The sequence below is a fragment of the Ranitomeya imitator genome, chromosome 4 (genome assembly GCF_032444005.1).
Source record: "Ranitomeya imitator isolate aRanImi1 chromosome 4, aRanImi1.pri, whole genome shotgun sequence".
NCBI lineage: Eukaryota > Metazoa > Chordata > Amphibia > Anura > Dendrobatidae > Ranitomeya > Ranitomeya imitator.
This window is the reverse complement of record NC_091285.1, coordinates 173097541-173169629: the sequence shown is the minus strand read 5'-3', so window position 1 is coordinate 173169629 and position 72089 is coordinate 173097541. Positions and strand designations below refer to the sequence as shown.

At 44.2% G+C, this 72089-nt stretch overlaps 1 long non-coding RNA gene across 1 annotated transcript; it reads right to left on the bottom strand.

Annotated features, from left to right (window-relative positions):
• Positions 1-42305: 42305 nt before the first annotated feature.
• LOC138674003 (uncharacterized) lies at positions 42306-71279 on the bottom strand. Its single transcript, XR_011320420.1, has 2 exons — positions 71122-71279; positions 42306-42535 (listed from the first exon to the last, which is right to left on the bottom strand). It is a non-coding gene; the product is annotated as an uncharacterized lncRNA (long non-coding RNA).
• Between the last annotated feature and the right edge of the window lie 810 nt (positions 71280-72089).

Genomic DNA, 72089 nt, shown 5'->3' with positions numbered 1-72089 from the left:
GCAGCCAACCAAGTGACCAACACTCTCCAGGAGGTAGGCGTATCAATATCCAAATCTACCATAAAGAGAAGACTGCATGAAAGTAAATACAGAGGGTTCACTGCACGGTGTAAGCCACTCATAAGCATCAAGAATAAAAAGGCTCGACTGGACTTTGCTAAAAAACATCTAAAAAAGCCAGCACAGTTCTGGAAGAACATTCTTTGGACAGATGAAACTAAGATCAACCTCTACCAGAATGATGGAAAGAGAAAAGTATGGTGAAGGCGTGGTACAGCTCATGATCCAAAGCATAGCACATCATCTGTAAAACACAGCGGAGGCAGTGTAATGACTTGGGTATGCATGGCTGCCAGTGGCACTGGGTCACTAGTGTTTATTGATGATGTGACACTGGACAGAAGCAGCCGAATGAATTCTGAGGTATTCAGAGACATACTGTGTGCTCAGATCCAGCCAAATGCAGCCAAACTGCTCGTCGTTTCATACTACAGATGGACAATGACCCAAAACATAATGCCAAAACAACCCAGGAGTTTATTAAAGCAAAGAAGTGGAATATTCTTGAATGGCCAAGTCAATCATCTGATCTCAACCCAATTGAACATGCATTTCACTTGTTAATGACTAAACTTCAGACAGAAAGGCCCACAAACAAACAGGAACTGGAAGCCACTGCAGTGAAGGCCTGGCAGAGCATCAAAAAGGAGGAAACACGGCGTCTGGTGATGTCCATGAGTTCAAGACTTCAGGCAGTCATTGTCAACAAAGGGTTTTCAACCAAGTACTAAAAATGAACATTTTATTCAAAACTATTTAATCTGTCCAATTACTTTTGGTCCCTTTAAAAACAGGGTGGCACATGTTAAGGAGCTGAAACTCCTAAACCCTTCATCCAATTTTAATGTGGATACCCTCAAATGAAAGATGAAAGTCTGAACTTCAACTGCATCTGAATTGTTTTGCTTAAAATTCATTGTGGTAATGTCTATAACCAAAATTAGAAAAATGTTGTCTCTGTCCAAATATATATGGACCTAACTGTACACTTCCTATTACCTGTGTAATATACCGTATACACTTCCTCTTACCTGTGTAATATACCATATACACTTCCTCTTACCTGTGTAATATACCGTATTTACTTCCTCTTACCTGTGTAATATACTGTATACACTTCCTCTTACCTGTGTAATATACCGTATTTACTTCCTTTTACCTGTGTAATATACTGTATTTACGTCCTCTTACCTGTGTAATAAACCGTATTTACTTCCTCTTACCTGTGTAATATACCGTATACACTTCCTCTTACCTGTGTATCATACCGTATACATTTCCTATTACCTGTGTAATATACCGTACTTACTTCCTCTTACCTGTGTAATATACCGTATTTACTTCCTATTACCTGTGTAATATACCGTATACACTTCCTCTTACCTGTGTAATATACCGTATACACTTCCTATTACCTGTGTAATATACCATATACACTTCCTCTTACCTGTGTAATATACCGTATACACTTCTGCTTACCTGTGTAATATACTGTATTTACTTCCTCTTACCTGTGTAATATACTGTATTTACGTCCTCTTACCTGTGTAATATACCGTATACACTTCCTCTTACCTGTGTAATATACCGTATTTACTTCCTCTTACCTGTGTAATATACTGTATTTATGTCCTCTTACCTGTGTAATATACCGTATACACTTCCTATTACCTGTGTAATATACCGTATTTACTTCCTCTTACCTGTGTAATATACCGTATACACTTCCTCGTACCTGTGTAATATACCGTATACACTTCCTATTACCTGTGTAATATACCGTATACACTTCCTCTTACCTGTGTAATATACCATATACACTTCCTTTTACCTGTGTAATATACCGTATACACTTCCTCTTACCTGTGTAATATACCGTATACATTTCCTATTACCTGTGTAATATACCGTATTTACTTCCTCTTACCTGTGTAATAAACCGTATTTACTTCCTATTACCTGTGTAATATACCGTATACACTTCCTCTTACCTGTGTAATATACCGTATACACTTCCTATTACATGTGTAATATACCATATACACTTCCTCTTACCTGTGTAATATACCGTATACACTTCCTCTTACCTGTGTAATATACCATATACACTTCCTCTTACCTGTGTAATATACCGTATACACTTCCGCTTACCTGTGTAATATACCGTATTTACTTCCTCTTACCTGTGTAATATACTGCATTTACGTCCTCTTACCTGTGTAATATACCATATTTACTTCCTCTTTCCTGTGTAATATACCGTATTTATTTCCTCTTACCTGTGTAATATACCATATACACTTCCTCTTACCTGTATAATATACTGTATACACTTCCTATTACCTGTGTAATATACCGTATTTACTTCCTCTTTCCTGTGTAATATACCGTATACACTTCCTCTTACCTGTGTAATATACCGTATACACTTCCTATTACCTGTGTAATATACCGTATACACTTCCTCTTACCTGTGTAATATACAGTATACACTTCCTCTTACCTGTGTAATATACCGTATTTACTTCCTCTTACCTGTGTAATATACCGTATACACTTCCTCTTACCTGTGTAATATACTGTATACACTTCCTCTTACCTGTGTAATATACCGTATTTACTTCCTTTTACCTGTGTAATATACTGTATTTACGTCCTCTTACCTGTGTAATATACCGTATTTACTTCCTCTTACCTGTGTAATATACCGTATACACATCCTCTTACCTGTGTAATATACCGTATACACTTCCTATTACCTGTGTAATATACCGTATTTACTTCCTCTTACCTGTGTAATATACCGTATTTACTTCCTATTACCTGTGTAATATACCGTATACACTTCCTCTTACCTGTGTAATATACCGTATACACTTCCTATTACCTGTGTAATATACCATATACACTTCCTCTTACCTGTGTAATATACCGTATACACTTCCGCTTACCTGTGTAATATACTGTATTTACTTCCTCTTACCTGTGTAATATACTGTATTTACGTCCTCTTACCTGTGTAATATACCGTATACACTTCCTCATACCTGTGTAATATACTGTATTTACTTCTTCTTACCTGTGTAATATACTGTATTTACGTCCTCTTACCTGTGTAATATACCGTATACACTTCCTATTACCTGTGTAATATACCGTATTTACTTCCTCTTACCTGTGTAATATACCATATACACTTCCTCTTACCTGTGTAATATACTGTATTTACGTCCTCTTACCTGTGTAATATACCGTATACACTTCCTATTACCTGTGTAATATACCGTATACACTTCCTCATACCTGTGTAATATACCATATACACTTCCTCTTACCTGTGTAATATACCGTATTTACTTCCTCTTACCTGTGTAATATACCGTATACACTTCCTCTTACCTGTGTAATATACTGTATACACTTCCTCTTACCTGTGTAATATACCATATTTACTTCCTTTTACCTGTGTAATATACTGTATTTACGTCCTCTTACCTGTGTAATATACCGTATTTACTTCCTCTTACCTGTGTAATATACCGTATACACTTCCTATTACCGGTGTAATATACCGTATACACTTCCTATTACCTGTGTAATATACCGTATTACCGTATTCCTCTTACCTGAGAACAGGGGAGCAGAGTAGATAGATATATACTGGCAGATTTGTGAGAAAGGACTCAGTATAACTTGTGTTTTCATAATTTAATCCTCGGCTCTTTCTGGGATCTTTGGTCCAGTGGGCGGTCTCTCTGCATGCACACTTATACACAAAGCTGTCAGTCACTGATAGGACCGCCCACTGGACACAAAATCCCCCAAATAGTAGAGACTTATTTGATTTTAGCAGGGATGGGCTAAAGTATAGCACAACTGATATTCAGATATTCCATTGGTATTGTACAGCACAGGTTAAGTATTCTTTTTATTATTAAATGCATTTATGAGGTTCAGATGCATTAAAAATTTTGCAGCGTTTTACTTTCCCAGGCTTCTTATTTACCTGCACAGTCATGTTTGATGTGGTTTGTGGTCATAAATCAGCTGAAAGGAGCTCAGAGAAAGACAGATAAAAGAGTGAGATATTATCCCATTAGATTTCAGAAGGAGCTCACTGACACATTCTCAGTTAACTCATTCTGCAACACAGAAGGAAGGAAAATGGTGGATTTTTTTTAATAAAACCAAATTACAAAACATACATTTAAATAAGAAAACAAAGTCTCCAAAGGCGAACTTCGGTCGGATAAACCCAGGAGTGTATGCTAGTATTGACATCTGCTGCACCCAGGCCATAATCCTCATAGCAGCTGTGCACACATGTGACTGTGTAACCGTTAGTCTTCAGGGAGCCGCACAGTTTACCCTTTGCGTTTGCTAAAAGGTTAGATATCATCACAGTTCCCGTTTCCTTTATGTTTGCCATCAGAACGAAATGTGCTTTTTTTTTCGTACGCAATAGGAAATATCGTGCAATTCCTGCCCTGCGCCCCTCCTCACTAATCTGTGTGGGAACCAGAGGTATCTCTGCCTCTGCAGGAACAGGACTGGAAGTATTGTCCGGCTCTGGATCATTGCACCTCCTTCCCCAGCAGCTCAGTTATTATTCCCATCACCTGCTCACCGGTAACACGTGTTTACATGGATGTGAGTTTCCAGGACAGGGTCCAGCTCTGGCCCTTAGGGGGGGGAAGGATCAGTTGTCACCAGTCTATTCTGGTCTAGTCTGCAAATTTAACAGGAAAGCCCTCAGTAATTCCAGGGTAAGGATCAGTTTGGCTGTAAAGTGTAGCATCGTGCAACGTACAAAACAAAAAAGTGGTGAATATTCACACCTAGCGATAACTATGGGCACCGCCGCAGTAAGCGGCACAACGCTACACACACCGGCAGGGGACAGATTCTAGGGTCCCAAAGTGCTGTACAGGGGTTGTCCAGGACTTTGACACCAATGGCCTATTCGTCCATATTAGATCGGTGGTGGTCCAACACTCGATCAGCACCAGCTCCATACACTGGTTAATGGCCGTTATTGAGTGCCCTAGCTCAGCTCCTAATCACTTCAATAAGCAGCAGTATATGGGAACTACCACTACCCCGTGTACAGTGCCGTGCTGTTCTGGCTCTCTGCACTGCTTACTCTCTCAGAACCTGCTAATGGCTGATCGCGGGGTGGCTACATTTCAGACCCCCACCGATCCAATAATGAAGACCTATTCTAAGGATGTCATCAATATTCTAAACCTGGAGAACCCCTTTAAACAGTGATGCCTAAATGTAAGGCCCCATACATATGGGACTAACATCAGCTAAACCTGATATCTACAGTCTAATGGGTATGGGGGTCCCTGACTCTCCTCTGACTGATGATGTCAGTGTAGATAATGATCGGGCATGTCCAATTTCGGACAGCCCATTTTTTTGTTACCTAAGAGAAAAGCCACCACTAGAGATGCCTGGCAGAAGCTCTCTTAGAGAGAAGACAGGAGCACTTGGGTAAGTAAGGTCTCCTGTCTATTACCTGTGTAATATACCGTATTTACTTCCTCTTACCTGTGTAATATACCGTATTTACTTCCTATTACCTGTGTAATATACCATATACACTTCCTCTTACCTGTGTAATATACCGTATACACTTCCTATTACCTGTGTAATATACCATATACACTGGCAGACGCGGTACTGAATAAGGTGCGCGTCTCTGACTGGGGAGCACACAGAGAGAGCTGCACGAAAAGGATGTCCGTGCCAGTTCCCCCCTAGCATCACTCCCCCTTAGTGATGCACTAATTGGAAGACCCCCAACCGGCCAGTGGGCACTAGAGGGGAAGGGTCCTACGGCCACTCCTACAGGGGTTAAATCCAGGTGTCCGGCCGGGAACTTTCTCTTTCACTCTCGGTAATATACCGTATACACTTCCTCTTACCTGTGTAATATACTGTATACACTTCCTCTTACCTGTGTAATATACCATATTTACTTCCTTTTACCTGTGTAATATACTGTATTTACGTCCTCTTACCTGTGTAATATACCGTATTTACTTCCTCTTACCTGTGTAATATACCGTATACACTTCCTATTACCGGTGTAATATACCGTATACACTTCCTATTACCTGTGTAATATACCGTATTTACTTCCTCTTACCTGTGTAATATACCGTATTTACTTCCTATTTCCTGTGTAATATACCATATACACTTCCTCTTACCTGTGTAATATACCGTATACACTTCCTCTTACCTGTAATATACCGTATACACTTCCTCTTACCTGTGTAATATACCGTATACACTTCTGCTTACCTGTGTAATATACCGTATTTACTTCCTCTTACCTGTGTAATATACTGTATTTACGTCCTCTTACCTGTGTAATATACCGTATTTACTTCCTCTTACCTGTGTAATATACCGTATTTACTTCCTCTTACCTGTGTAATATACCGTATACACTTCCTCTTACCTGTGTAATATACCGTATACACTTCCTCTTACCTGTGTAATATACCATATACACTTCCTCTTACCTGTGTAATATACCGTATTTACTTCCTCTTACCTGTGTAATATACCGTATACACTTCATCTTACCTGTGTAATATACTGTATACACTTCCTCTTACCTGTGTAATATACCATATTTACTTCCTTTTACCTGTGTAATATCCTGTATTTACGTCCTCTTATCTGTGTAATATACCGTATTTACTTCCTCTTACCTGTGTAATATACCGTATACACTTCCTATTACCGGTGTAATATACCGTATACACTTCCTATTACCTGTGTAATATACCGTATTTACTTCCTCTTACCTGTGTAATATACCGTAGTTACTTCCTATTACCTGTGTAATATACCGTATACACTTCCTCTTACCTGTGTAATATACCGTATACACTTCCTATTACCTGTGTAATATACCATATACACTTCCTCTTACCTGTGTAATATACCGTATACACTTCCTCTTACCTGTAATATACCGTTTACACTTCCTCTTACCTGTGTAATATACCGTATACACTTCCGCTTACCTGTGTAATATACCGTATTTACTTTCTCTTACCTGTGTAATATACTGTATTTACGTCCTCTTACCTGTGTAATATACCATATTTACTTCCTCTTACCTGTGTAATATACCGTATTTACTTCCTCTTACCTGTGTAATATACCGTATACACTTCCTCTTACCTGTGTAATATACCGTATACACTTCCTCTTACCTGTGTAATATGCCGTATACACTTCCTATTACCTGTGTAATATACCGTATACACTTCCTCTTACCTGTGTAATATACTGTATACACTTCCTCTTACCTGTGTAATATACCATATTTACTTCCTTTTACCTGTGTAATATACTGTATTTACGTCCTCTTACCTGTGTAATATACCGTATTTACTTCCTCTTACCTGTGTAATATACCGTATACACTTCCTCTTACCTGTGTAATATACCGTATACACTTCCTCTTACCTGTGTAATTTACCATATATACTTCCTCTTACCTGTGTAATATACCGTATACTCTTCCTCTTACCTGTGTAATATACCGTATTTACTTAATCTTACCTGTGTAATATACCGTATTTACTTCCTATTACCTGTGTAATATACCGTATACACTTCCTCTTACCTGTGTAATATACCGTATACACTTCCTCTTACCTGTGTAATATACCGTATACACTTCCTCTTACCTGTGTAATATACCGTATTTACTTCCTATTACATGTGTAATATACCGTATACACTTCCTATTACCTGTGCAATATACCGTATACACTTCCTCTTACCTGTGTAATATACCGTATACACTTCCTCTTACCTGTGTAATATACCGTATACACTTCCTCTTACCTGTGTAATATACCGTATACACTTCCTCTTACCTGTGTAATATATCGTATACACTTCCTGTTACCTGTGTAATGTACTGTATTTACGTCCTCTTACCTGTGTAATATACCGTATGCACTTCCTCTTACCTGTGTAATATACCGTATACACTTCCTCTTACCTGTGTAATATACCGTATTTACTTCCTTTTACCTGTGTAATATACTGTATTTACGTCCTCTTACCTGTGTAATATACCGTATTTACTTCCTCTTACCTGTGTAATATACCGTATACACTTCCTCTTACCTGTGTAATATACCGTATACACTTCCTCTTACCTGTGTAATTTACCATATATACTTCCTCTTACCTGTGTAATATACCGTATACTCTTCCTCTTACCTGTGTAATATACCGTATTTACTTAATCTTACCTGTGTAATATACCGTATTTACTTCCTATTACCTGTGTAATATACCGTATACACTTCCTCTTACCTGTGTAATATACCGTATACACTTCCTCTTACCTGTGTAATATACCGTATACACTTCCTCTTACCTGTGTAATATACCGTATTTACTTCCTATTACATGTGTAATATACCGTATACACTTCCTATTACCTGTGCAATATACCGTATACACTTCCTCTTACCTGTGTAATATACCGTATACACTTCCTCTTACCTGTGTAATATACCGTATACACTTCCTCTTACCTGTGTAATATACCGTATACACTTCCTCTTACCTGTGTAATATATCGTATACACTTCCTGTTACCTGTGTAATGTACTGTATTTACGTCCTCTTACCTGTGTAATATACCGTATGCACTTCCTCTTACCTGTGTAATATACCGTATACACTTCCTCTTACCTGTGTAATATACCGTATTTACTTCCTCTTACCTGTGTAATATACTGTATGTACGTCCTCTTACCTGTGTAATATACCGTATACACTTCCTATTACCTGTGTAATATACCGTATTTACTTCCTCTTACCTGTGTAATATACCGTATACACTTCCTCTTACCTGTGTAATATACCGTATACACTTCCTATTACCTGTGTAATATACCGTATACACTTCCTCCTACCTGTGTAATATACCGTATACACTTCCTCTTACCTGTGTAATATACCGTATTTACTTCCTCTTACCTGTGTAATATACCGTATACACTTCCTCTTACCTGTGTAATATACCGTATACACTTCCTATTACCTGTGTAATATACCGTATTTACTTCCTCTTACCTGTGTAATATACCGTATACACTTCCTCTTACCTGTGTAATATACTGTATACACTTCCTATTACCTGTGTAATATACCGTATTTACTTCCTTTTACCTGTGTAATATACTGTATTTACGTCCTCTTACCTGTGTAATATACCGTATTTACTTCCTCTTACCTGTGTAATATACCGTATACACTTCCTCTTACCTGTGTAATATACCGTATTTACTTCCTCTTACCTGTGTAATATACCGTATTTACTTCCTATTACCTGTGTAATATACCGTACACACTTCCTCTTACCTGTGTAATATACCGTATACACTTCCTATTACCTGTGTAATATACCGTATACACTTCCACTTACCTGTGTAATATACTGTATTTACTTCCTCTTACCTGTGTAATATACTGTATTTACTTCCTCTTACCTGTGTAATATACTGTATTTACGTCCTCTTACCTGTGTAATATACCGTATACACTTCCTCTTACCTGTGTAATATACCGTATACACTTCCACTTACCTGTGTAATATACCGTATACACTTCCACTTACCTGTGTAATATACTGTATTTACTTCCTCTTACCTGTGTAATATACCGTATACACTTCCTCTTACCTGTGTAATATACCGTATACACTTCCTCTTACCTGTGTAATATACCGTATTTACTTCCTATTACCTGTGTAATATACCGTATACACTTCCTATTACCTGTGTAATATACCGTATACACTTCCTCTTACCTGTGTAATATACCGTATACACTTCCTCTTACCTGTGTATCATACCGTATACACTTCCTCTTACCTGTGTAATATACCGTATACACTTCCTCTTACCTGTGTAATATACCGTATACACTTCCTCTTACCTGTGTAATATACCGTATACACTTCCTCTTACCTGTGTAATATACCGTATACACTTCCTCTTACTTTTGTCATATACAGTATTTGCCTCCTGTACTGCACGTTTCCTCAGTACAAACAGTACCTTACACAGTTAGGCCTCATCTACATATGTTATGTGTGCTGGATTTTAACTACATGCAGACATTTAATCTGACTTGGTGGAAGTGTTCTCACCTACCTCGGTCCAGATCTGCTCTCCGCTAGATTACCAACGTTGGCTATCCGACTATTACTCTGACTCTGACCTACCCCTATCACAAATCACTCTGCTCAGCCTCCTGCACTAGATCATTGGCTCTACCATCATTACTGATGTCTCTTCTCCATTACTGTATACCTGGATTTTCAGAATTCAGAGGCCGACTTCTGGGCTCCCTGACCAAGGTTATGTTTCCCCATCTCTATCTGATACCCTACCTGGGGCATTTAGAGACCTTTCATACATCTTGTTGCCCATATCTTTGCTTCAATTTGGTCCGAGTCCCCTTCTAATAACTTTTATTGAGGAAATTGATCAGCAAAATCAACAGTTAAAGGCACCTCAGTGACATGTCGTAAGGATTTAAAGGGAACCTGTCATTAGAGTCATGCTGCCCGAATCACTGCCCGAGTCATGATGTCATTGACAAGCTTCTCCCTGTCCTGCTACAGGTGATTGACAGGTTTCTAGAAAGGTTATACATGAATAGTCGGGTCTCTCCCTATAGATACTGACCAGCATAAGAGAGTTAAGCATACCACAGCCAAAAATTTGTCACCTGAGAACATCATGATTTAGGGACAGAGATCCTGATTCCAGCAACGTATCACTTACTGGGCTGCTTGCTGCAATTTTCATAAAATAATTGCATATGCTGCAGATTTATCAGTTCTCTGAATGCTGAGCTCTGTATAACCCTGTTCACATCACTGAGTGACAGCACTCTGTGCATATAGAAGACTACATGGCAGCAAGTTTACTAGTCCTCTACTGATAATCTCCTACTGATGAAATAATTGTATCAAAATTAAAGCAACCAGCCCTGTAAGTGACATATTGCAGGAATCAGGGTCACTGCCCCTACATCATGCTGCTCTCAGATTACATAGCACAAAACCTGGTGACAGATTCCCTTCAATGCATCAGCTAAAGGCAGAGAAATTTACAGCCAACTCCAGTAATGGCCACCATATGTGAGTGAGAACCAATAATAATATACATACAGAACATTGATAGACGCTTGAAAGGTATTTGTGTAGGTTGGAATAGATCTTTCTTACATACTACTACTTTACATGGAATAAAGGTCACATTTTAGATCTGGCTTGTTTATTAGTAAAGATGTTTATTGTTTGGTAATTATATACATACACATGGTATAGATGTCAGTCCTTAGGAAATACAGAAGGAAAGAAAGCATAGAGTGAGAATGAGATAAAGAGGGAGAGAGGAAAGGGAGCCACAGGGGAGGAAGGAAGAGAGGAGAGAGAGGGAGAAAGAGGAAAGAGAGGGAGGAAGGGAGAAAGGAAAGAAAAGAAAGAAAGAAAGAAAGAAAGAAAGAAAGAAAGAAAGAAAGAAAGAAAGAAAGAAAGAAAGAAAGAAAGAAAGAAAGAAAGAAAGAAAGAAAGAAAGAAAGAAAGAGAAACTTGTGTGACTAAACAACATTTGTCTCTATGTTTTAATGGACACTTATAGACGTTAGTATACACTATATGGAGAGAAGTATTGTGCCCTTACACATTACACCTCCAGAGCTTTAATGGCTCCCCATTCTCAGTCCACAGTGCCTCCATCTGCCTCATTATAGGGATTCTTCCTTCGATGGTTCTGTCTGAATCACGTATTTCAGAGGTTTACACGGAAACCCCTTTGCAGGCGCTCAGCACAGGATATATGTGTGCTGAGCCTTACTGCGATCTTTGGGAGGCAGAATGAACAAATCAACAGCAGGTGAAGAATTGATTTTATTTTTTACGCAGTTCTTTGTGCGGTATAAGTGATTAGATGACTTTATTCTTCGGGTGCCATTACAGCGATATCAGATTTATATCAGTTTGTTATGTTTGGCTGCTGTCACACACTTTTTTTTGTGGTGGCACTGATCGGAGGGCAGAGGGAGCCCTTTCCCTCTTCCTGCCTTCTAAAAGCTGCGATAGATCACAGTATTTAGAGGGTTAAACTGCTGAGAACAGGGGAGCAGAGTAGATAGATATATACTGGCAGATTTGTGAGAAAGGACTCAGTATAACTTGTGTTTTCATAATTTAATCCTCGGCTCTTTCTGGGATCTTTGGTCCAGTGGGCGGTCTCTCTGCATGCACACTTATACACAAAGCTGTCAGTCACTGATAGGACCGCCCACTGGACACAAAATCCCCCAAATAGTAGAGACTTATTTGATTTTAGCAGGGATGGGCTAAAGTATAGCACAACAGATATTCAGATATTCCATTGGTATTGTACAGCACAGGTTAAGTATTCTTTTTATTATTAAATGCATTTATGAGGTTCAGATGCATTAAAAATTTTGCAGCGTTTTACTTTCCCAGGCTTCTTATTTACCTGCACAGTCATGTTTGATGTGGTTTGTGGTCATAAATCAGCTGAAAGGAGCTCAGAGAAAGACAGATAAAAGAGTGAGATATTATCCCATTAGATTTCAGAAGGAGCTCACTGACACATTCTCAGTTAACTCATTCTGCAACACAGAAGGAAGGAAAATGGTGGATTTTTTTTAATAAAACCAAATTACAAAACATACATTTAAATAAGAAAACAAAGTCTCCAAAGGCGAACTTCGGTCGGATAAACCCAGGAGTGTATGCTAGTATTGACATCTGCTGCACCCAGGCCATAATCCTCATAGCAGCTGTGCACACATGTGACTGTGTAACCGTCAGTCTTCAGGGAGCCGCACAGTTTACCCTTTGCGTTTGCTAAAAGGTTAGATATCATCACAGTTCCCGTTTCCTTTATGTTTGCCATCAGAACGAAATGTGCTTTTTTTTTCGTACGCAATAGGAAATATCGTGCAATTCCTGCCCCGCGCCCCTCCTCACTAATCTGTGTGGGAACCAGAGGTATCTCTGCCTCTGCAGGAACAGGACTGGAAGTATTGTCCGGCTCTGGATCATTGCACCTCCTTCCCCAGCAGCTCAGTTATTATTCCCATCACCTGCTCACCGGTAACACGTGTTTACATGGATGTGAGGTTTCCAGGACAGGGTCCAGCTCTGGCCCTTAGGGGGGGGAAGGATCACTTGTCACCAGTCTATTCTGGTCTAGTCTGCAAATTTAACAGGAAAGCCCTCAGTAATTCCAGGGTAAGGATCAGTTTGGCTGTCAAGTGTAGCATCGTGCAACGTACAAAACAAAAAAGTGGTGAATATTCACACCTAGCGATAACTATGGGCACCGCCGCAGTAAGCGGCACAACGCTACACACACCGGCAGGGGACAGATTCTAGGGTCCCAAAGTGCTGTACAGGGGTTGTCCAGGACTTTGACACCAATGGCCTATTCGTCCATATTAGATCGGTGGTGGTCCAACACCCGATCAGCACCAGCTCCATACACTGGTTAATGGCCGTTATTGAGTGCCCTAGCTCAGCTCCTAATCACTTCAATAAGCAGCAGTATATGGGAACTACCACTACCCCGTGTACAGTGCCGTGCTGTTCTGGCTCTCTGCACTGCTTACTCTCTCAGAACCTGCTAATGGCTGATCGCGGGGTGGCTACATTTCAGACCCCCACCGATCCAATAATGAAGACCTATTCTAAGGATGTCATCAATATTCTAAACCTGGAGAACCCCTTTAAACAGTGATGCCTAAATGTAAGGCCCCATACATATGGGACTAACATCAGCTAAACCTGATATCTACAGTCTAATGGGTATGGGGGTCCCTGACTCTCCTCTGACTGATGATGTCAGTGTAGATAATGATCGGGCATGTCCAATTTCGGACAGCCCATTTTTTTGTTACCTAAGAGAAAAGCCACCACTAGAGATGCCTGGCAGAAGCTCTCTTAGAGAGAAGACAGGAGCACTTGGCTAAGTAAGGGCTCCTGTCTACAGGGGAGTCGGACAATATAGCTGACGAGCGAACGATCAGATGAATGAACAGCTATTCAATATGTTTCTGGTGATTAGTAAAGACCATTAATTTTCTATTGTGTTGTTCTGCCCCCAAGGGAACTCCTCCTGTGAGCCAAATAAAGAGGCTACACCCCATAAATAATGACATCAGTAACAAACTGCTTCTATCTTCTCCCCAGGGTCCCCAGCTGTGTCCGACATTGAGAGACCAGACCAGACCTACTCCTGCTACAGTCCAGGAACTTTAACCCTGCTCCGTATATTTACAGTGGTGCAAGGATAAAGCCCAAGACCATGGGCCATCATTTTTGCGGTACTTGGTCATTATCTGATACTTCCTTGTTTTCCTAAATAGCTTTTAACTGATTCATGACATCCGCCGTACATGTACGCCGCAAGTTGGAAGCGGTTGCATGAAGCGTGCTCAAGGAGCGAGCCTTCCCCATACCCAGCAGGTAATGGCTATGTATTACAGTCAGGACCTGTCACTAACAATCACAGTGAAAAGGTAAAAAACTAATGTTTTAAAAAATAGGAAAAAAAATTAAAAAAACATAGAAGTTCAAGTCAGCCTCCTTTTTTTCCCCATGGAAAATAGAGATTAAAAAAATACATATATGTGGTCAGATCTATCCAAATGTAAAAACAATTAATCCAAAACGAAAAAAATTCAAGAATGATAAAATTATAATAATCTTTATTTTTATATAGCGCTAACATATTCCGCAGCGCTTTACAGTTTTGCACACATTATCATCACTGTCCCCGATGGGGCTCACAATCTAGAATCCCTATCAGTATGTCTTTGGAATGTGGGAGGAAACCGGAGTGCCCGGAGGAAACCCACGCAAACACAGAGAGAACATACAAACTCTTTGCAGATGTTGTCCTGGGTGGGATTAGAACCCAGGACCCCAGCGCTGCAAGGCTGCTGTGCTAACCACTCCGCCACCATGCTGCCCATTTCTAAAATTATGTTTTTTTAACACCGCAATTCCACAAACAATGCTGTAACAAGCAATCGAAAAGTCACATCTATTCCTAAGCCATCACACAGCTCCATCAGTTGAAAAATCTAAATGTTAGTGGTCTCGGAAAATGTCTTCGCAACCCAAATGCAAAACACAGCAATAAAGAATGACAATTTCTAGATTCACCAGCACCCGGTTTTTGAAGGAACTCAGTAATGAGGTTGGAGAACATCTTCAAACATCCTGGAGAACTAACCACAGATCTTCTGTGGATGAAGACTTACTCAAAGCGGAGCATGCAGGGATGCTGGTGTCAGGGCCGGTGTTAGGGGCAGGCAGACCAGGCAGCTGCCTAGGGCCCTCGCTCCCCCAGCACATCACGCAGCCGCTATGGGGCCCCTGTGAGGCAGGGGGGCCTGCCTGCCACCAGCGCTGACTCCGCCGCTGCATTGAACTCTACCGGCGTCTGCCAGTACAGTTCAAAGCAATGATGGAGGAGAGAGCATCAGCTGACGCTCCCTCTCCCATCATTCCCCACTCTGCCTCTGACACTACAGGTGCACGATGACATCATCGCGTACTCACTGTGTGCCAGGCAGTGCAGCCTCTGAGACAGGAGAAGGGAGCATCACGGGCACGAGGAGAGGTGAGGATTGTGTGTGTGCTTTTTACTATAACAGTGAGTACTGGACTGTTGGGCCATTCTCGGGGGGGGGGTTGTTTGCTGTGCTATATACTATGTGGGCTGTGTTATATACTATGCGGGCTGTGTTATATACTATGTGGGCTGTGCTATATACTATGTGGGCTGTGTTATATACTATGTGGGCTGTGTTATATACAGTACTATGTGGGCTGTGCTATATACCCTGTGGGCTGTGGTATATACTATGTGGGCTGTGCTATGCTATGCGGGCTGTGCTATATACTATGCATGTTGTGCTATATACTATAATAATAATAATCTTTATTTTTATATAGCGCTAACATATTCCGCTGTGCTTTACAGTTTGCACACATTATCATTGCTGTCCCCGATGGGGCTCACAATCTACATTCCCTATCAGTATGTCCTTGGAATGTGGGAGGAAACCAGAGAACCCGAAAGAAACCCAGGCAAACACGGGGTGAACATACAAACTCCTTACAGCTGTTGTCCTTGGTGGAATTTGATACTATGCGGGCTGTGTTATATACTATGTGGGCTGTGAAATATACTATGCGGGCTGTGCTATATAAGATGAGACTGTGATATATACTATGCGGGTTGTGTATATACCATGCGGGCTGTGTTATATACTATGGGGGTATGTTATATTCTATGGGGGAGGCTGTATTATATACTATGTGTTTGTGTTATATACTATTGGGGGGTATATTATATTCTATGGGGGAGGCTGTGTTATATACTATGGGGGTATGTTGTATTCTGTGGGGGAGGCTGTGTTATATACTATGTGGCTGTGTTATATACTATAGGGGGTACATTATATTCTATGGGGGAGGCTGTGTTATATACTATGGGGGGCTGCATTATATTCTATGGGGGCTACATTATATACTATGGGGAGGTGGGCTGTATTATATTCTATGGGGGCTGTATTAGATTTTATGAGGGAGGGTTGCATCATACTCTTTGATGGGGCTACATTATATTCTATGGGGAGGTGGGCTGTATTATATTCTATTTGGGCTACATTATATTCTGTGGGGGCTGTATTATATTTATATTCTATGAGGGGTGATTTCAGCATACTCTGTGAGGGGCTACATTATACTACATGAGGGGGGGGCTGCATTATACTCCATAGGGGGTTACATTATACTCTGTGGGGTGGTTGCATTATACTCAGTGGGGTGGCTGCATTATGCTCTATAGGGTGGCTGCATTATACTATATGTGGGCTGCATTATACTGTATTGAGGACTATGGGGAATACATTATACTATATAAAGAACTACGGGGTGCATTATACTATGGGAAGTGAATTGTGCTACATGGATGACTATGACCTTGGGCCTCCGCCATAGTCATCCATGTAGCACAATTCACTTCCCATAGTATAATGCACTATAAGGAGTGTATTATACTATGTGGAGGACTGCGCAGTGTATTTTAATATATGGCGGACTATGAGGAGTGCATTATACTATATGGAGGACTATGGCAAGTGTATAATACTATATGGAGGACTGAGGAGTGTTTAATACTATATGGAGGACTATGGGGCTTATTATGTTACAGTATATGGAGGACTATGGGATGTGCATTTTACAATATGGAGGACTGTGGTGCACATTATATTATATGGAGGACTACGGGGTGTATTATACTAAACTAGCAAAATGCTGCATATTCATTGAGTGATTGGATTGTTTTTGCTGGAGCAAAAATCATTGTTCTCGGCAGCACATCGCTGGTGTAATCTGTAGATATGCTGCTGATAACATGACACTGTATCGTGAGCTGTTAGTGATCTATTAGTGATCATTCTGTCCCCATCATTCTTTCACAGACGGTGGAAAGAGGCAGGGAAACAAGCGTTGAATGATTTCAATATTGTTGATCACACTCATTTAGCGGCCTGAACTCAGCGCATGTAAATACAATCGAAATGCTTCTGTGTGATGTGCAATATATGAGCATTTGGGGCCCCATTTTAAACTTTTTCTAGGGCCCCACTTTGCCTAAAACCGGCCCTGGCTGGTGTTACACAAGGAAACTTAGTGCAGCAGATGAAACACACTTTATGGTTTTTATTTGAAATAAAAATATATCCAGCAGTGCCATCATCTCAGAACTGTCAGAAACCAGTGGAACGCAGCTTTTAGCCTCTTTATTTTTCTGATGAATTGGGTGAAACATGTTGGAGAGGCTTTTTTCAGCTTTTAAATTCTGATATTCCCCTTGGTGCAATCCCAATAATACAGACTATAGGACAGTGTTCTAGAAAGTGGACAGACTGCAACCGCTTGCTTTGACCTACTGCTAGTCATTAGCCTTAATATTTTAGGGTATGCATATTTTTAAATTGCACTCATTAATTAACATACACTTGTACATTCACAGTCATTCAATAGATTCTCATTTTAATAATATCTAGCAAAAGTTAAGTCTTAATTGGGTTGGTAATTTAGGGACTCCTTTTGCTTTCGGACAACTGTTATTAAAAGTAGTTTTATTCCTGTCACGATATGGTATGAAATATCATAAGTAGTTCTCTAGCCTGTGTGGGCTAAGCCCCCCTTCTTGGAGCAACAGTTTGTAGCTGCAAATTCCTGGCTTTCCTTCTCTGAGAGTATGGGGGAAGAGAGGTTTTATTGCCGAACGGAATTTACGACTAGCATTTCCTGTGTAAGCTCTTGTTCAGCTATAAGGAAAAGTGGCTCCAAAAATTCATGAAAGATTCTTTGTTTAGTTTTTGTTAGATATTAGGCAAACGATTTAAGCTAGAAATACGAAAATATATATTTTTATTCTCACTCGATGTATCTACACAACCCGCGAAACACGAGTTTCTAACTCCATCTGGTAAAGAAGTAGGGTTTTCTCTGTAAATATGTATCCCAGATAGGACATATTTGATCTCATTAGAATGCTCACGTTAATCCGAGATGAATTATGGGTTTGGTATGACTCTGTCATGTTTTGTAGTGAAGTTATAGAAATCAGAGAGAATAGTTTAAAGTTTAGGCAGAATGTAGAGAGAGGAGGGTCTGGATAAGCCAGCCTTTCTGTGATGTCACAGCCTTAATGTTTTAAGTGTCTGGCAGGCTCTGAGGAGTGACTTTTTGCTGATTTCTCCCTCTGGACTGCTTTGTCCTATTGTCCTGGAAGAGCTGGTACATCCCATGGACTGGGATGTATGGAAACTGCACTAGCCTGGATGCCTGCAATGCTTTTAATATGTGAGTGTTATCTTTTCTCATTTATTCCCTTTATGTTATAATTACCCTTGTACATATTTGCAATTGTCTCATGTATAACATCTTTATAAACTATTTTTAATAACGCACTGCCTAGTTATTTTGAATGGGATATACTATTATATATTAGTTCGTTCTCCTGCTCTAAACCGTACCCTAAGTCTCTTGAAGGGAAAATACGCTACTGTTACTGTTGTGTTGGGTTAGCTTCGGACCCGTTTAATCGAAGCTGGTGGCAGCGAAAGTGTGCTGACGGTTGGATTATGCTGAAGCAACTGCGGGTTTGATAATTATTGTTCCTGCCTGTGTGGGAGTAGTTATCGCGTCGCTGCAGCGTGCCCAATAGCCAGTACATAGCAGGCAGCCTTTCTGGCGACTAATTACCCAGGGTGCAGTACCTAATCTGACCTGAGAGTAAGGGGGGCGCCAGAGAGCTGCAAGTGTTAAGTGGAACTGTAAGCGGGATATACATAAATCCCTGCAGTTCGTGGTATATAGAAAAGCAGTGGGATACCTAGAATAAGCCCCTGCTGTAAACTAAGAGGTCAATAGCCTTGTGTGTGGTTTTTCATCACATTGTTAGCAGTGGAGGGATAACTAAGATAAGCCCCCCTGCACATGTGATAGCCGTCTGTTGGCCTAAAGTCACCCTGATCCGTGACGTAGGGGTGACGGTCACGGTGTGAATCCTGACCCAGTGGTGACAGCGGTCAGGGGAATCGTGACAATTGGTGGCAAGGCGGTGGGATATCTTAGAGCATTAGTGATTTGGTTTGAGTAATCATTCCTCTCACTAAAAACTTGCAGAAAGTTCTTGCGAGGACTCTGCGCAAATAAGTTTGGAGAACGAACTCAGTGCTTTTTAGTTGTGAGACAATTGCGTACTGGTAATTATCCCTTCCCTTTCTCTTCGTTTTTCTATCCTATCTTTTATTTGGCAACCATGGTTGTGCTGGGAGAAACCTTCTATGAGCAGCAGACCAGAGACACCCTTGTCGCCTTATGCAAGTCACAGCACATTGACTCTGCAAGCAAAAACAAAGCCCAACTGGTCGCAGATCTGGTGCAATGGGAAGCCGCTCGAGACCAATCTCAGAGCTCAGAGGCCGCAGAAGCCAGCACAAGCGAACATGGTGCTGCAGCAGAGGTCCAACCACTGAATGCTGGCCCTGTTAGCAATCCGGGCGAATTGGACCCCCACCTGCAGGCGGCCTTGAAAGAATTCCCCATTGACGACCATGAGGGACGTCGGCAGCTGATTCAGCAATACCGGCAAGAGGCCCAGGCCCAGCGAGCCGAGAGAGAGGCCCAGCGAGCCGAGCGAGAGGCCCAAGCGGAGCGGGAGTACCAGCTGCAGATGGCCCGACTGCAAATGCAGGGGTCGTCCCAGTCCAGCCGTGAGCCCAGCAGCGCTCAGATGCCTAAACCCCGGCCCGATCACTTCCCTGTTATGGAGAAGGACGGAGACTTGGACACTTTTCTGCGGGCCTTTGAGAAAGCCTGCAGACAGTACCGGCTGCCTACAGATGAATGGGCCCGATACCTGACACCAGGGCTGAGAGGTAAAGCTCTGGAGGCGTTTGCTGCCCTCCCTCAAGAACAAGATGGTGACTATGAGGCCATCAAAAAGGCTCTGATAGCCAAGTACCGGCTTACACCCGAGGTGTACCGTAGAAAGTTCCGGACCCTCCAACGTGGCCCACACGACAGTTACAGTGATGTGGTGCATGGACTGGGGACCCACTTTGACCAGTGGACCCAAGGACTGTCAGTGACCACCTTTGCGCAGCTGCGAGACCTGATGATCAAAGACCAGTTCTTTCATCTTTGCCCAGCTGAGGTGCGACAGTTCGTGATGGACAGAGAACCCAAAGACGTGACGAAAGCAGCACAGATTGCCGATGCCTATGAGGCCAACCGTAGATCGGAAGTGCGGAAGCCAGTCACCACCAGCTGGAGAGGGGGTAAGCCTGCAACCAACGCCAGTACCCCTGCCAGCCAGCACACCCGAGGTCCTGGCCCTGTGGCCAACAGCACCAGACCTACCACCGAACCTCGCGCGTGTTACACCTGCAAGCGGCCTGGGCATATCAGTACCTTCTGTCCAGACAGGCCGAAGAACCCCCCAGCCAAGGCCCCAGGGCCTAATGCAGCAGTTCTTTTGGTGGGTGGTGTGGTTGGGAGGGTGTGTGACAACGTACAGCACGTCACTGTGGGAGGCCATGTTGCTACAGGCCTCAAGGACACCGGGGCTGAACGAACCCTCATCCGACCCGAACTGGCGGCCCCTGAAGAAATCATTCCGGGGAAAACCCTAACTGTCACTGGGATTGGGGTCATTAGCTGTCCCTTACCGATGGCCCGGGTTTTTATTGATTGGGGTGCTGGGAGCGGGGTGAAGGAAGTGGGGCTGTCGGATAATTTGCCCACTGATGTTTTGTTGGGAACTGATTTGGGGAGGATGTTTGCATACTACGTCCCTGACACCCCTCCCCAATCTACTAATAAGGGTGACGTTAACCCTGATGATGATGATGATGATGGGAAATCGCATGTGTTACCTGACCATGCTTTATCTTGTAATGATGCATCTAATAACCATTTTTTCCCTAGGATTGAGGGTGAAAATGTTGTACCTGTGCCAGCGGAACCTGATAATGATTTTTCTGTGAAGGTTAATGTGTCCATAGGTACAGGCGTGCCCAGCCACGTCGCTCTGCGGAGTGAGACGGCTGAGGAACCCCTAACAGGGGCAAGTGTCGGTGCTACAGGAAATGGGGAGATGCATGGGAACCGTGAGGAAGGTGACGCCATGAAAGTGACCAGTGCCACCGAGGAAGGTAACTGGCCCATAAGTAGCACTGCCCCTGAAGTGTTGGGGGTGGATGGGGAGGTAGAGCCCATAGCAGCATCGGCTGATGGGCCTGTAGAAATCCCCGGGGAGACAGCCTACGTAGCTGCTGTCACCCGCAGTCAGAGTGCCCGGAACGCAGATAACTGTCAGCCTTCCGGACCCTCCTCAGTCATTACTGTGACTGAACCAGAGGTGGACCCAGAGCAGGTCCAAGAGGGTTCCCGTGGGGAAGGGACCCTGACATCGCTTCTGGCTTCCCCTAGCCAGGAGTTTCAGGCCGCTCTGCACACAGATGCGAGCCTAGAGAGTTTGAGACAACTTGCCGGGACGCACTTCTCCGAGACTGATAAGGAGAAGGTGTTCTGGGAACAAGGTAGGTTGTACCGGGAGACAGTACCCGGAGAATCACAAAAGGAGTGGTTGAGGGAAAGACAGCTGGTCGTCCCACAGCAATTCCGGGGTGAGTTGTTGCGGATTGCCCATGAGATCCCGCTAGCTGGACACTTGGGGATCAGCAAAACTAAGGCCCGGCTGTCTCAACACTTCTATTGGCCTAAGATGGGGACAGATGTGTCAAACTACTGCCGCTCCTGTGTCACCTGTCAAAGGGTGGGGAAAGCGGGGCCTGCTATTAAGGCTCCCCTGATCCCTTTGCCAGTGATAGAGGAGCCTTTCCAGAGGATCGCGGTGGACATTGTGGGCCCGCTGGCCGTCCCCAGCAGCTCTGGAAAGCAATACATCCTTACTGTGGTAGACTATGCTACCCGGTACCCAGAGGCAGTAGCTCTGTCGTCAACTAGGGCAGATAAGGTGGCAGATGCCCTGTTGGCCATCTTTTCACGTGTAGGATTTCCCAGGGAAATGCTTACTGATCAAGGGACCCAATTTATGTCTCGCCTAATGGAGGCTCTCTGTAAGAGAATGCAGGTTAAGCACCTGGTATCGAGTGCGTATCACCCACAGACCAATGGCTTGTGTGAACGCTTCAATGGTACCCTCAAACAGATGCTACGCATGCTGGTTGAGACTCAAGGGCGCGACTGGGAGCGGTACCTCCCACACCTGCTGTTCGCTTACCGAGAGGTTCCACAGGCCTCGACGGGGTTCTCCCCCTTCGAGCTCCTGTACGGCAGGCGAGTCCGGGGACCCCTTGGGTTGGTAAGAGAATCCTGGGAAGAGGAGCCGAACCCTTCTGAAGTGTCCATAGTGGAGTATGTCATGCGCTTCCGTGACAAGATGCAGACCTTGACGCAGTTGGTGCATGACAACATGACGCAGGCTCAGGCTGATCAGAAGCACTGGTACGACCAGAACGCCCGGGAGCGGACCTACCACGTGGGTCAAAAGGTGTGGGTGCTGGTCCCCGTACCAACGGATAAGCTTCAGGCAGCCTGGGAGGGCCCGTACGTCGTCCACCAACAGCTCAACCCGGTCACGTACGTGGTCACGCTTGACCACGCTCGGGGTAGGCGAAAGGCCTTTCACGTCAACATGACGAAGGCTCATCACGAACGTGAACCTTTCGTCCTCCCGGTCTGCAGCTTGCCCGAAGACGGTGAGGAAGACACCCTCCTGGACATGCTGGCCCAAGCCAAGGCCAATGGGTCCATCGAGGATGTGGAGGTAAGCGCCTCGTTAACTGAACCCCAGCGGGTGCAGTTGCAAACCACACTGGAACCTTTCCGGGTCGTGTTCTCCAACCGACCTGGGAGGACTGAGTTAGCCGTCCACGAGGTGGACACCGGGAATCGCGCCCCACTACGGCGAACACCCTATCGAATCTCTGACCAGGTGCAGCAGACTATGCGCCAAGAGATCGATGAGATGTTACAGCTGGGGGTGATTCGGCGGTCAAAGAGCGCGTGGGCATCACCTGTAGTTCTCGTGCCAAAGAAGGACCGGACCACCCGGTTCTGCGTGGACTACAGGGGGCTCAACGCCATCACAGCCTCGGAGGCGCACCCAATGCCGCGCATGGAGGAGCTGCTTGAGAAGTTAGCTGGCGCCGATTACCTAACAATAATGGATCTGAGTCGAGGATACTGGCAGATTCCCCTGAGCCCCGAGGCGCAGGAAAAGTCCGCCTTTATCACACCCTTTGGACTGTACGAGTCCACGGTCATGCCCTTCGGCATGAAGAATGCCCCTGCCACTTTCCAGCGGATGGTCAACCTCCTGCTTCAGGGACTGGAGACGTACGCCGTGGCGTACTTGGATGACATTGCCATCTTCAGTCCCTCCTGGAAGGAACACCTGCAGCATCTCGAGGAGGTGCTCAGGCGAATTCACCAAGCAGGACTGACTATCAAGCCGGGAAAGTGTCAGATGGGCATGAGGGAGGTTCACTACCTGGGAAACCGGGTAGGCGAAGGCACCATGGAGCCAGATCATGGCAATGGTGATGGGTTGGCCCACCAGGGTGAACCTGCTGAGGTGCGCATGGAGGAGAACCATCAGGTCCTGCCTCCCTAGCGCACACCAAAAGGGGGAGGTGTCACGATATGGTATGAAATATCATAAGTAGTTCTCTAGCCTGTGTGGGCTAAGCCCCCCTTCTTGGAGCAACAGTTTGTAGCTGCAAATTCCTGGCTTTCCTTCTCTGAGAGTATGGGGGAAGAGAGGTTTTATTGCCGAACGGAATTTACGACTAGCATTTCCTGTGTAAGCTCTTGTTCAGCTATAAGGAAAAGTGGCTCCAAAAATTCATGAAAGATTCTTTGTTTAGTTTTTGTTAGATATTAGGCAAACGATTTAAGCTAGAAATACGAAAATATATATTTTTATTCTCACTCGATGTATCTACACAACCCGCGAAACACGAGTTTCTAACTCCATCTGGTAAAGAAGTAGGGTTTTCTCTGTAAATATGTATCCCAGATAGGACATATTTGATCTCATTAGAATGCTCACGTTAATCCGAGATGAATTATGGGTTTGGTATGACTCTGTCATGTTTTGTAGTGAAGTTATAGAAATCAGAGAGAATAGTTTAAAGTTTAGGCAGAATGTAGAGAGAGGAGGGTCTGGATAAGCCAGCCTTTCTGTGATGTCACAGCCTTAATGTTTTAAGTGTCTGGCAGGCTCTGAGGAGTGACTTTTTGCTGATTTCTCCCTCTGGACTGCTTTGTCCTATTGTCCTGGAAGAGCTGGTACATCCCATGGACTGGGATGTATGGAAACTGCACTAGCCTGGATGCCTGCAATGCTTTTAATATGTGAGTGTTATCTTTTCTCATTTATTCCCTTTATGTTATAATTACCCTTGTACATATTTGCAATTGTCTCATGTATAACATCTTTATAAACTATTTTTAATAACGCACTGCCTAGTTATTTTGAATGGGATATACTATTATATATTAGTTCGTTCTCCTGCTCTAAACCGTACCCTAAGTCTCTTGAAGGGAAAATACGCTACTGTTACTGTTGTGTTGGGTTAGCTTCGGACCCGTTTAATCGAAGCTGGTGGCAGCGAAAGTGTGCTGACGGTTGGATTATGCTGAAGCAACTGCGGGTTTGATAATTATTGTTCCTGCCTGTGTGGGAGTAGTTATCGCGTCGCTGCAGCGTGCCCAATAGCCAGTACATAGCAGGCAGCCTTTCTGGCGACTAATTACCCAGGGTGCAGTACCTAATCTGACCTGAGAGTAAGGGGGGCGCCAGAGAGCTGCAAGTGTTAAGTGGAACTGTAAGCGGGATATACATAAATCCCTGCAGTTCGTGGTATATAGAAAAGCAGTGGGATACCTAGAATAAGCCCCTGCTGTAAACTAAGAGGTCAATAGCCTTGTGTGTGGTTTTTCATCACATTGTTAGCAGTGGAGGGATAACTAAGATAAGCCCCCCTGCACATGTGATAGCCGTCTGTTGGCCTAAAGTCACCCTGATCCGTGACGTAGGGGTGACGGTCACGGTGTGAATCCTGACCCAGTGGTGACAGCGGTCAGGGGAATCGTGACAATTCCATATAAAAATGGTTGAACAAGATGACTTTTTTGAACAGAACCAATTCCTATAATGTCACCGTTCAAAAGCAGCATTTAGCAGTGGGATCCTGGAGGTGGCAGATTGCTTACTTAATTGCTGGTGTGAAGGGCCATAGTATACCACGAGTCCAGACTATACCTGGTGTTAAAGCGGCCAAGGCTTGATTATACCCCATGTATGTCCTAGGCCAATTTATACTCCGGGGTTTAAATTGGCCAAGGCCATTTCATACAGCCTCATGCCAGATTATAGCCACCTTGATATCAGCAGCGTTAAGTGACATACACAAAAATTACTTAATTTCTCAAAATCTTAATGGGGGTTCAGTTTTGTCAGATAAGTTATGTGAGAGGATAATTCTAGTTCTAAACATATCCTCTATAGTGGTGTATTATAGTCTGGAGGGGTATAGTTTCGCCTAGGCTACTTTACATCCCCGGGTATAGTTTGGCCTAGGACAATTTATCCCCCGGACCTGGACCAAACTATATGCGGGTTTAATCTGGACAGGGGTTAATTTGACCTGTTACAATGGTGGTGTCTCTCGTTTTAGGATTGTATAAAAACACGGTTGACCACCGTTTTGTGCACCACTGCAAAGAAGGATACCGCTGAATAGAGGCCAGTGAATGGATTATAGTGAATAGATGCCTCAGGGTTTCATCTGTCACGTCACTTGGAGATTTAGATGGAACCCCCAAAGTAAGTGGTCAGCGTAGCGCACAGGATAAATGTGATCATAAATGTTATGTCAAATGTTGCCAATAAAAGCTTCCACTCAATCCACAAAAAAAGCAAGCTCTCACTTAGGTCCGTCATCTGTTATATAGAGGGGCTTCCACGTTACTGGTAGCACAAATTTCTGGAAAAGAAATTCAGCAAATTCTGTGCTCCTAAATCCAAATGCCCCCCCTCCCTTCTGAGTCCCACAGTGTAGTTGGATTGCCCCCATGGGGCCGTGGGGTACTCGGTACCGGGTCCTTCGGTTCACAGGGGGATGTCACAGTGGCTGACCCGATCCGTGGCCCTGGGACGTCCGTGTAAAAGGGAAGGTCTTTAAAGGGGAAATGTTCGTGACGCCACCTGTGGTATTCGGTCAGGGTGACCGACGCTGCTTTACGGGGTCCGCTGGGATGATGTTATGGCAGCTAGGTGGTATACCTTCCCACAGGTGAAGTATGTCCCCAGGGCTTCCCAGTGTGCAGATGGTGGACGCTGTCAGAATACTGTAGCGAAAGTGATACAAAACTTTTACAAAGATGGAACTGTAAACATCTCACAGTGATGTCCAGGCTTATCACGGAAGTTGACAAAAATAAAGAAAATCAACATACAAGTTCATTGCAGTTAGCTGAAGAAGTAGAAAGTCAAAAGGGGTGAGTGTTTCCAGCAACACAGTACAGAGTTATAGAGTACGTTGCAAAGTACCGGCAGGTATGGGTGTCATCCACGAAAAAAGCCTATGCACAAAAAAAGCTCAACAGCATTCTGTGCAAGCCGGGGAGTGGCCTCCCTCTCCTGAGCTAGAAATTGTATACAAGGCTTCCCCAGACTGGTGCTCCACTGATTGTGCCCAGTCCTTTTGTCTGCCCTTATTCACACACTGGGATCAAATCAACTTTGACACATGGTAAGGTTTTTAATATTAGGCAGTGTAGGACTGTCCCGATCACAGTTACCTTGTCGTGGTGGGATGGCTTTTATGCTATTTTTTATCAAAAACAGTATTACTAAAAACTCTGTGTTATTTAAATGCACTTTTTGCTTCTTATTTACTTAGTTACAGCAGGGTTTTTGATCATTTTTTCTCTTGTGGGTTTTATGTGTTTTATGGCCAATGTGAACATGCATTTATGTGCTGCATGTGTACCAACTCAAGTCAAGCTCAAATTTTTTTTTTTTTTAAGCCAAACAATAAGTTGCCAGAGCCCATGCTGAAAAATATGAAGACTACTGGGACTCTATACTCTGGAGTGATGAGACCAAGATAAATGTTTATGGAACTGATGAGTTCAAAACTGTATGGGACCGCAAAGGTGAGGAATACAAAGATAAATGCATGGTGCCTACAGTGAAACATGGTGGTGGCAGTGTACTTATGTGGGGCTGCATGAGAGCTGCTGGTATCGGGGAGCTACATTTCATTCATGGTATCTATATTGAAAGAGGAGATATTACCATCACTCTGTGCTCTTGGTAGACGTGCACTTTTCCAACATGACAATGGTCCAAAACCCACATATACTGTATTACATTTCAGGAGAAGAACAGGGTATAAGCCATTAAGTGGCCAAGTAAGTCTCCTGATCTGAACCCAATTGAACATCTATGGGGAATTCTGAAGAGACCAGTTGAGCATCACTTTCCATCCAGCGCCAGGTTCTAAAAGAGGTCATTCTCGAAGAATGGAAAAAGGTGGATGTTGCAATATATCACCATCTTGTTACAGTTATATGAAAAAGTTTGGGCACCCCTATTAATCTTAAGCTTAATGTTTTATAAAAATTGTTTTTTTTTGCAACAGCTATTTCAGTTTCATATATCTAATAACTGTTGGACACAGTAATGTTTCTGCCTTGAAATGAGGTTTATTGTACTAACAGAAAATGTGCAATCTGCATTCAAACAAAATTTGACAGGTGCATAAGTATGGGCACCCTTATCATTTTCTTGTTTTAAATACTCCTACCTACTTTTTACTGACTTACTAAAGCACTTTTTTTGGTTTTCTAACCTCATTGAGCTTTGAACTTCATAGCCAGGTGTATGCAGTCATGAGAAAAGCTACTTAAAGTGGCCACTTGCAAGTTGTTCTTCTGTTTGAATCTCCTCTGAAGAGTGGCATCATGGGCTCCTCAAAACAACTGTCTAATGATCTGAAAACAAAGATTATTCAACATGGTTGTTCAGGAGAAGGATACAAAAAGCTGTCTCAGAGATTTAACCTGTCAATTTCCACTGTGAGGAACATAGTAAGGAAATGGAAGAACACAGGTACAGTTCTTGTTAAGGCCAGAAGTGGCAGGCCAAGAAAAATATCAGAAAGGCAGAGAAGAAGAATGGTGAGATCAGTCAAGGACAATCCTTAGACCACCTCCAGAGAGCTGCAACATCAACTTGCTGCAGATGGTGTCACTGTGCATCGGTCAACTATACAACGCACTTTGCACAAGGAGAAGCTGTATGGGAGATTGTTGCGAAAGAAGCCGCTTCTGCAAGCACGCCACAAACAGAGTCAGCTGAGGTATGCAAAAGCACATTTGGAGAAGCCAATTTCTTTTTGGAAGAAGGTCCTGTGGACTGATGAAACCAAGATTGAGTTGTTTGGTCATAGAAAAAGGCGTTATGCATGGCGGCCAAAAAACACAGCATTCCAAGAAAAACACTTGCTACCCACAGTAAAATTTGGTGGAGGTTCCATCATGCTTTGGGGCTGTGTGGCCAATGCCGGCACCGGGAACTTTGTTAAAGTTGAGGGACGCATGGATTCCTCTCAGTATCAGCAGATTCTTGACAATAATGTTCATGAATCAGTGACAAAGTTGAAGTTGCGCAGGGGATGGATCTTTCAGCAAGACAATGATCCAAAACACCGCTCCAAATCTACTCAGGCATTCATGCAGAGGAACAATTTCACTGTTCCGGAATGGCCATCCCAGTCCCCAGACCTGAATATCATTGAACGTCTGTGGGATCATTTGAAGAGGGCTGTCCATGCTCGGCGACCATCAAACTTAACTGAACTGGAATTGTTTTGTAAAGAGGAATGGTCAAAAATACCTTCATCCAGGATACAGGAACTCATTAAAAGCTACAGGAAGCGACTAGAGGCTGTTATTTTTGCAAAAGGAGGATCTACTAAATATTAATGTCACTTTTCTGGTGGGGTGCCCATACTTATGCACCTGTCAAATTTTGCTTCAATGCAGATTGCACATTTTCTGTTAGTACAATAAACCTCATTTCAAGGCAGAAACATTACTGTGTCCAACAGTTATTACATATATGAAACTTAAATAGCTGTTGCAAAAAAAACAATTTTTATAAAACATTAAGCTTAAGATTAATAGGGGTGCCCAAACTTTTTCATATAACTGTAATTGCCTGGAAGACTCATGGAAGTCATACAAAACACTGAATGTAGTAATTTTTTATTTAGGATATATTGATTCTTGCATTAACTAATGAACAATATAATTAACATTACTTTCATGCTATGGGTAAAAAATGTTCTATGAAACTTATTCTTGTCAAAATTTTTGAAACTGTTCTTGTGTTCAGCGAGATACAGTATTGATTAAATCTGACTTTTCAAAGAGGGTGTACTCACTCATGTATATTCATATGTATGGGAACCCAGAACAAGTTTATTTTGGAGGAGTTAAGTATCCCGCGTGTCATATTTTGGACTCCTGATCATTTTGTTCTCATAAGTCTTCAACAGACTCTGGTAGCGATTTTATCATTGAAAATACAGGAACACGAGGCTAAATGAGCGCTCCCGTGTATGGGACAAGATTTGTTACGATGGTGGAAAAAAACTGGAATCACGTGGAAAGTATACCAGTTTCTCGAGGTATGGAGCTTATAACCCTCACACATGGCTTGGAAAGGTTTTTTCTCTTTTTCTTAATGCTGTAATCCTATATTATGTTACGTTTGGATCAATTAATTGTTAATCTCTTATTTTTTTTTTTTACCACCTACCGCCAGGATTACACAAATGTAATTTCTTTTTCTCCCTGTGGCTGAAGTTGCCGGCATTGCTGTTGCATTTGTAGCTTTCCACTGCTGTACGTGCAGTTTAGTGGCCGGCCTGTGGCAGCTTCTCCTGTATGGACTCCTCCAGTCATAGCTTGTACATTACTGAACGGCATCACCTCACTCTTGGCCTAGAGTGCTCTTCTGATATTTTGGTCATCAGCCCATCTCCACTGCACAGGATAGTAGACACATGTCTCCGGAACCTCCTTTCTACACTTAAGGACTATGTTATTTTTAGGCGTGACCCTCAGCTGTCCCTATGTCATCTAAGCCGACCAGCCTGCACCAGTCCATTTGTTCAAGCCGGATATCTCTGGATCCATTACAATAGCAAACACATAAAAGCACAGCACAACTCATGTTGTTTTCTCTGGACTGTCACTTAGACGCCTTATGTCATCATTAATTTATGTTTACTTGTCAACCATCACAAAATTTATTACCAGGTTAAAGCCACTGTATACATAGACACAAAAAGGACTTAAAGGAGTTGTCCAGCCTGGGAAAAATATATTTAATATGCTAATTAAATAAACTTCCGCTGCATTTCAAGGTGGAGAGAGGTGGACTGGTCTAGCTATTGCACTGCACCTAAAGATTTTGGTGGGATCGGCCAACCATGTACTGTGCATAAGGTTTGCTGACTTATTAGATTATGTCTGGGGACATAAGAATTGGGAGGTTGGAATTGAGTCGCTGATCGTTTTGTTCAGTGGAGAATGAAGCTTTTTCCACATGATTCTGACAGTAGCTCTCGTGAAGGAAACTAAACAAAAAAAGGCCGAGCAAATGTTCCAGTGTTGGGGGGAGGGGGGTTGTCGAAACAGTTGTTAGCCAAAAGTTAGTTCAGGTAATAGCTATCTAATGCGTATGGCTAGCAATGATGTAACTTGAAGCTCATGGTCCCTATTGCAAGAGGTCCATCAAGGACCTTAACTATGATGGGTCTTTAATTGTATTTATGTTCTCATATAGGCCAATGAGACATTCTGGGACCCCCTAGGCTTCCGGTCCCAGGTCCGACAGTAATCCTTGAACTCACTATAGTTATGCTTAGCTTAAAGGGTATATCTGAAACTTTGTGAAAAAAAGTGTGCCTAAGCACTAATAGGCAGGTAGTTGCTACCTACATGCCTGTTGTGCCTGGCACCATTCTTCCCCATCAGAGAGCCATCACAGATCGCTCCTGCCAGAGATTCAGCTGCCTCTGCTGCCATCAAGTCGACAAAGCGGACACTTCTTTTGTGCTCTGCAGTGTTGACATGGTGCAATATCATTCTGAATAACAGCCAGATCTCTGCTGCCTTACTGGGGGGAGTCAATCTGTATGACATGAGAAGTCACGCTCCGTCGAGACAGCAGGGCAGCAAAGAAACCACCGCTCTGTGACGTGACGTCAGCAGAGGCAGCTGAATTGCCGGCAGGAGCGGTCTGTGACCATTGTGTGCCAGGGAAGAATGGCGCTAGGCTCTAAAGGCAGTTAGGTAGCATTTACCTAACCGTTAGTGGTTAGGCACATTTTATATTTTTCACAAAGTTACAGATATCCCTTTTAACAGCCAACTCATTTTAAGTACAGTCCATCATTGCACATGTGCCGAGTCTCCGACTCATAGAGGCTGGGAGATGCTCCTTTTCTGTGTTGGAATGAATTTCAAAATGCATCAGGACGAGTGGAGAATTAACATTAGGAAAGTATGTTAGTACGTTTTACCAATTAACATTTTAAACACATTTTAAATAGTTTTTATGCAGCTAAACAATACAGAGATCCATATAATACATGATCATATACTGTCAGCACAGTGTTTATTGACCGCCAGATTATCTGCTGAATTCGGTTTGCAGAACATTAAGGATGTGATTAAAAAGAAAATGGCTATGCCAAAAGTCAGGACTCTAGATGTCCACACTCACAGCCTGCCTTCATCCCTCCCAGCAGTATGCCCTGCATACATGTATCACTCACTCATTTCCCTACTTTTTACAGGGTTTCTACTTGGCATACATCATAAAAACAACAGGATGACGATCTCTCCTACAGGTTGCCCTGAATCACATGCCCATTGGAAATCCTGTTAGTGGAATATGGCTAAAATAGAAAATGACCTACGAAGAAGACACAATGGGTCAGTAGGGCTTTGGGTGTTACCAAAAAACACTCTTAGAAATAATTTGTTGATTACTGTTAGTCACTTTCCTCCTATTAGCAATTATTTATTTGTTAGAAACATATAATTAGTTCTCCCAATATTGTAGATAGCTTTAAGAAAACATCTACTATATAATTGTCTAAGGGTCACTTCCGTCTTTCTGTCTGTATGTCTGTCTGTCCTTCTGTCTGTCTGTCTGTCTATCACGGATATTCATTAGTCGCGGCCTCTGTCTGTCATGGAAATCCAAGTCGCTGATTGGTCGCGGCAAAACAGCCATGACCAATCAGCGACGGGCACAGTCCGGAAGAAAATGGACGCTCCTTACTCCCCGCAGTCAGTGCCCGGCGCCCGCATACTCTCCTTCAGTCACCGCTCACACAGGGTTAATGCCGGCGGTAACGGACTGCGTTATGCCACGGGTAACGCACTCCGTAACCGCTGCTATTAACCCTGTGTGTCCCCAACTTTTTACTATTGATGCTGCATATGCGGCATCAATAGTAAAAAAATGTAATGTTAAAAATAATAAAAAAACTAAAAACCTGCTATTCTCACCCTCCGTAGTTCACCGAGCCGCTTGCGCCTGCCGCCATCTTCCGTTCCCGGCGATGCATTGCAAAATTACCCAGAAGACTTAGCGGTCTCGCGGCAGCCGCGCGCGTATTGCCGGAGCTTCGGTGGATCCCAGGGGGTGAGTATATAACTTTTTTTTATTTTAACCCCTTCCCGACCCATGACGCCACGTAGGCGTCATGAAAGTCGGTGCCAATCCGACCCATGACGCCTATGTGGCGTCATGGAAAGATCGCGTCCCTGCAGATCGGGTGAAAGGGTTAACTCCCATTTCACTTGATCAGCAGGGACAGGGGGAGTGGTAGTTTAGCCCAGGGGGGGTGGCTTCACCCCCCCCCCCCGTGGCTACGATCGCTCTGATTGGCTGTTGAAAGTGAAACTGCCAATCAGAGGGATTTGTAATATTTCACCTGTTATAACTGGTGAAATATTACAATCCAGCCACGGCCGATGCTGCAATATCATCAGCCATGGCTGGAAACACTAATGTGCCCCCACCCAACCCCACCGATCGCCCCCCAGCCCTCCGATCTGTCCGGTACACTGCTCCGGCTCCCCTCCGTCCTGTGCTCCGCTCCCCCCGTGCTCTTGTCCGCTCCCCCCGTGCTCCAATCACCCCCTCTGCACTCCGATCCACCCCCCGTGCTCCGTTCCAACCCCCCATGCTCCGTTCCACCCCCGTGCTCTGTTCCACCCCTCCCGTGCTCCGATCCACCCCCCATGCTCCGATCCCCCCCCGTGCTCCCCCCCACCCCATCATACTTACCGATCCTGCCGGGGTCCGTCCGTCTTCTCCCTGGGCGCCGCCATCATCCAAAATGGCGGGCGCATGCGCAGTGCGCCCGCCGAATCTGCCGGCCGGCAGATTCGTTCCAAAGTGCATTTTGATCACTGAGATAGATTATATCTCAGTGATCAAAATAAAAATAATAATAAATGACCCCCCCCCCCTTTGTCACCCCCATAGGTAAGGACAATAAAAAAAATAAAGATTTTTTTTTTCCACTAATGTTAGAATAGGGTTAGGGTTAGGGGTAGGGTTAGGGTTAGGGTTAGGGCTAGGGTTAGGGCTAGGGTTAGGGCTAGGGTTAGGGTTAGGGCTAGGGTCAGGGCTAGGGTTAGGGCTAGGGTTAGGGCTAGGGTTAGGGCTAGAGTTAGGGTTAGGGTTTCGGTATGTGCACACGTATTCTGGTCCTCTGCCGATTTTTCCGCTGCGGATTTGATAAATCCGCAGTGCTAAACCGCTGCAGATTTATGGCGGATTTACCGCATTTTTTCTGCGCATTTCACTGCGGTTTTACAACTGCGATTTTCTATTTGAGCAGTTGTAAAACCGCTGCGGAATCCGCACAAAGAAGTGACATGCTGCGGAATGTAAACCGCTGCGTTTCCGTGCAGTTTTTCCGCAGCATGTGTACAGCGATTTTTGTTTCCCATAGGTTTACATTGAACTGTAAACTCATGGGAAACTGCTGCGGATCCGCAGCGTTTTCCGCAGCGTGTGTACATACCTTTAGAATTAGGCTATGTGCACACGGTGCGGATTTGGCTGCGGATCCGCAGTGGATTGGCGGCTGCGGATTCGCAGCACTGGTCCATCAGGTTTACAGTACCATGTAAACCTATGGAAAACCAAATCCGCTGTGCCCATGGTGCGGAAAATACCGCGCGGAAACGCTGCGTTGTATTTTCCGCAGCATGTCAATTCTTTGTGCGGATTCCGCAGCGTTTTACACCTGTTCCTCAATAGGAATCCGCAGGTGAAATCCGCACAAAAAACACTGGAAATCCGCGGAAAGTCCGCAGGTAAAACGCAGTGCCTTTTACCTGCGGATTTTTCAAAAATGATGCTGAAAAATCTCACACGAATCCGCAACGTGGACACACAGCCTTAGGGTTAGGGTTGGAATTAGGGTTGTGGTTAGGGTTAGGGGTGTGTTGGGGTTAGGGTTGTGATTAGGGTTATGGCTACAGTTGGGATTAGAGTTAGGGGTGTGTTGGGGTTAGTGTTGGAGGTAGAATTGAGGGGTTACCACTGTTTAGGCACATCAGGGGTCTCCAAACGCAACATGGCGCCACCATTGATTCCAGCCAATCTCGTATTCAAAAAGTCAAATGGTGCTCCCTCAATTCCGAGCTCCGACGTGCGCCCAAACAGTGGTTTACCCCCACATATGGGGTACCAGCATACTCAGGACAAACTGCGCAACAATTACTGGGGTCCAATTTCTCCTGTTACCCTTGTGAAAATAAAAAAATGCTTGCTAAAACATCATTTTTGAGGAAAGAAAAATGATTTTTTTATTTTCACGGCTCTGCGTTGTAAACGTCTGTGAAGCACTTGGGGGTTCAAAGTGCTCACCACATATCTAGATAAGTTCCTTGGGGGGTCTAGTTTCTAAAATGGGGTCACTTGTGGGGGGTTTCTACTGTTTAGGCACACCAGGGGCTCTGCAAACGCAACGTGACGCCCGCAGACCATTCCATCAAAGGCTGCATTTCAAAACGTCACTACTTCAATTCCGAGCCCCGGCATGTGCCCAAACAGTAGTTTACCCCCACATATGGGGTATCACCGTACTCAGGAGAAACTGGACAACAAATATTGGGGTCAAATTTCTCCTGTTACCCTTGGGAAAATTAAAAAATTCTGGGCTAAATATTTATTTTTGAGGAAAGAAAACGTATTTATTATTTTCACGGCTCTGCATTATAAACTTCTGTGAAGCACTTGGGGGTTCAAAGTGCTCACCACACATCTAGATAAGTTCCTTTCGGGGTCTAGTTTCCAAAATGGGGTCACTTATGGGGGGTTTCTACTGTTAAGCCACATCAGGGGCTCTGCAAACGCAACGTGACGCCCACAGAGCATTCCATCAAAGTCTGCATTTCAAAACGTCACTACTTCACTTCCGAGCCCCGGCATGTGCCGAAACAGTGGTTTACCCCCACATATGGGGTATCAGCGTACTCAGGAGAAACTGGACAACAACTTTTGGGGTCAAATTTCTCCTGTTACCCTTGGGAAAATAAAAAATTGCAGGCTAAAGGATCATTTTTGAGAAAATAATTTTTTTTTTTTATTTTCATGGCTCTGCGTTATAAACTTCTGTGAAGCACTTGGGGGTTCAAAGTCCTCACCACACATCTAGATTAGTTCCTTTGGGGGTCTAGTTTCCAAAATGGGGTCATTTCTGGGGTATCTCCAATGTTTAGGCACACAGGGGCTCTCCAAACGCGACTTGGTGTCCGCTAACAATTGGAGCTAATTTTCCATTCAAAAAGTCAAATGGCACGCCTTCCCTTCCGAGTCCTGCCGAGTGCCCAAACAGTGGTTTACCCCCACATATGAGGTATCGGCGTACTCGGGAGAAATTGCCCAACAAATTTTATGATCCACTTTATCCTATTGCCCATGTGAAAATGAAAAAATTGAGGCGAAAAGAATTTTTTTGTGAAAAAAAAGTACTTTTCATTTTTACAGATCAATTTGTGAAGCACCTGAGGGTTTAAAGTGCTCACTAGGCATCTAGATAAGTTCCTTGGGGGGGTCTTGTTTCCAAAATGGGGTCACTTGTGGGGGAGCGCCAATGTTTAGGCACAAAGGGGCTCTCCAAACGCGACATGGTGTCCGCTAACGATGGAGATAATTTTTCATTCAAAAAGTCAAATGGCGCTCCTTCCCTTCCGAGCCTTACCATGTGCCCAAACAGTGGTTTACCCCCACATGTGAGGTATTGGTGTACTCAGGAGAAATTGCCCAACAAATTTTAGGATCCATTTTATCCTGTTGCCCATGTGAAAATGAAAAAATTGAGGCTAAAAGAATTTTTTTGTGAAAAAAAGTACTTTTTCATTTTTACGGATCAATTTGTGAAGCACCTGGGGGTTCAAAGTGCTCACTATGCATCTAGATAAGTTCCTTGGGGCGTCTAGTTTCCAAAATGGGGTCACTTGTGGGGGAGCTCCAATTTTTAGGCACACGGGGGCTCTCCAAACGTGACATGGTGTCCGCTAAAGAGTGGAGCCAATTTTTCATTCAAAAAGTCAAATGGCGCTCCTTCCCAAGCCCAAACAGTGGTTTACCCCCACATCTGAGGTATCAGCGTACTCAGGACAAATTGGACAACAACTTTCGTGGTTCAGTTTCTCCTTTTACCATTGGGAAAATAAAAAAATTGTTGCTAAAAGATAATTTTTGTGACTAAAAAGTTAAATGTTCATTTTTTCCTTCCATGTTGCTTCTGCTGCTGTGAAGCACCTGAAGGGTTAATAAACTTCTTGAATGTGGTTTTGAGTACCTTGAGGGGTGCAGTTTTTAGAATGGTGTCACTTTTGGGTATTTTCAGCCATATAGACCCCTCAAACTGACTTCAAATGTGAGGTGGTCCCTAAAAAAATGGTTTTGTAAATTTCGTTGTAAAAATGAAAATTTTTAACCCTTATAACTTCCTAGCAAAAACAAATTATGTTTCCAAAATTGTGCTGATGTAAAGTATACATGTGGGAAATGTTATTTATTAACTATTTTGTGTCACATAACTCTCTGGTTTAACAGAATAAAAATTAAAAATGTGAAAATTGCAAAATTTTCAAAATTTTCGCCAAATTTCCGTTTTTATCACAAATAAACGCAGAATTTATTGACCTAAATTTACCACTAACATGAAGCCCAATATGTCACGAAAAAACAATCTCAGAACCGCTAGGATCCGTTGAAGCGTTCCTGAGTTATTACCTCATAAAGGGACACTGGTCAGAATTGCAAAAAACGGCAAGGTCTTTAAGGTCAAAATAGGCTGGGTCATGAAGGGGTTAATTATTTTTTAACAGGGATATGGTGCTCACACTGCTGTATACTACGTGGGCTGTGTTAGATACCGCGTGGCTGCTATATACTACATGCGCAGTGTGATATACAGTACTGCGTGGGCTGTGCTATATATTAAGTGGCCACTGTTATATACTGCGTGGGCAGTGTTATATACTATGTGGCTGCTATATACTGCGTGGGCAGTGTTATATTCTACATGGCTGCTATATATTGCGTGGGCTGTGCTATATATTATGTTGCCAGTGTTATATACTGCGTGGGCAGTGTTATATACTACGTGGCTGCTATATACTGCGTGGGCAGTGTTATATACTACGTGGCTGCTATATACTGCGTGGGCTGTGCTATACATTACGTGGCCAGTGTTATATACGGCGTGGCCTGTGTTATATACTATGTCCCCTGTGTTATATACTGCGTGGCTGCTATATACTGCGTGGGCTGTGTTATATAGTATGTGGCTGTGTTATATACTGCGTGGCGACTGTTATATATTGCGTGGCCTGCATTAACGCATCGGTATTCTACAATATGTATATAGCAGCCACATAGTATATAGCACAGGCCACGTAGTATTTGTCTGCTATATACTACATGGCTCCTATATACTACGTGGCCTGTGCTATATACTATGTGGCTGCTGTATACATACATAAGTACATATTCTAGAATACCCGATGAGTTAGAATCGGGACACCATCTAGTTACTAAAGAAATCATGTTGAAAATAGGGCAGCCGTGTACTTATAGTAATATATCCTGGTGGGCCATAAGAGATTAGCCATAAGCACATCCCAATAAAACCTTAGCCTTTATTAGATATACAGTATAGTAAAATTCTAGCAAATCCATAATGGACCCTGATTTGATAAGTAATAACCAAAATCTATCAGTAGGGTAAGTGATCAGGGATAATAGTGTAAGCAAAACATAGGACCAGGGTTCAGTGGGTAACGTACATATAAGTGTAAAAATGTGTGCGATATGCACTGAAAATACAGACATAATAATAAACAATGAGAAGAAAATATAAAGGCGTCTTTCCCTGTTATACCCTAAAAATGGCCTTCCTGACTGCGGAGGTGGGCGCCCTAACAGAAGTCAACATGGCACCCCTGTGCAACGTCATCTTAACCATGAATCCACCAATTAATTACCTGGCTACTCAGCAAACATCATTACAGAGAACAAACAAGTATGTACGTAGCAGCATGGCTAGGTGTGCCAGTCCATAATAAATTGCAACAAATATGCCAATTAGTGATGAGCGAGTGCCTCGTTGCTCGGGTTTTCCAGAGCATGCTCGGGTGACCTCCGAGTATTTATGACTGCTCGGAGATTTAGTTTTCATCATGGCAGCTGAATGATTTACAGCTATTAGCCAGCTTGATTACATGTGGGGATTCCCTAGCAACCAGGCAACCTCCACATGTACTCAGCCTGGCTAATAGCTGTAAATCATTCAGCTGCCGCGATCAAAACTAAATCTCCGAGCAGTTATTAATCCTCGGAGGTCTCCTGAGCAACGAGTACACTCGCTCATCACTAATGCCAATTACTAGACAATAAAAAAATAGTCACTACAAAAAGAAAACACTTATTTGGTGCAGTATGTCAGATCCCAAAGTGTTTCGCCTGTAAATGTTCTCAGGGGGACTGATTTGCAGGCCTGCAATTGTAGTGCCGCATGGTAAACTAGTCGGACAGGTGGGTCCCTGACAGCTCCTTCCTGCCCACTGCCCTGGTGTGGCCAATCTCTCCTTATACACACTTGCAGGGAGAGCCCTGTCAATCACTGATGGTGGGCGGGGACAAGCCTATCCAACTAGTCTCCCCTGTGGTTTGGTGGCCAAATGCTGCAGTGTTTCAGAGTTAAACATACATTTCTGAAATCAGGTAGCCAGCTTCCGATACTTGCTGCCCATGGATAGCTGTCAGGTTCCCTTTACTATCTACAGAGTGCATTTACTTAATATGTTCTGTAAAAAATGAATTTAGACTTGGTTATATAGTTTTTGTTTTGAGAAAAGTTAGTTACAGTATGTGACATAACGTGGAATATTGAAGCAGCAGAGCTAAATACAGAAGTGACCATGACCTCACCATCACAGGTGTGTGGCTGGATGCCCATATGATATAAGCCAAGCACTGTACGAGCAGTGACAAGTTTACAACCCCAACTTATGTTCTTAACAGCACAGTATATGCTATCATCATTTATAAATCTTATTAATCGGCTCATAAGTCCATGTAGGTGAAAGCATTCTAACCATTAGCCTCTCCAGACCACTGCAGGTCAAGGAATTCACTCCAAACGTGACCCTTCTGTATATTGAGAGACCGAACAAGCCCTACCACAACATGACTTTTATAACTTTCTATTTGCTTATACAAATATACTTTTCTATTAATTTGTTATTTTTTCCACTATTCTTGAATAGTTGCTCCCAAAATAATATTATTATGAACGCATACTTTGCACACGAATTAACCCTTCAACTCATATCTTTTTGGTATCTTCTCTGTGTTCCTTTTGTAGCATGTACTGCATATTACTATATTATAATCCAACCATTAATAGCACCAAGTAAATGGTCAAAGTAATTAAGGCCCATTATAAAAAGATTACCGTAACTGGCTTACAAAGAGATTTTTTTTAACCACAGGTCTCCAAAGTGGAACTTGGAATTAGGCCAGAGACCACCACAACCACCAACCATAGCGAGTAAAGTTTACAGTCACTATGGTTTATAGTCCCGTGGGTATTTTTTATTTTTCAAGTAACTTACTTTGATATTTCCTATGTCTGCTTTCACTCTCCACATTCATTTATTCGATGAGTGGAAATTGGTATGTGCGATTGCTGACCCGCTATGTCTAGTACACTGATAGTTATGGCCATGAGAGATGTGTAAGTGGTTATTGGAAGGGAAAACATATGAGTGTTTCCAGTATGTTCAATGGTGATAAAGAAGAAAATTGCAGCCAGACAGCTTATCTTCCTTAAAATCCATTCAAAATATCATTTCTGGGGGGAGAGTCGATAAGTCCCCGTATAGATCAGATGGTCTGCTGGTCCCACCGAAACCAACAGATTGAGTTGACTCTAAAGCCTGATTCAGACGTCTGTGATTTTTATCGTACATAACAACATGGACCTTTGTTCTTCGATATTTTGGATCCAAGTTTCATCTAACACCCATAGACATGAGTGAGTAATTTTGATCACAAATGGACATGTCTCTATGCTTTTTGGGGGGAAAAAAGGCACCAAAACCCACAGAGAAGTGAATAGCACTATTTATTGTAATAGGTAGGTGTTCTATCAGTGAAAATCATTTCACGGGCTGCGATTCACAGACATCTGAATGAGGTATTACTTGTGCTGTCCAAAAAAAGATTTAATTTTTTGTTTCCATATATACCCAACCTCACTTATTAATGATATATTAGGACACAAATTCTTCTTATACATTTTTATTCCTCCGAAATTCACATTTAGATTGTAAGATTATATAGAAAATCTCCACCTCACTCTTCTTACCACTTGTTTGCGGCTTTTACCTTTTTCCATGTTTATTGGAATGTATTAGTATTATATCCGTAAATGTTATAAAAAATAAATTTATAATTTTTAGTCATTTAAGTGGGAATTCTGAGCAAAAAAGGTAAGAAATGCCTCCTTACATATTTCCTAGTATGACCATTGTCTCATAAGGGACTTTTCACCCTTTGTTTTACAGACTGTTCTTACTTCATGTCTTGGTCCTTTCTGAAACTGGATTTTACCAAGTCATTATACGGCATAAAATTAAGCAAAACATTTTTACTTTCCCACAAGTCAGTCTAATATTACGTTAGTTCCCCTTTTTGGTGACTTATGCTAAAACATGTCATCTTTAAGGTTATTATACTGTGACAAAAGTTTGCTTCCCAGACAAGAGTTATGGAAAATGATGATAAAATCACAAGGTCATTAGTCTTAAGATTTCAACACCTACTTTAAAGACAATTAAGAAAGTTCCAATGAAGTAATAGGAAAAGAGCAACAAAAATCGATGGATCATGTGTGAAAAAAAGACAGTCTTCTCCTTTACTTTTAATATTAGTTTCATCACAAAATTAAAATGTTACCAAAAAGAGTAGACTAAATGTGCCTTAGCGAGTGGAAGGTTGAACATTTGTTTGGTCAACAGCTCTCTTCCTCACAACACGTGAATACTTGGCTCTTCGTATTGTTTATGTGCTTTCATTGGAGAGAAAGCCTTGACCAGACATTTTTGTTGTTGGCTTATCTGTTGGGAGCAGAAAAAAGTGGAGCACTTAATGTCATCTGTTATAGGAGAATCTGGAGACATCCTTTCACCTTAGGTGGCTGGCCAGTCCAGCCAAAGAAATCAGTGGGTACAGTCGACTTTATTATGTACAAGTGCATTTAATGATGAGGCGGCTGTCTAAAAGTGTTGGGATTTTATCACCTATGATAGTTACGGAAAGAGATGAGTAGATCCACCTATCATTCTCATAAGTGAAACGATATTTGTTATGAATGTATAAGGTGGGAAAACTTCTCTAAATATCATCCCATCTAGTGTTCTAGACTTGAACATGATGTACTCATAAACCATTGTTGGGCTTGTATTCAAGTTTTGTCATGAGAAGGTTAACGGGAAGCAAAAGGAGGAAGTGACTTCAACAAACCACATATTTGCATCATAAGCGCAAAATGAGTTTATTTACATCTCGTGAGGATGACGCATAGGGGAAACAAAGGAAATCAGTGCCTGGTACAGTATAGACATATACCTTGCTCTCACGTACCAAACAGAATCCTTTTTATATGTCATACATGATTTATAAGTTACACATCATGGTGGGTCTTGAATGGTATGAACAGCTATACAAGAACCACATCACATATTTATCAGACATTTATCTTAGGTAATGATCAGATCATTGTTCTAGATTTGTTGTCTTAATGTTATGGTTCTACAATTACGACAACGTCTAAGGCCCCATTCACATGTTTAGCATTTGGTCAGTATTTTACCTCAGTATCTGTAAGCCTAAATCAGGAGTGGTTGATAAATACAGAAGTGGTGACGTGTTTCTATTATACTTTTCCTCTCATGTTCTTCTCCTGGTTTTGGCTTATAAATACTGAGGTAAAATACTGACCAAATAATGAACGTGTGAAGGTGACCAAAGACTCTTTACTTAGCAGACAAAATGTAACAGTATTGGATCTTGTTGAATTGGGCAACAACAGTTCCATATGTGTATGATTAATAGAGTTATGGTAAAGACTAGTAACATTTCCGCTGGCTGACAAAGGGAACTTTAGGCTTGACTATTGAAAATGAGCCTGTGAGTCATGGAATTAACTCTTCCTGCTTATAACTGTTTTATCTTTGTCTCCATTACATCTTATAATTACTTGTGGGTTTTAAGGTGTCTATTGTTTTTAAGTTTCACTATCATTTTGTAAAAATAAAATTTAAAGGAGTTGCCCATCGAAAAACTTTTATTCAAAATTTAATAAAGAATGTTGATAGAAGTGTGGATATACAACCATTAAAACTAGTTAACTGTTTTGGATACACATTGCATTTTTATCTATAGTAGTGCTCTCTAGAATGCTGGTCGACGTTCAGAGGTGGACTCACGTGCTCAATAGCTTAACTGCCCTCTTCCTCTACTTCGTGGTGAGTAGTGATCCGGCAGTGAAAAGGCCAATACTATGACTTAACCCATTACTTGCCAAATTAAAATTTTTACAAGTACGGATTTTTCAGAAAAGGGCGTCCCAATATTCAATTAAAAATGACAATGACATGATTTCCTATTTCGAAAACATTCATTTTACAAACACAATGCAAAAAATTGGACCTAATTATAAAAATTATAAAATCTTAGTTGTTACAAGCTAAAGATTAGGCGTCCCCAAAAAAGGACATTGGTAGATAATGGGTTAATGGAATTGTGTGTAATCAAGAAATATCAGAAGATAAGCTGCTCCTGTTCCAGAGCTGACTATTGGAGGGTCCTGTGCCGGATCTATAGGAGTGTCACTGCCATCCGGAATTTCAAGACCCCATACCGGCAAAATTTTTAGGCCTCCTTGAGACTCTGCCCAGGCTCCATCCCAGCTCCAACACCAGATTACTGTTGTGAATTCTGTGGCAGAGCTCCCTCCTGTGGTCACAAGTGGTACTTCGGCTGGTTCTCTCTGTGAGCTTCCGTTGGTGGAGGAAAGTGGTACTGCGGCTTCTGAGTTTCCTTCCTCAGGTGATGTGGTGAAGTCGTTAGGTGCTGCTCTATTTAACCCCACCTAGTGCTTTGATCCTGGCCTCCAGTCAATGTTCTAGTATTGGACCTGTTTCCTCCTGGATCGTTCCTGTGGCCTGCTGCTCTGCATAGCTAAGTTACTCTTTGCTATTTGTTTGCTGTTTTTTCTGTCCAGCTTGTCAATTTGTTTTTTTCTGCTTGCTGGAAGCTCTGGGATGCAGAGGGTGTACCACCGTGCTGTTAGTTCGGTACGGAGGGTCTTTTTGCCCCTTTGCGTGGTTTTTGTAGGGTTTTGTGTTGACCGCAAAGTTACCTTTCCTATCCTCGCTCTGTTCAGAAAGTTGGGCCTCACTTTGCTAAATCTATTTCATCTCTACGTTTGTCTTTTCATCTTAACTCACAGTCATTATATGTGGGGGCTGCCTTTTCCTTTGGGGTATTTCTCTGAGGCAAGGTAGGCTTATTTTCTATCTTCAGGCTAGCTAGTTTCTCAGGCCGTGCCAAGTTGCATAGGGAGCGTTAGGCGCAATCCACGGCTGCCTTTAGTGTGGTTGGAGAGGATTAGGGATTGCGGTCAACAGAGTTCCCACGTCTCAGAGCTCATTCTTGTTTTTTGGGTTATTGCCAGGTCACTGTATGTGCGCTGACCTCTATGTCCATTGTGGTACTGAATTACCTTTCATAACATTACATACCTAGCCATCAGCTTTTTTGGGGGGCCAAAAGATTTTTTAAGCTGGGCCCTGCTCTACTCTAACCTATTAAATACAAGTGACCCCATTTTGGAAGCTAGACCCCCCCCAAGGAACTTATCTAGATGTGTGGTGAACACTTTGAACCCCCAAGTGCTTCACAGAAGTTTATAACGCAGAGCCGAGAAAATAAAAAATCTTTTTTTTTCCTCAAAAATCATTTTTTTAGCCCGCAATTTTTTATTTTCACAAGGGTAACAGGAGAAATTGGAACTCAAAGGTTGTCCAGTTTGTCCTGAGTACGATGGTACCCAATATGTGGGGGGAACCACTGTTTGGGCACACGTCGGGACTCGGAAGGGAAGTAGTGACGTTTTGAAATGCAGACTTTGATGGAATAGTTTGCGGGCGTCATGTTACGCTTGCAGAGCCCCTGATGTGCCTAAACAGTAGAAACCCCCCACAAGTGACCCCATTTGGGAAACTAGACCCCCCCAAGGAACTTATTTAGTTGTGTGGTGAGCACTTTTTACCCTCAAGTGCTTCACAGAAGTTTATAACGCAGAGATGTGAAAATAAAAAATAATTTTTTCCCTCAAAAATTATATTTTAGCCCGCAATTTTTCATTTTCATAAGGGTAACAGGAGAAATTGGACCCCAAAAGTTGTTGTCTAGTTTGTCCTGAGTATGATGGTACCCCGTATGTGGGGGACCACTGTTTGGGCACACGTCGGGGCTCGGAAGGGAAGTAGTGATGTTTTGAAATGCAGACTTTGATGGAATAGTCTGCGGGCGTCATATTACGCTTGCAGAGTCCTTGATGTGCCTAAACAGTGGGAACCCCCCAATTCTAACACCAACCATAACCCCAACACACCCCTAACCCTAATACCAACCCTAACCACAAACCTAACCCTAACACACCTCTAACCCTAATCCCAAACCTAACCCTACCCCTACTCCTAATCCCAACCCTAACTTTAGCCCCAACCCTAACCCTAACCCTAACTTTAGCCCCAACCCTAACCCTAACTTTAGCCCAACTCTAACTCTAATGGCAAAACTGTGGCAGAAGGGGCTGATCACTGGGGCAGAGGGGTGATCACCAGGGCAGGGGGCGATCACCGGGGTAGGGGGGAGATCAGCAAGGCAGGGGGTGATCACCGTGGCAGGGGGAGATCACTGGGGCGGGGAGAGATCACTGGGGCAGGGTGCGATCAGTGGGGCAGATCTATGGGGCAGGGGGGAGATCAGCGGGGCAGGGGGCAGATCCGCGAGGCAGGGGGGAGATCAGCGGGGTAGGGGGGAGATCAGTAAGGCAGGGGGGAGATCAGCGGGGTAGGGGGGAGATCAGCGGGGCAGGTGGGAGATCATCGGGGCAGGGGCGAGATCAGCAGGGTAGGGGCGAGATCAGCAGAGCAGGGGCAGATCAGCGGGGCAGGGGGCAGATCAGTGAGGCAGGGGGAGATCTGTAGGGCAGGGGGATTATCAACGGGGCAAGGGGCAGATCAGCTGGGCTGGGGGCAGATCAGCGGGGCAGAGGGGAGATCAGTGGGGCAGATCAGCTGTCTGGCTGTCAGGCGCGGGGGGCTGAGATACAGCAGCAGATGGAGCCGGCAGCAGCAGCAGGGGGGTGATCAGGTGGTGATCACTAGGGCAGGGGGAATGGAGCAGACGTTGGGGGAGTGGAGGGCAGCAGAGGGTAGAACCTGGTGGGGGCAATGATGATGGCGGCGATGATGGTGGCGGCGAATGCGGTATGTGGCAGGGCAGCAAGCAGGCACCTCGCTGTTCAGCTTCCGTGGACGGCATGAAGCTGGACAGCAAGGCAGCCATGGTTTTCTCCGGCCCTCCACATCTGAATGGAGAGATAGCGTCACATGGATGCTAGCTCCAATCAGATCCTGGGGGGTGGTGACAAAGTGGTCACCAAAGCGATCGTAGCCATGGGGGGGACAAAGCCACCCCCCCTGGGCTCAAGTACAAGTCCCCCTGTTCGTGCGGGTTGGGTGAAATTTCAGTTAACTCTTTCACCCAACTCGCAGGAACGCAATCCCACCATGACGTATATGCTGCGTCACAAGTCAGATTGGCACTAATTTTCATGACGCATACGCTGCGTTATAGGTCGGGAAGGGATTAACGGAATGTGTCACACATATTTTTTAAAATTAACAATAATACCATATACCAAATTACATATTACCACCACATAGTGGCCGAATAATAAGACATACAAGACACAAATACCGCCACACCATGGCCGGATCACATATTACCACCATTTAGTGACTTATAATACCGCATACAAGGGGAAAATACCCCCACACTATGACCAGACCACATATTACCACACATACTGACAGAATAATACTACATACAAAGCACAAATACCACCACATCATGACCAGACCACATATTACCACCACATAGTGACCGAATAATACCACACACAAGGCATAAATACCACCACACCATTACCAGACCATATATTACCACCATATAGTGACCGAATAGTACCACATACAAAAAACAAATACCGCCACATTAAGACCAGACCACATACAGTATTACCACCACATAGTGACTGAATTATACCATATACAAGGAACAAATACCATCACACCATAACCAGACCATATATTACCACCACATTCAAGGCATAAATACCACCACACCATGACCAGACCACATATTACAACCATATAGTGACCAAATAATACCACATACAGTGCCATTATAAAAGGAGATCTATATATAGAGTCAGTGTACAGGAATTGCAGTGGTCACCAATGACATTATACACAGGAGCTGTGTACATAGCATATAGTGTACAGGTAATGCTATGTTCACTAATGGCATTATACACAAGAGCTCTGTATATAGTGTCACTGTGCAGATAATACAGTGATCACAAGTGACATTATACACAGGAACTCTGTACATAGCTTACAGTGTATATTGTCTGTGTACAGGTAATACAGGGATCACCAGTGACATTATACACAGGAGCTCTGTATATAGTGGCAGTGTACAGGTAATACAGTGATCAGTGGTGACATACACAGGAGCTCTATATATAGTGTATAGTGTACAGGTAATACAGGGATCATCAGTGACATTATACACAGGAGCTCTGTATATAGTGTCAGTGTTCAGATAATACAATGATTACCAGTGTCATTATACAAAGGAACTCTGTAAATGGTGTATAGTGTACATGTAATACAGGGATCACCAGTGACTTTATACTCAGTTATACTCAGCTCTGTATATAGTGTCAGTGTACAGATAATACAGTGATCACCGGTGACATACACCAGAGCTCTGTACATAGTGTCAGTGTACAGGTAATACAGGGATCCCCAGAGACATTATACACAGGAGCTCTGTATATATAGTGTACAGGTTATACAGTGATCACCAGTGACATTATACATATGAGCTCTCTATGTAGTGTCAGTGTACAGGTAATACAGTGATCACCAGTGACATTATTACACAGGAGCTCTCTATGAAACAAAAATAAATCCCCAGACAAATAAATGCCACCTAAACTAAATTGTATAAATCAGGTATCACATGGACATTAACATAAAGGACTGCTGTATAATAAAGTTCAGCACCATAAAGATCAGAACATATAACAAGGGATTGCGCACACAGAACTATAAGGTACAAAAATGTTTCTTTATTGGAGCAAAATACAACAATGATAAAAACACTTTGAAAGACAGTGTACATGTAATACAATGATCACAAGTGACATTATACATAGGAGCTCTGTATATAGTATATAGTGTACAGGTAATACAGTGGTCACCAGTGACATTATATACAGGAGCTCTGTATATAGTGTCAGTGTACAGGTAATACACTGATCACTAGTAACGTTATACATAGGAGCTCTGTATATAGTGTCAGTGCACAGGTAATACAGTGATATTGATGTCATTATACACAGGAGCTCTGTATATAGTGTCAATGTACAGGTAATACAGTGATCACCAGTGAAAATATACACAAGAGCTCTGTATATAGTGTCAGTCTACAGGTAATACAGTGATCACCAGTGACATTATTCACAAGAGTTCTGTATATAATATACAGTGTATAGTGTCAGTGTAAAGGTAACACACTGACTCACAGGTGATGTCTCTAGTTAAAGTCCTTCATCTTCATCTAGCAGAGACCGCCATCACTTCTTTCAGCCATGACTCATGTCTGCAGAACAGTTATCTACAGCACATTCTCCATTTTTCCCCAACTTCTACACTTCGCCAGATTGAGAGCAACAGTGTTGCCCTGCCCCATGTCTCTCCACCCTGCCCCTATGCCTCTCCTCCCTGCCCCCATGTCCCTACCTACCCTGCGTGAAAATTCTCACAGTGCTAGCAGTGATCTCATTGAGGTTACCTCAGTTGATCGTCACTGCTCATAGTGAACTGAGTGTGGGAACACAGCTTCAGTGACCGGCAGTAACCTCTATAACTATAGAAACTGACATGTTTGCGGGTATTTCTCATGGGCCGTGTGTCCGTATGAAAAACCTGACATGTGCGCAACACCAATGTATATTTGTTTATTAGTGATGAGCGAGTTTTCTCGTTGCTCGGGTTTTCCTGAGCACGCTCGGGTGGGCTCCGAGTATTTATGGCTGCTCAGAGATTTAGTTTTCCTTGCCGCAGCTGGATGATTTGCGGCTACTAGACAGCTTGATTACATGTGGGGATTCCCTAGCAACCAGGCAACCCCACATGTACTCAGGCTGGCTAGCAGCCGTAAATCATCCAGCTGCAGCAAGGAAAACAAAATCTCCGAGCAGTCATAAATACTCGGAGACCACCCGAGCAACAAGTATACTCGCTCATCACTAGTGTTTATCCATATTTGTGATCCTTTAAAAACGGACCCCATACGAACATAAAAAACGAACATATGAAGGGGGCCTTAAAGGAAGAAAACTGATTTGATTGCAGACTTCTATTTTACTGGGCCTTGCCATGTACCATATTCATAATCTAGAGCAGTGATACCCAATCTGCGACTCAGGAGACACATGTGGCTATCTGGTACATGATGTTTGGCTCATGACTGTAATCTAGTTTGGTGCATTAGCAGCATTCTAGCTGTAAGGAGGTAGACTGTTGCTGTCGCATTCCTTTACCTGAAGACAGTAATCGAGTTATTGTGATGTAATGTGAACTGTATTGTGTAATGTGAAATTCAATATAGATTGTGAATTGTGATGTTCAGTTGATATGTAAGTTGTGTTGGTGTAGCGCAATGGCCGGCGTCCCTACATGGTGTCCTCATCTCCCTCCATGTAGGGATGCTGGCTTACTCACCATCCCGTCCCAGCGGCATAGTTCCACGGCGTGCTCCAGTCTCTTCCTGGTGCACGTGCCGCAGTTCCAGCAGTGGACCTGGTGCTCCCCTGCTTTTAAAGGGGCTGCAGACGCATGTAGTAAATGCCCTCAGCTTGTAGCTAAGTGGCCTTTAGTATAATTAGTACACCTGCAAGATGGCTCACAGCCAATTACTAGGAGTCATCCTGGATGAAAGACTCCCTCTCGCTTCGGAAGTCACCAAACAATGAGTTGAGTCATTAGGTAGTTGGTGTTCTTCCAGTGTAGTTGTGAGATGACCTGAAACGAATCCCTGGTCCCGATGTGGCCATTATCTGAACGTTGTCCCCTGGTATAGATGCTGCCAGTCCTTTCCTGAAGTTGTCCTGGTCCCGGTGTGGCCAGTGCCTGAATGTTGTCCCCTGGTCCCCGTGCAGCCAGTCCTGTTCTCAAAGTTGCCTGGTTCCAATGCAGCTAGTGCCTGAACATTTTCCCCTTGTCCGTGTGCGGCCAGAACCAGATCCAGTATCTTTAACCTGTGTGTCTTAACATAGCCCTAGTCAGTGTAAGCGAACCTGACCCCTGGGCAGCTAGAGTTCCGAGATCTGCCCAGGAGTGGTACCTGGCGGCTACCTACACCCCAGTCTGTCTTCACCATCAGGAGCTCCAGTGAACACCTGGTAGCCACTTAGCTACGCCCCTTCCTGGGCAGGTCTGGTCCTGTGGCACAGTGCATCCACAGTACTGGCTGCAAAAGTACCAGGGACATCGGGTTCAGGACTGGCCGCACAAGGCCCAGGGACTTTGGGTACATGACATTGGTCATACCATGTTCAGTTGATATGTAAGTTGTGTTGGTGTAGCGCAATGGCCGGCGTCCCTACATGGTGTCCTCATCTCCCTCCATGTAGGGATGCTGGCTTACTCACCATCCCGTCCCAGCGGCGTAGTTCCACGGCGTGCTCCAGTCTCTTCCTGGTGCACGTGCCGCAGTTCCAGCAGTGGACCTGGTGCTCCCCTGCTTTTAAAGGGGCTGCAGACGCATGTAGTAAATGCCCTCAGCTTGTAGCTAAGTGGCCTTTAGTATAATTAGTACACCTGCAAGATGGCTCACAGCCAATTACTAGGAGTCATCCTGGATGAAAGACTCCCTCTCGCTTCGGAAGTCACCAAACAATGAGTTGAGTCATTAGGTAGTTGGTGTTCTTCCAGTGTAGTTGTGAGATGACCTGAAACGAATCCCTGGTCCCGATGTGGCCATTATCTGAACGTTGTCCCCTGGTATAGATGCTGCCAGTCCTTTCCTGAAGTCTCCTGGTCCCGGTGTGGCCAGTGCCTGAATGTTGTCCCCTGGTCCCCGTGCAGCCAGTCCTGTTCTCAAAGTTGCCTGGTTCCAATGCAGCTAGTGCCTGAACATTTTCCCCTTGTCCGTGTGCGGCCAGAACCAGATCCAGTATCTTTAACCTGTGTGTCTTAACATAGCCCTAGTCAGTGTAAGCGAACCTGACCCCTGGGCAGCTAGAGTTCCGAGATCTGCCCAGGAGTGGTACCTGGCGGCTACCTACACCCCAGTCTGTCTTCACCATCAGGAGCTCCAGTGAACACCTGGTAGCCACTTAGCTACGCCCCTTCCTGGGCAGGTCTGGTCCTGTGGCACAGTGCGTCCACAGTACTGGCTGCAAAAGTACCAGGGACATCGGGTTCAGGACTGGCCGCACAAGGCCCAGGGACTTTGGGTACATGACATTGGTCATACCATGTTCAGTTGATATGTAAGTTGTGTTGGTGTAGCGCAATGGCCGGCGTCCCTACATGGTGTCCTCATCTCCCTCCATGTAGGGATGCTGGCTTACTCACCATCCCGTCCCAGCGGCGTAGTTCCACGGCGTGCTCCAGTCTCTTCCTGGTGCACGTGCCGCAGTTCCAGCAGTGGACCTGGTGCTCCCCTGCTTTTAAAGGGGCTGCAGACGCATGTAGTAAATGCCCTCAGCTTGTAGCTAAGTGGCCTTTAGTATAATTAGTACACCTGCAAGATGGCTCACAGCCAATTACTAGGAGTCATCCTGGATGAAAGACTCCCTCTCGCTTCGGAAGTCACCAAACAATGAGTTGAGTCATTAGGTAGTTGGTGTTCTTCCAGTGTAGTTGTGAGATGACCTGAAACGAATCCCTGGTCCCGATGTGGCCATTATCTGAACGTTGTCCCCTGGTATAGATGCTGCCAGTCCTTTCCTGAAGTCTCCTGGTCCCGGTGTGGCCAGTGCCTGAATGTTGTCCCCTGGTCCCCGTGCAGCCAGTCCTGTTCTCAAAGTTGCCTGGTTCCAATGCAGCTAGTGCCTGAACATTTTCCCCTTGTCCGTGTGCGGCCAGAACCAGATCCAGTATCTTTAACCTGTGTGTCTTAACATAGCCCTAGTCAGTGTAAGGAAACCTGACCCCTGGGCAGCTAGAGTTCCGAGATCTGCCCAGGAGTGGTACCTGGCGGCTACCTACACCCCAGTCTGTCTTCACCATCAGGAGCTCCAGTGAACACCTGGTAGCCACTTAGCTACGCCCCTTCCTGGGCAGGTCTGGTCCTGTGGCACAGTGCGTCCACAGTACTGGCTGCAAAAGTACCAGGGACATCGGGTTCAGGACTGGCCGCACAAGGCCCAGGGACTTTGGGTACATGACATTGGTCATACCATGTTCAGTTGATATGTAAGTTGTGTTGGTGTAGCGCAATGGCCGGCGTCCCTACATGGTGTCCTCATCTCCCTCCATGTAGGGATGCTGGCTTACTCACCATCCCGTCCCAGCGGCGTAGTTCCACGGCGTGCTCCAGTCTCTTCCTGGTGCACGTGCCGCAGTTCCAGCAGTGGACCTGGTGCTCCCCTGCTTTTAAAGGGGCTGCAGACGCATGTAGTAAATGCCCTCAGCTTGTAGCTAAGTGGCCTTTAGTATAATTAGTACACCTGCAAGATGGCTCACAGCCAATTACTAGGAGTCATCCTGGATGAAAGACTCCCTCTCGCTTCGGAAGTCACCAAACAATGAGTTGAGTCATTAGGTAGTTGGTGTTCTTCCAGTGTAGTTGTGAGATGACCTGAAACGAATCCCTGGTCCCGATGTGGCCATTATCTGAACGTTGTCCCCTGGTATAGATGCTGCCAGTCCTTTCCTGAAGTCTCCTGGTCCCGGTGTGGCCAGTGCCTGAATGTTGTCCCCTGGTCCCCGTGCAGCCAGTCCTGTTCTCAAAGTTGCCTGGTTCCAATGCAGCTAGTGCCTGAACATTTTCCCCTTGTCCGTGTGCGGCCAGAACCAGATCCAGTATCTTTAACCTGTGTGTCTTAACATAGCCCTAGTCAGTGTAAGCGAACCTGACCCCTGGGCAGCTAGAGTTCCGAGATCTGCCCAGGAGTGGTACCTGGCGGCTACCTACACCCCAGTCTGTCTTCACCATCAGGAGCTCCAGTGAACACCTGGTAGCCACTTAGCTACGCCCCTTCCTGGGCAGGTCTGGTCCTGTGGCACAGTGCGTCCACAGTACTGGCTGCAAAAGTACCAGGGACATCGGGTTCAGGACTGGCCGCACAAGGCCCAGGGACTTTGGGTACATGACATTGGTCATACCAGGACCAGGGGGACCTCACAACTCATTAGTAGACTACCACACTACCAAATGATTAACTGTGTTGCTTGGCACCTCAATATTGAGGAGGGTGACTTTAAAAACAAGTCTTGCCGGTGAGCCCTGTTACTAAATGCCTTCCAGCTATTGGTTGCTGGCATTTTATTATGTGCTCGCCCTGCACCTTTCAGAGCAGGGGAGCGCGCACTCACCGCCAGGAACTTAAGCGCGCACATTAGCAGGAAGCTGGCTGCATGCCATGGGACCACGTCGTCGGTGCCCCTGCATGAAGGGGAACCAAGCAGGGACGTCGACAATAGTATTACAGTTGGTGATATGGGTAATAGGAATAGTGAGAGTTAATATGTATGTTGATGTGTGCTGTGATTTGTTGCATTACATTGTTTTGTATTGTTAGTGGTGAAGCTGTATTCTGCCCAGCAACAGTTCGCAGACAGGTATAGTTAGAGTTAAGGGTTGGGATTAGACCACAATCTGTGGGGGAAGGGGGTAGTGAAATAGAAAGTGACTCTTTTCCTGTTAGGAAGACAGATAGGGTATGGAGTGCATAGCAAGCGGACTAAAATGTCCAAAGTGAGCAGTGCCACATTCTGGGGTAACCCTAAGTGAGAGAATATTGACCAAAGAAAGGATAGCGAGATGCGGATAAGTGACACAGAGACAGAGAGGCCTTAATAATAATATTTTTATTTCTATAGCGGCAACATATTCCGCAGCACTTTACATTTTAGAGCGGACTTACACAGATAATAACAGACATTACAGTACAACAATAATCACATAAATCAACAGATACCAAGAGGAGTGATGGCCCTGCTCACAAGCTTACAATCTATAGCCTTCCGGAAATGGGTCCTAGAGGAGGACACCTAACTAAGCTTGTAATGCTTGAAAGTAAAGGGCCTAAACAGGACTAAGTATGTGGGACTAGTAAGGGTTCCAAGTGCGGGAGTTCTAGAGCGCCAGCTGTGGGAAAAAGGAGGCGGAATAGCAGAACAAGCAGATGGCACTTGTTGATCAGGACTGTAGTTTTAAATCTTGGTTGTGGCAAAGTATGGAGAAAAAGCGAGACCTAGAGTAAACTACTGAGGAAAGAAACTAAGTGGAAAATGCTTCAAATTGTTTAGAAAATATCCTAATGACTTTGTAACACAACCCCTTGTATACAGTGGGTATGGAAAGTATTCAGACCCCTTTCAATTTTTCACTCTTTGTTTCATTGCAGCCATTTGGTAAATTCAAAAAAGTTCATTTTTTTTTCTCATTAATGTACACTCTGCACCCCATCTTGACTGAAAAAAACAAATGTAGTAATTTTTGCAAATTTATTAAAAAAGAAAAACTGAAATATCACATGGTCATAAGTATTGAGACCCTTTGCTCAGTATTGAGTAGAAGAACCCTTTTGAGCTAGTACAGCCATGAGTCTTCTTGGGAATGATGGATTTGGGGATCCTCTGCCATTCTTCCTTGCAGATCCTTTTCAGTTCTGTCAGGTTGGATGGTGAACGTTGGTGGACAGCCGTTTTCAAGTCTCTCCAGAGATGCTCAATTGGGTTTAGGTCAGGGCTCTGTCTGGGCCAGTCAAGAATGGTCACAGAGTTGTTCTGAAGCCACTCCTTTGTTATTTTAGCTGTGTGCTTAGGGTCATTGTCTTGTTAGAAGGTGAACCTTTGGCAAAGTTTGAGGTCCAGAGCACTCTGGAAGAGGTTTTCATCCAGGATATCTCTGCACTTGGACTCATTCATGTTTCCTTCAATGGCAACCAGTTGTCCTGTCCCTGCAGCTGAAAACACCCCCATAGCATGATGTTGCCACCACCATGTTTCACTGTTGGGATTGTATTGGGCAGGTGATGAGCAGTGCCTCGTTTTGTCCACACATACCGTTTAGAATTATCACCAAAAAGGTCTATCTTCGTCTCATTAGACCAGAGAATCTTATTTCTCATAGTCTGTGGGGCCTTCATGTGTTTTTTAGCAAAATCTATGTGGCCTTTCATATGTATTGAGGAGAGGCTTCCGTCGGGCCACTCTGCCATAAAGGCCCGACTGGTAGAGGGCTGCAGTGATAAGTTCCACAAAGTCAACTTCTCCCATCTCCCTGCTTCATCTCTGGAGCTCAGCCATAGTAAGCGTGAGCGGAGTGTCATGCTACTGTGCTCAGAGCCTCTCGCACAGAGAATCGGAGCACAGCTGCGGAGAAATTAATTTCTCCATCTCCTCCATTGCCGGGTTCAATGTATATCGCACAGCATTCGGATGATATCCGAGTGACGTATGTATAATATGCAGGTATGATACGGCCGAGAAAAAACGGTGATGTGAGCTGCCCCATAGATTAACAGCGGTCCGATTGCTATGCGATGTATTATCGCATAGCACTCGTCCGTACTCCTTGCTAGTGTGACTCCGGCCTTACCAAGTTACCATTCAGTAGCTTATTTTTGAATGGTGGTCTTCCTCATTGAACTGTGGAACATCCGGTCTTGGTAAACTTGCGACAATGGTTACATGCGGCCAGCATGGGTGTAGCGCCCTCACCGCACTAGTCCACAAACCCAGCCAGGACCTCCACTTGCAGGAGACGAGTGCCTTGCCGGCTACCACTCCGAGCCACGTTACATTGCAAACTGCTATGAAGAGGTCTCAAGATGGTGATTTTTCTGAGTAGCCCTGCACAGAAGAATTGATCAGGATGCACATATATTAGGTGGGGAGGCGATAAGTGCGAGTTAGGGATTGTTCACATGACTGTATTTTCGGTCCGAGAACTGTTCGTGAAAAAAATATTATATAAGGACTGCATACTGTTGACAAGTGAGAAAGAATAGTCCCACTTTTCTGGATGAAACTCTGAATGATTTTTCATACGCTCGTGTGAACCGACCATTGGTGAGAGGCAATAGTGTGGTGGTTATGCTAGATGCAAGAATACTTATTGGGGTAAAATAGGCCCTCTTGGATCTAAGTATCCTGCTTATAAAGGCTGACTTTGTTTTGCACTGTGAAATCTCATACTTTTCACCTTCCGTGGGGCACTTTCCCATAGATACCGGGCAGGTAACACAGGCACATGTCCTGCTAGCTTTGTGCTAATGGTGTGAAACCAGAGATCAGTGAAGTTGGCAGCTAAATGCAACATTTTCCTTTGGCGCCTGAGACTCCGGGAGGAAATGGTGCTTTGTGTTACATCCTGGACAAATGTTTACCTACCCTCTCTAACTTGTCATTATACTTTATGTTTTACTGAGTTTAATACATTTCTATGCAAGAAAATATTTTAACAAACCGTGAAGAATTTGTTGTAAAGAAAAAGTTCTATAGATAACAGTCAATGCTGGCAGTGTAGATCCTGCAAAGCCTGAAATTTGAGATGCCGGCTACAAACCTGGAATGCTGATGGTACCTCTATAGAGAAAGACTTGAAAAAAAACAAGTTCTCTACTGTAATTATTCAATAAGCCGCTGGTTTGACTCAGAATATTTAAAGGGCTTTGTCTGGCTACAAGTCTGCAATCACTCTATGTGACTACAGACTCGTGAATCCTCACATTGTGTGCACTGCACGCTGCGACCATTCTCTGTGCGATTTGCACACTTCCAGCCACATTCCGACTAGACTGTGTCCGGCCTCACTCAATACTCTTGCATTGAGTGAGCCGGCGCCCATCTCATGGGCACGTGACCGCATTTATACAAATCTCATATGCCAACACCAAAGAATGGTCACAGCGCGCAATGCACACAATGAGAGGATTCACAAGTCTGCAGTCACATAAAGTGACTGCAGACTTGTAGCCTAAGGCTGGACAATTGGATTTTCCCATTTGGGGCATTTATGCATATGGCTAGGAGGTAGAATGTTTGAAATAATATTGCATTGACGTTATTTAAGAAACACTCCCATAAAACCTTTTATTCCCTAAACCTGTGTAAATGTATATGTAATGTAGTGTAAGTGCATTAATATACTCTCCAATCACCATCTTCACTGGTTTCCAGCGCCACTCTGCTCCTCTTCATGGATCACATTTGGGTTTATGTGTGATCCAAAAGTCTCTTTTAAAATGTAAGCCTACAGAGTCTCTTCTGAAACTCCATAGCCTTCCATTGTGAGATCGACTTCTGGCTCACACACAGACCCCAGTGTGAGGTCGGAATAGCATTCACGTGACTGGAGTGGCACTGAAAGCGGGGAAAGAGGGAGATTGGTAAGTATGTTCTGGCACTTACACTACATTACATTTGTACATGTTTAGGGCATAGAAAGTCTCATGGGAGTGCTTCTGTAATGTGCAGCTTCTGGAGACATTTGAGCAAATTTTCAAACTAAAAGGTGGGACCTGCATCAAAAATGAGGTCCCAGCACCTGTTCTCATAGAATGTAGTAGCACAACAGTCACTGTTATGACCGACAAGGTAAAGTCCAGCGGACGACACAACTTAAACCTACAACGGGATGGAATGGGGTGAGGAAGGCCTTAACCGTAGGGAATGGGGGATGGGGACACCACCTGAACTCCAACCTGAGCCTGTCCCTAATTCCCCCTAATGCCTTAAGCGGGTCCTTCCCCCCACCGCCGTCACGTGCCTAGTCCCTGATTGTCAACTCACTAATCCCTGGCTAGTGAACTGGCTGGCAAGGACGCTAGCCTCAACACTGCAGATAATAAACAACACAAGGAGAGTGACAAAACACAAGACAGACAGATAGAGGGGAAATTATGTTTAACAACTGTCTCTGCTGCAAAGCACCACACAGCAGAGGGTAAGGCACCAGGACTACGAACTCCACAAAAACAGCAGAATTGCTGCTGGAACAGAAAGCTCTTTACTCCAGGCTTGGTCAACATAGAATACTCTATCATTGACAGTCAGCTGATGGGTCATGTGACTTTTTAAATGATGTTGGAAGTGCTTACCACCCACATAAGCTGACAAGCTACAAAACAAATGCCAGCAATGGAGACTGACATTAACCCTTGCTGGCCCAAAAGGAAAAAGCTATATTTAATCTAAAAATGAATGTTGACAGTGACTCTTTCTATTAATTTCTATTAGAGCAAATAAAATTTCAGATAATACAAGATTTGCAATTTTTTTGTCCCCATGGCAAAAAATGGAAAAAGCAACCATTGAGCATCCACGTCCCCATTCTGTGAGGGCATGCGCCCACTCATGAGATACATGCAAACATGAGAGCCACATTTAAAGGCATTTTATGCATATCTTATAGATGTGCCCAAAATGTCTGAGAGCAGTGGCCAGACATGCACAGTTGCGTCAGTATTGTTTATGCTGAGGTTAGCTGGGATCTTGAGTGGGCTAGCACCTGAGCCTGCCCACCTCTTTCCTGAACATTCATTTCCATAGAACCGCTGCTGGACAATGGACATGGATCAGTTCTATACACCACTCCCTCTCATCTTGCTGCTCACCTTCCCAAGTCTACTGCAGTCTGTTGCCAACACCCAACCTGGTCAGTCAGCTGAGTCTTCCAAACCTATGTGATGGCTTGGTGTTCTCCCCCTCATCTGTTCTCTTCACAAACCCCCAGTGTCCATGAGCTACTAAGCTTTTGTGAGTAGAGTTGGTGTAAAGTGATTTGCAGGACCTGGTACATAGGATACATCAGTCTGTGGTCACTGGACGGGCACCATGAGTACCGCCTCTTACCTCCCAGCATACGTGGCTCTTCTTTTGATTAGCGGGCCTGGTACAATGTCATTATTGGCGTACATGTGATATTGTACCAAGCTGGCTAACCAAAAGAAGATCTGCAAGTGCCATGAGGTCGTAGGCAGTTCTCAGGGCTTCTGTCCAGCAACCACAGGTTCCTGGCAAGGACAGGGTATTTGTGAGAGCTCCTACAGTGCTCCTACCCACCCTGTCAGGGATCGGCAGCTCCTGAGCCCCTAACAGAGCTTTTACATTTGATACAGGAGGGATTATGACAACAACGATTACCATAGTGGACTGTCACAATCCTAGCATTTCCGATGCTGCAGAAGCAGACATTTCAGCATCAACAGCAGCATTGTAAGCATTGTAGGGCACATACAGTTGTGGCCAAAAGTATTGACACCTCTGCAATTCTGTCAGATAATACTCAGTTTCTTCCTGAAAATAATTGCAAAAATTCTTTGGTATTATTATCTTCATTTAATTTGTCTTAAATGAAAAAACACAAGAAGAATTGTCCTAAAGCCAAATTGGATATAATTCCACACCAAACATAAAAAAAGGGGTGGACAAAAGTATTGGCACTGTTCAAAAAATCATGTGATGCTTCTCTAATTTGTGTAATTAACAGCACCTGTAACTTACCTGTGGCACCTAACAGGTGTTGGCAGTAACTAAATAGGGGGTATGGCTCAGTGGTAGAGCATTTGACTGCAGATCAAGAGGTCCTTGGTTCAACTCCGAGTGGGGGATTTATTATGACGGAATATAGGCTGAACTGGATGGACAAATGTCTTTTTTCGGCCTTACTAACTATGTTACTAAATCACACTTGCAGCCAGTTGACATGGATTAAAGTTGACTCAACCTCTGTCCTGTGTCCTTGTGTGTACCACATTGAGCATGGAGAAAAGAAAGAAGACCAAAGAACTGAGGACTTGAGAAACCAAATTGTGAGGAAGCATGAGCAATCTCAAGGCTACAAGTCCATCTCCAAAGACCTGAACGTTCCTGTGTCTACAGTGCTCAGTGTCATCAAGAAGTTTAAAGCCCATGGCACTGTGGCTAACATCCCTAGATGTGGACGGAAAAGAAAAATTGACAAGAGATTTCAATGCAAGATTGTGCGGATGTTGGATAAAGAACCTCGACTAACATCCAAACAAGTTCAAGCTGCCCTGCAGTCCAAGGGTACAACAGTGTCAACCCGTACTATCCGTCGGCGTCTGAATGAAAAGGGACTGTATGGTAGGAGACCCAGGAAGACCCCACTTCTTACCCCGAGACATAAAAAAGCCAGGCTGGAGTTTGCCAAAACTTACCTGAAAAAGCCTAAAACGTTTTGGAAGAATGTTCTTTGCTCAGATGAGACAAAAGTAGAGCTTTTTGGGCAAAGGCATCAACATAGAGTTTACAGGAGAAAAAAGAGGCATTCAAAGAAAAGAACACGGTCCCTACAGTCAAACAAGGTCGGAGGTTCCCTGATGTTTTGGGGTTGCTTTGCTGCCTCTGGCACTGGACTGCTTGACTGTGTGCATGGCATTATGAAGTCTGAAGACTACCAACAAATTTTGCAGCATAATGTAGGCCCAGTGTGAGACAGCTGGGTCTCCCTCAGAGGTCATGGGTCTTCCAGCAGGACAATGACCCAAAACACACTTCAAAAAGCACTAGAAAATGGTTTGAGAGAAAGCACTGGAGACTTGTAAGGTGGCCAGCAATGAGTCCAGACCTGAATCCCATAGAACACCTGGGGAGAAATCTAAAAATGGCAGTTTGGAGAAGGCACCCTTCAAATATCAGGGACCTGGAGCAGTTTGCCAAAGAAGAATGGTCTAAAATTCCAGCAAAGCATTGTTAGAAACTCATTGATGGTGACCGGAAGCGGTTGGTCGCAGTTATTTTGGCTAAAGGTTGTGCAACCAAGTATTAGGCTCGGGGTGCCAATTCTTTTGTCTGGCCCATTTTTGGAGTTTTGTGTGAAATGGTCAATGTTTTGCTTTTTGCTTCATTCTCTTTTGTATTTTTGCATTAAGACAAATTAAATGAAGATAATAATACCAAAGAATTTGTGATTGCAATCATTTTCAGGAAGAAACTGAGTATTATCTGACAGGATTGCAGGGGTGTCAATACTTTTGGCCACAACTGTAGTACAGGCTAGAAGAGTGACGATGCTCCTGGCCTGCACTGTCAATCAAAGAGAAGCACCCGCCTCCATCCATCTGGAAGTGACTGGGGAGTGCTGCACAGCTGAAGAAGATGCGTGGACAAACCCTCTAAGATCTCAGGCATTTGGTTAGGATGTGGATTTGTTTTCTATGGAACCATAATAAGGTTCATATTGTATGCCACTACTGCCCAATTTTGTACCAAGATATACAGAGGTTGTGTACAGACATTTCAAAAACTATATGCTTTGCGTTCCTTCAGTAATTTATCATTAATGATATTTCTCATGAATATGTACAGTATGATTATCAATAAGAGACAGCCCTGAGGTTCCTGGTTCACATTGATAAATGGGGCTCACTTACGGGACTACACTAAAGCAATTAGCTCCAAAGGCTCCCATACATTGGACTAATGTCGGCTGAACCCCAATGTGTAGGGGTAAATATGTCTGACTGCCGATCGTACTGTCTTCCAGAGATAAGATGCCATGAGACATGTCATAGGGAACACAGGAACGTCGAATAAGCACTCGTGTGTACGGGAGAACTGGCTAAAATGGCGGCAGACAGCCATCCAATGTGTATGGTGGGCTTTAGGATTGATGTTTTGGTTGCTGGTTATTGTATGGACACAATGGCTAGGCCCGCACAATAAACTTGGCATATTGGTGCTTCGGGTCCTTGATTTCCTATGACGTGAGGCGATTACAAATGTTTTTATGTAACACCTGTGGACATTTGACTTTATTATCCCATAATTGCTCTGTATATTAGATCACCTTCTCTCTTCGTATGCCAGGAAAATCAAATCAATAAGGTGGTGATAAACCGAAGATAAATGACTGACTCAGCAGGGTTATTATGTGCAAACAACTGATAACCTATGTTTTCATGTGATGGCTCCTTTCAGGTGGAGATAAAGGTGGGAGCAGCCAGTTTATTTCTTCTGACCGCAAGTAATCTTAGATGGAGGATGAGTCTGGAAGACAGGCTTATGAAACTTGTGTTCTACCTATTTTTTTTAAAGGGGTTGTTCAGTACTTATATACATGGCCTTTCCTTAGGATAGATCATCAATATCAGATTGGTGAGGGTGCGACAACTGACACTCCTGGCAATGACACCCTGACACCCCTGGTGCTGGTTGGATATATGTCATCAGTTGCAGAGTGGAACAGCACAGCTCCATCAACTGTGTAGTGGTGGCAGCGGGAGCGGATGTGCAGTCCCGGCTGTGGCCACTAGGCTGTTGATGGAGCTGTGTGGTGCATCTCTGAACTGATCACTTCCCAGTGCCACCACCACCAACTGATAGGTGGTAATGCCGGGGGTCGCAACCCCACCGATCTGATATTGATGACCTATCCTAAGAAAAAGCCATCAGTAAAAAAGCGATGGACAATACCTCTAAGAAATATGGCTGGAACATAGAGCTAAACAAGCACTCTTTACCCTTACTGCCTCATGGATTGTAAGCTCTGCAACATCCGGTGGCTGTGAAGGGATGTGATATCAGTTACATGACCGTTCACAAACACGGAGGGTTACATGTGAATCTGGCTGCTGTGATGAGCAGTGCTGTCAGTAAAGTTATCTAAGATCACAGCCCATGAACTTCAATAACCAGAGGTGTATCTATGGTTTCTGGCACCCGGGGCAAGAATTCATTTTGGCGCAGCTCCCCCCCCCCCCCACCCCCCCCACCGAGGACATATGCTATTTTCACACTTAGTCATGTACCGACGAGCTCCTCTCCCTAATACTCTCAATGATCTGTGAAAAACTGAGAGAAGCAGAAGAGAAGCTCGTTGTCACAGGACCATAAGTGTGAAAGTCACATATGAGTGAAGTGTCCATGTGACAACTACTGGAACCTGCAGAGCTGAATCCTGACATTGCAGCTTCTGAATTCTCACAACTAATGTATTGCACACTTTTTGAATTCTCCCTTGCCTGTGGACAATCATGTATGTGATTTGTATACCTCTGGCCACATTCCGACTAGACGTGCCCGGCCTCGCTCAGTTCATTTTCATTGAGTGAAGCCACACATGTCTAGTCAGCACGTGACCACATGTATCTAAATCACCAGCATGAGAGAATCCTGACAGCGTGCAGGGCGCACTGTGAGAATTCAGAAGTCTGCAGTCACAAAGAATGACTGCAGAATCATCACAAACCTGGACATCCCCTTTAATGCTCCTAACATAAATAAAAACATGAGAGTTAGTTAGCATCACAGATAACATTTACATCCAGGTACTTTATAGATGACGTTGTCTCGAGTCGTTCGCCTTCTTTTCTTCATCTTGTCCAGACCCCATGATGAGTTTTCTCATCCACAGCCGTCTCTGCAGACTTCCATTTTCTCTGCTCTTTTGCAGAAAATTTCCACATGATGCTCTTAAAGATACAAGTGTCATTAAAATGCTCCTGAATAAAAAATTGCCCCTCACTATATTGTCTGCACAAAATATGACCCCCACACTGTGTCCCTCTTATGGTACATGCTCTTCACACTGACCTCTCCTTTCCATACCGGCCCCCTCTTTACACTGTCCTCATACTGTGTCCCCCCTATAGGGCCCAGTATTTATACTGTACTCTCATCACACTCCCCCTCCTTGGTATACTGTCCCCTCCTGGCTGTGCCCTAATACTGTCCCTCCATGCTACACCCCCACTATTCAGTTTCTATTCTGTGCCCACTCACTTTTGTCCCCCTATACTGTCTCCTCACACTATTCCCCTCCCTCCTCATACTGTCTCCTCTCACATCCCCCTGTTCACCATACTGTCTCCTCATATATTTACCCCCTCACTTTCTATACTACCTGCTCACCTAACTCTCCATACTGTGTCTGCACACATCCCATCACCCTCACTCCCCGTACTCTGTCCACATACATTTTTCACATCGCTCCTCATACTGTGCCCTCATTCTCCCATATTGTTTCCTCATACATGCCCCCCATTCCCTCATACTGTTTCCTCATACATGCCCCCCATTCCCCCGTACTGTTTCCTCATACATGCCCCCCATTCCATGTACTGTTTCCTCATACATGCCCCCAATTCCCCATACTGTTTCCTCATACGTACCCCCAATTCTCCCATATTGTTTCCTCATACATGCCCCCAATTCCCCAATACTGTTTCCTCATACGTACCCCCAATTCTCCCATATTGTTTCCTCATACATGCCCCCCATTCCCCTGTACTGTTTCCTCATATATGCCCTTATCTCCCCTTTTGCTCTTCATTTTGTGTCCTCAAATCTCCCCCACACATTAAATCCCCCATCCCCACTCTAAATCTCACCCTACACATAAAAATTCCCCCATCCCCAAATTCTCCCCACGCATAATAAATCCCCCTATCCCCACTCAAATTGTCCACACACATATTATTGTCCTCTATCACACCCCATCATTGCTCTCTTCACCACCTCCATCATTGCCTTCTGCACCACACCCCTCATTGCCCATTTCACCACCTCCAGCATTTCCTCCCCCAATCCCACCATTGCCCTTTCCACCACATCCATCGTTTCCTCCTCCCCCACCATCCCAATCCTTGCCCATTCCACCACTTCCATCATTTCCTCCTCCACCATCCCCATCATTGCTCTCTCCCCATCAGCCCCAACATTGCCCTCTCCTCCCCCACCATCCCCATCATTGCCCTCTCCTCTCCCACCATCCCCATCATTGCCCTCTCCTCCCCCTACACACACACCATTTACTTCTCTGCACATTCCCCTGCAGCGCGCCACACACACACCCCTCTCCTTGCGCTCTGCCGCGGCATCTCCATCGCCTTCCTCTGACACAGGCAGCCGCTGAATTATGAAGTCATCCAATGGTGCGTCTGTGTGAGAGGAAGCACGGGCAGGAAGCAGGAAGAAAGATCGCTGCAGCTCCGCTGCTATTTTCTCTTGTAGGCAGTGGAGCTGCAGGGATTTCTGCCTGCCCGCCACAGCCACCCTGCACGGGCACCCCTCCACCTCCGCACATGATGGAAGCCGGCGCTCTGCAGCTTCTCTGTGCCGGCTGTCAGCTTGACAGAGAACAGCTGACTCCCAGACCGGGGGCCGCAGAATGCAGCTGTCGGGGAAGACACTGGGGACCGCCACATTAGGTGGCCCGACTGCGCCCCCCTGCTGGCTGCGCCCGGGGCACGTGCCCCGGCTGCCCTCCCCCCTAGATATGCCACTGGCAATAACCTTACATATATCACCGTTCATCACAGCAGAAGGATTCACACGCTATTCTGTGTGTTCCAGTGGACATGGTGAGAGGTCACGTTACTGATGTCACTGCTCATCACAGCCTCAGGATGTAGCAAAATCAGGTATCGTCGTGAGATGTCCATATTATAAATTTACAGTAGATCCCTTTGGATTATTTTATTTTTTATAGTAATAAATTGGTAAAAGAGGGTAATTGTCGGGGAGTGCTTTTTACAATTAAGGGTATGTGCACACGTATTTTTTTGGGCTGCGGATTTTTCCACAGCGGATTTCACAAATCTGCAGGTAAAAGGCACTGCGATTTACCTGCGGATTTATTGCGGCTTTTATCCGGATTTTGTGCGGATTCCACCTGAGGTTTTACACCTGCGTATTCCTATTATGGAGCAGGTGTAAACCGCTGCGGAATCCGCACAAAGAATTGACATACTGCGGAATGTAATCCGCAGCGTTTCCGCGCATTTTTTTCCGCAGCATGGACACTGCGGTTTGCGTTTTCCATACGTTTACATTGTACTGTAAACGCATGGAAAGCTGCTGCGGACCCGCAGCTGCTGATCCGCTGCGGATCCGCAGCAAAATCCGCAACGTGTGCACATAGCCTAAAGGATTTTTCTGTTTGTTTATTTCTTTTAACTATTGGGCTAGTAATGGGGGTGTCCAACAGACAGACTGAGAGGGGGCCAATGTCCATGGCCCCTTCCTAGCCTATTAATATCAGCCCGCAGCTGTCTGCTTAGCCTTTGCTGGTTATTAAAAATAGGGGGGACTACACATATTTTTTGGGTCCCCCTTTTTAATAACCAGTAAAGGCTACACTGACAGCTGTGAACTGATATTACTAGGCTGGGAAGATCCATAGATATTGTTCCCGTCTCAGAATGATAACACAAGCTCACAGCTGTCTGCATTCCCTTAGTTGTTTTTTAAAAAAGGTGGATATTTGCCATTTTTTATTAGTTATTTAATAGGATTAATAAGGGTAAACATAAACAACCTTTAGTGTCTTATGAAAGGAAATAAAGGGTGCTAGTTTATCATATGCAAGGAGCTTGTGACATTAAATATCTACAGGAGATCTATCCTATTCTATCTATCAATCTATACCTTTATATTAGATTGTTTTATTAGTTTGTAAACTGTCACAACTCTGTTGTTGGGTGACCTGGGACTCCTGTCCCTAACGCTATGGGGCATGCTAGCTCGCTCTGTTCCCCAGGTTACTTCTGAAGGTGAAGATGCCGGGGCCAAGTACCTAGCCATATTTCCTGAATCTACCCTCTGTCTTTACACTTCCCCGAATCACGGAATATGGGAAAAGCAGTGCACCGTAGTACACCAACCAGATGAACAAGGTAACATGAACAGGGGAAATGGAAAATACCAAACATACAAATATACACTCACATATAACAGAGGAATGCACCGGGGAGTGGAGGATGGGGTTAAACCAAAGTTGGAGAAGGGGATAATCACACTCACAAAACTAAGTAACAGTCACAGATAAATCCACAAAACGCCTCCTCCAATAACCACCAGATACTATACTCCCAGCCATGCAGCATAACCTAGCTCTGTGTCACTGGTGTGTCAGACAGACATTCTGAGTCCGGCTGTAGAAGGTCATTGCGCTTGGCTCTGCAAGCACATTTGTGATCTTTGCATCTCTGTTGTGGAGTGATGTTCTTCTCCCCCTGGGGCCTAGCGGTGACCCTCACCTGCTGCTGCTGATTGACACACCATTGCTGGATGTTTAAATACCTTTATTCTCTTCAGTAAGATGCTGGTGATAGTTCTAGTTTCCTCTGTCCTGGTTGGAATTGCTAGTAGTCGACTAGTGTATTCTTGGAGTTCTCTTCAAGTATTGTTGGCGTGACCTTTCTTGTGTCTTTAGTAGAAGTGGGGGCTGACTAGCGTCACCCTGTCCCTCCCCATCCAGGGCTTATCACTAGGAACAGTCAGGGATTAGGCTCCTGCTCGACAATAGGTGCTGAACCTATTTAGGGACGTTAGGGGAGCCAGGGTGTTGACAGATCTGCCTAGAGGCCTCCCTTCCCTAGTGTTTGGGATTCCCCACCCTCTTCCCGTTGTTGTGCAACTAGTTGCTTCTTCACCCAGCGTGACACTCTGACATTGTGTGTTACCCAGGGCCCAGATTATATTGGGAATACCAGTGGTTAACTATGCTCAGCTGAGAGCTCTAGCTCCCAGAGCTCTCAGCAGAGCAAATTAACCCCTGCACTGCCAAAAGAAATGTACACCGTTTAATCAGAACGTGAAGTGTTTCCATTCAGTGCAGGAGTAGGAGCAATCAGACGCTGTGGTCTTCTGGCTGCTCTCTACCGCAGTAACCCCATGATACTAGCTTTAAATGACATAATTACTCTATGTAAAGGCTGATGTTAAAAACGCATGTCATACGGATGCTACTTAAGAAAAATCGCATTGTACTCGTATAACAGTTGCATGATTCTTGTCTTACTTTTCACGATAAACATCAGAGCGATATTTTTTACGCAAATGAGTGTGAGCCCATAGGATGACAGTAATACGTAGAAATCAACAAATCTGACACTTGTAAATTCACCTTAGGCCGGGTTCACACATCTGAAATTCCCAGTTCGAGTATGGACAACGATGTCCAGACTGGCTGCGGGTCTCCTCACACAAGTTTAAAGGGAAAGTGTCATGTCCCCAAACTCTATTATCCTGCAGATATAGAGTTAATCTGCAGGTCATTATTTCAATACTGTTGAGCTGCCTCAATAATAGTAGGGCTACTGGGAGAAAACTAACTTTATTCCTTCTGGCAGTCTCCAACTTTCAGTAATGGGGATGTGCACGAAGCGGCTACAATCACTGCTACAGTTTAATAGGGATGTGCACGAAGCGGCTACAATCACTGCTACAGTTTAATAGGGATGTGCACGAAGCGGCTACAATCACTGCTACAGTTTAATAGCATATGGGAACATCACAGATTCCCTTTAACAGCGTCACTAGCTGAGGAGTTCTATTTCAGAGACGCACTGCTGGCCTGGACTATGTGGTGGTACTCAGACTGAAAGAAAGCCCGACACACTGAAACATAAGTTCAATTAAAGGGGTTTTCCACTTTCAGGAAAGTGGACCCAAAAAGCTGTAATAACCTAGAATAATAAACTGAGCAGGCACTTAGCCTTCTTGGGTCCAGTATCGCCTCCTCGCTGCTGGGTTCTGATTGGCTGCAGTAGTGAAGCAAGCTGTCGCTATGTCACCACTGCAGCCAAACCTCTTAGGCCTCTTTCACATTTCCGTCGGTACGGGGCCGTCGCAAACCGTTGGACGTTGTGCAAATAGTGCACAACGTGGGCAGCGGATGCAGTTTTCAGACGCATCCGCTGCCCGTGAGTTCAGGCTGCGCATGCACGGTTGGAAATGGCAGTTCCGATGGACGAAAAAACGTTACATTGAACGTTTTTTCGTCACGACGGGCCACAAAATCACGACGCATCCATTGCACGACGGATGCGACATGTGGCCATATGTCGCTAATGCAAGTCTATGGAGAAAAAAAAAAAATCGCATCCTGCGGGCAACTTTGCAGGATGCGTTTTTCTCCTAAACGACTTATTGCGACGTTGGCCAAACGACGGAAGTGTGAAAGAGGCCTTAGACCCGAGCAGCGTCGGTGCTGGATCCAAGAGGATGAATACTTGCTTTGCTATTTTAAATATTTTGCAGTGTTTACTTTCCACTTTCCTTAAAGGGAAGGTGCCATAAAAAAAAAAAATTTTTTCAGAAATTGTAAAAATGTAAAGAATTAATGATTACATTTTCTTAAAAAATATTATCATTTGTTTATAATTTAGTAAAATATGAAAAATAATTTGAAAAGTTTTGGAATTTCCACTTTTCAACACTAGGGGGAGCAGCTGCTGAAATTTCAGAAAAACCTAGTGTACAAATAGCTCACATTACAGCACTGCAGTAATTCTGGGCGGAGTCTGCTAACGTGTGTGTGATGTCTCCTCTCCTCCCCTTCTGGGTGTTTGCTAAGGGATTAGAGAGGATGATATTCAGGAACCCAGTGAGCAGCCATTTTGTTGGTGACTGCAGAGTATGGCTGCCGTCACACTATCAGTATTTGGTCAGTATTTTACCTCAGTATTTGTAAGCCAAAACCAGGAGTGGAACAAATAGAGGAAAAGTATAATAGAAACATATGCACCACTTCTGTATTTATCACCCACTCCTGGATTTGGCTTACAAATACTGAGGTAAAATACTGACCAAATACTGAGCGTGGACGGCAAACCTTAGGCTACTTTCACACTAGCGATTTTGGCTGTACGGTGCAATGCGTCATTCAGGAGAAAAAACGCATCCTGCAAAGTTGTCTGCAGGATGCGTTTTTCCCCATAGACTAACATTACCGACGCATGTAACGTTTGTGCGTCGAGTCCACCATTTTCGACCGCGCATGCACGGCCGAAACTCCGCCCCCTCATGCCCAGACCTTACAATGGGGCAACGGAAGCGTCGCAAGACTGCTTCCGCTGCCCACGTCGGGCATTTCTTTCACAGCATGCGTCAGTACGACGCACTGTGAAAGGCCCGTACCGACGCTAGTGTGAAAGCAACCTTATACTGACAAGTAGACAGTCACCGAGGATGGCAGGCAGCAAGGATTCTGGGAGATATGTGGTGGAGGGAGCAGGGTGACAGCAGCACAGAGTATTTCAGGAGAGCAGTGTGCTGGTCTATGGGGGCCCCCTGTTTGGTGCGCGGAGCAGCCAGGGATTGTACATAGAGCGCTGTCTTTTATACACCTGGATGGACCGTCTGCTCCACAGAAATCCAGGAAACATTTCTGCGGATTGATGGCCTGGTCTGATCCAGACTTTGCATGCAGACCCCATTCCCCTCCTCAGATCCTGTCTTCTCCATCCTGTCCTGGCGATGTGTGAAAGCGAGGCGACAGGCACAGTCTGGGGTGACGCTGGGAAGGAAATGTAGCCATATAGTAACAATAAAAATGAGACCCCTCTCTTCAGCTGCCTCACCAGCCTTCCCCTGACTACACCTAACTGGAGGTCATGCTGCCCCCTCTATTACCCCAGACCCGCGTGCAGGTGCTCAGCCAGAACCACCCTAAAATGGGTCCGCTTTCTGAATATAATACTGACATACAGATCACACATAATACCGCCATGTAGATCACACATAAAACCACCATATAATTCTCACATAATACTGCCACATAGATAGATCACACATAATCCCACAATACAGTTCTCATATAATCCCGTCATATAGTTCTTATATTATTGCACCATACTGATCAAACATAATACAACCATACATATTACATATAATACTGTCATATAGATCACACATAATGCCATCATACAGGTCACACATAATAATTAGCGGCATCAAGTGTGGTCTATATGGCAGCATTATGTAAAAAATATACATTATATGGTGGCATCATGTTTGATCTATATGGCAGCAGTATGCAAAAAATATATATATGGCAACATTACGTTCCGTCCATATTACAGTATTATGTAATAGATATATCTGGCGGCATTATGTATGACCTATATGGCAGTATTATGTAATAAATATATATGGCGGTATATTTATTATGTAAAGGCAGGAAAGTTGTGAGCTATGCCCTTCTGTGACCCCCACAATTATTATTATTATTTTTTTTTTTTTTGGGGGGGGGGGCAATTAGACCTTATGCTATTGTCGCCCTATGATTTGTATGTACGCCCCTGGTGACGATCCT